Below are 72,089 nucleotides of genomic sequence, written 5' to 3'. Positions count from 1 at the left end.
AGATGAACAGGAATAGCGAGAACCAATGAGAGACTAGCTGGAGGTGTCTGGACGGGCAAATTTAACTCTCATTTCCCACCAGGAAGAGGAATTAACCAAAGGCTCAGCGTGCCGTGCCGGAACCAGATTAGGGCCTGAAGCCATCCTGCGGTGTTGCGGCCAGCTCAACAGAAAGCGAGTTGAAGAAAGGAGCTCAGGGGCACTGTAACTCACAAACCTGCAGAGTTATAAATGACAGCTATCGTCCAAAGATATACTGAAGTAAGGCTGCCAAGAGGACTTGAAAGCGGGGCAGAATTGCAGGAAACCGATTTCAGGAGGTAGACTGGAATTGCATTGAAAGCATAGGAAAAGAGGCAGAACGTCCACAATGATGCACTTGGCCAAAAAGGGCGTATGCGTTTTTTCCTGAATATATTCAGGAAAAAACGCATACGCCCTTTTTGGCCAACCAAGCAAGCTTGCAAAGGAAATCTGCACTACAATGAAGTCTCACTTCCCCCCGGTCAAAAGGGCCATCTGAAAAAAGTGTAAAATCCAGAAAGGCAGGACAGGCCATGGAGAACTGGGAGCCTTTTTATGCTGATGGGCGGGATGTAAATTGCCAACAGACACTCCGGAGAAGTGTATGGTGTTTCCTGAAACATCTAAAAAACAAAGCAACAGAGCCTAGGGCACTTCCACTTATGGTCCTATAGATTAGGGAAATTAAAATCAAAAAGACACAGCCACCCCAAAGTTTGGGACACCTCTGTTTACAAGAACCTCGTTTACAGTACAAGTTCAACATCGCAGAAAGTGAAAAATGGATAAAGAAGTTGTGGTATTTACTTACAAAGCAATATCACTCAGCAATGAAATCTATGTCATCAGGCCCTTAGCAGCACAATGAGTGGATTCAGGTATGATGATTCTAACTGAAATAAGTCACACAGAAAAAGAAACATCATAAGATATCAGTAATACACGGAATGTAAACTTGGCTACACAGGAACTGAATTACAGAACAGAACAGGGTCTCAAATTTAGAAAACCAACTTATGCTTGCTTAAGGGTAAAGGAGAGTTGGGGTGCTGCATAAAACCAGAGATTGAAATGAGCACAGATAAAGTTCATTAAGCCAAATATGGAATAGACAAGAGCTACTCCTTGCTCAACGAAATGGACTCAACACCGCATATTAAACGCCTAAGAATGTACCTGACTAGTAAGTATCTTAAAACCTATGGATTGCTATGTCTCCGAAAGAGAATCAAGCATGTGTACAGGGGCATAAACACAGCAGTGATAGGATTGGAGAGGTTCGGTGAGCAAATGAAGACCCTTTGAAGTCATATTGCATGGTACCCATTCCACGGGTTTCAACTACCCAGGTTTAAGGTATTCTTCCTTCAGCTAAAACATGCATGTGGAAACTAGAGTATGATGAACCATGTGATCGGGAAACGTGTTCAAATATGTCTCAGTTTTCGTCCCCTGGTACTCGGGTGCAACATTCCAGACGCTTTACTAACACCCTCCCAACTTGGAGAGTCAGTCCCTTTAACCTCCTGTGTGGCCCAGTTTGCAATTTCTGCGGAAGATGAACAGGAATAGCGAGAACCAATGAGAGACTAGCTGGAGGTGTCTGGACGGGCAAATTTAACTCTCATTTCCCACCAGGAAGAGGAATTAACCAAAGGCTCAGCGTGCCGTGCCGGAACCAGATTAGGGCCTGAAGCCATCCTGCGGTGTTGCGGCCAGCTCAACAGAAAGCGAGTTGAAGAAAGGAGCTCAGGGGCACTGTAACTCACAAACCTGCAGAGTTATAAATGACAGCTATCGTCCAAAGATATACTGAAGTAAGGCTGCCAAGAGGACTTGAAAGCGGGGCAGAATTGCAGGAAACCGATTTCAGGAGGTAGACTGGAATTGCATTGAAAGCATAGGAAAAGAGGCAGAACGTCCACAATGATGCACTTGGCCAAAAAGGGCGTATGCGTTTTTTCCTGAATATATTCAGGAAAAAACGCATACGCCCTTTTTGGCCAACCAAGCAAGCTTGCAAAGGAAATCTGCACTACAATGAAGTCTCACTTCCCCCCGGTCAAAAGGGCCATCTGAAAAAAGTGTAAAATCCAGAAAGGCAGGACAGGCCATGGAGAACTGGGAGCCTTTTTATGCTGATGGGCGGGATGTAAATTGCCAACAGACACTCGGGAGAAGTATATGGTGTTTCCTGAAACATCTAAAAAACAAAGCAACAGAGCCTAGGGCACTTCCACTTATGGTCCTATAGCTTAGGGAAATTAAAATCAAAAAGACACAGCCACCCCAAAGTTTGGGACGCCTCTGTTTACAAGAACCTCGTTTACAGTACAAGTTCAACATCGCAGAAAGTGAAAAATGGATAAAGAAGTTGTGGTATTTACTTACAAAGCAATATCACTCAGCAATGAAATCTATGTCATCAGGCCCTTAGCAGCACAATGAGTGGATTCAGGTATGATGATTCTAACTGAAATAAGTCACACAGAAAAAGAAACATCATAAGATATCAGTAATACACGGAATGTAAACTTGGCTACACAGGAACTGAATTACAGAACAGAACAGGGTCTCAAATTTAGAAAACCAACTTATGCTTGCTTAAGGGTAAAGGAGAGATGGGGTGCTGCATAAAACCAGAGATTGAAATGAGCACAGATAAAGTTCCTTAAGCCAAATATGGAATAGACAAGAGCTACTCCTTGCTCAACGAAATGGACTCAACACTGCATATTAAACGCCTAAGAATGTACCTGACTAGTAAGTATCTTAAAACCTATGGATTGCTATGTCTCCGAAAGAGAATCAAGCATGTGTACAGGGGCATAAACGCAGCAGTGATAGGATTGGAGAGGTTCGGTGAGCAAATGAAGACCCTTTGAAGTCATATTGCATGGTACCCATTCCACGGGTTTCAACTACCCAGGTTTAAGGTATTCTTCCTTCAGCTAAAACATGCATGTGGAAACTAGAGTATGATGAACCATGTGATCGGGAAACGTGTTCAAATATGTCTCAGTTTTCGTCCCCTGGTACTCGGGTGCAACATTCCAGACGCTTTACTAACACCCTCCCAACTTGGAGAGTCAGTCCCTTTAACCTCCTGTGTGGCCCAGTTTGCAATTTCTGTGGAAGATGAACAGGAATAGCGAGAACCAATGAGAGACTAGCTGGAGGTGTCTGGACGGGCAAATTTAACTCTCATTTCCCACCAGGAAGAGGAATTAACCAAAGGCTCAGCGTGCCGTGCCGGAACCAGATTAGGGCCTGAAGCCATCCTGCGGTGTTGCGGCCAGCTCAAAAGAAAGCGAGTTGAAGAAAGGAGCTCAGGGGCACTGTAATTCACAAACCTGCAGAGTTATAAATGACAGCTATCGTCCAAAAATATACTGAAGTAAGGCTGCCAAGAGGACTTGAAAGCGGGGCAGAATTGCAGGAAACCGATTTCAGGAGGTAGACTGGAATTGCATTGAAAGCATAGGGAAAGAGGCAAAACGTCCACAATGATGCACTTGGCCAAAAAGGGCGTATGCGTTTTTTCCTGAATATATTCAGGAAACAACGCATACGCCCTTTTTGGCCAACCAAGCAAGCTTGCAAAGGAAATCTGCACTACAATGAAGTCTCACTTCCCCCCGGTCAAAAGGGCCATCTGAAAAAAGTGTAAAATCCAGAAAGGCAGGACAGGCCATGGAGAACTGGGAGCCTTGTTATGCTGATGGGCGGGATGTAAATTGCCAACAGACACTCGGGAGAAGCGTATGGTGTTTCCTGAAACATCTAAAAAACAAAGCAACAGAGCCTAGGGCACTTCCACTTATGGTCCTATAGCTTAGGGAAATTAAAATCAAAAAGACACAGCCACCCCAAAGTTTGGGACGCCTCTGTTTACAAGAACCTCATTTACCGTACAAGTTCAATATCACAGAAAGTGAAAAATGGATAAAGAAGTTGTGGTACTTATGTACAATGCAGTATCACTCAACAATGAAATCTATGTCATCAGGCCCGTAGCAGCATAATGAGTGGATTCAGGTACGATGATTCTAACTGAAATAAGTCACACAGAAAAAGAAACATCATAAGATATCACTAATACACAGAATGTAAACTTGGCTACACAGGAACTGAATTCCAAAACAGAACAGGGTCTCAAATTTAGAAAACCAACTTATGCTTGCTTAAGGGTAAAGGTGAGTTGGGGTGCTGCATAAAACCAGAGATTGAAATGAGCACAGATAAAGTTCCTTAAGCCAAATATGGAATAGATAAGAGCTACTCCTTGCTCAACGAAATGGACTCAACACCCCATATTAAATGCCTAAGAATGTACCTGACTAGTAAGTATCTTAAAACCTATGGATTGCTATGTCTCCAAAAGATTATCAAGCGTCTGTACAGGGGAATAAACGCAGCAGTGATAGGATTGGAGAAGTTCGGTGAGCACATGAAGACCCTTTGAAGTCATATTGCATGGTACCCATTACACGGGTCTCAACTCTCCAGGTTTAAGGTATTCTTCCTTCAGCTAAAACATGCATGTGGAACCCAGAGTATGATCAACCGTGTGAACGGGAGACGTGTTCAAATATGTCTCAGTTTTCCTCCCCTGGTACTCGGGTGCAACATTCCAGACGCTTTACTAACACCCTCCCGACTTGGAGAGTCAGTCCCTTTAACCTCCTGTTTGGCCCAGTTTGCAATTTCTGTGGAAGATGAACAGGAATAGCGAGAACCAATGAGAGACTAGCTGGAGGTGTCTGGACGGGCAAATTTAACTCTCATTTCCCACCAGGAAGAGGAATTAACCAAAGGCTCAGCGTGCCGTGCCGGAACCAGATTAGGGCCTGAAGCCATCCTGCGGTGTTGCGGCCAGCTCAACAGAAAGCGAGTTGAAGAAAGGAGCTCAGGGGCACTGTAATTCACAAAACTGCAGAGTTATAAATGACAGCTATCGTCCAAAAATATACTGAAGTAAGGCTGCCAAGAGGACTTGAAAGCGGGGCAGAATTGCAGGAAACCGATTTCAGGAGGTAGACTGGAATTGCATTGAAAGCATAGGAAAAGAGGCAGAACGTCCACAATGATGCACTTGGCCAAAAAGGGCGTATGCGTTTTTTCCTGAATATATTCAGGAAAAAACGCATACGCCCTTTTTGGCCAACCAAGCAAGCTTGCAAAGGAAATCTGCACTACAATGAAGTCTCACTTCCCCCCGGTCAAAAGGGCCATCTGAAAAAAGTGTAAAATCCAGAAAGGCAGGACAGGCCATGGAGAACTGGGAGCCTTGTTATGCTGATGGGCGGGATGTAAATTGCCAACAGACACTCGGGAGAAGTGTATGGTGTTTCCTGAAACATCTAAAAAACAAAGCAACAGAGCCTAGGGCACTTCCACTTATGGTCCTATAGCTTAGGGAAATTAAAATAAAAAAGACACAGCCACCCCAATGTTTGGGACGGCTCTGTTTACAAGAACCTCGTTTGCGGTACAAGTTCAATATCGCAGAAAGTGAAAAATGGATAAAGAAGTTGTGGTACTTATGTACAATGCAAAATCACTCAACCATGAAATCTATGTCATCAGGCCCGTAGCAGCATAATGTGTGGATTCAGGTATGATGATTCTAACTGAAATAAGTCACACAGAAAAAGAAACATCATAAGATATCACTAATACACGGAATGTGAACTTGGCTACACATGAACTGAATTACAAAACAGAACAGGGTCTCAAGTTTAGAAAACCAACTTATGCTTGCTTAAGGGGGAAAGTGAGTTGGGGTGCTGCATAAAACCAGAGTTTGAAATTAGCACAGATACCATTCAATAAGCCAAATATGTAATAGACAAGACCTACCCCTTGCTCAACAAAATGGACTCAACAATGAGGTATCACCTCACACCTGATAGAATGGGCATCATGAGAAAATCTACAAACAAAAATGCTGGAAAGGGTGTGGAGAAAAGGAACCCTCTTCCACTATTGTTGGGAATATAAATTGATACAGTCACTACGGAGAACAATATGGAGTTTCTTAAGAAACTAACAGTAGAATTACCATATGATACAGCAATCCCAGTACTGGACATATACCCAGACAAAACCATAAATCAAAACGAGACATTCACCGCAATGTTCATTGCATCACTATTTACAATATCGAGGTAATGGAAGCAACCTAAATGCCCACAGACAGACGAATGCATAAAGCTGTGGTACATATATAAAATGGAATATTACTAAGCCATGAAAAGGAATGAAATTGGGTCATTTGTAGAGACGTCGATGGATCTAGAGACTGTCATACAGAGTGAAGAAAGTCAGAAAGAGAAAAACAAATCTTGTATATTCATGCATATATGTGGAACCTAGAAAAACTGTACAGATTAACCATTTTGCAAGGCATAAATAGAGCAACAGATGTAGACAACAAATGTATGGACAACAAGGGGGGAAAGCTGTTGGGGGGGTGGTGGTGGGAGGAGTTGAGAGACTGGGATTGGCATGTATACATTTATATGTATAAAATAGATAACCAATAAGAACCTGCTGTATAAAAATATAAAATAAAATTCAAAATTAAAAAGAAATAAAATTTAAAAAATAAAACAGAAAAAACAATTATTCCCTTCACATACATGTATTTATATGAATAAATTATTTCCATGCTTATATCTGTAAATACAAAAAAGAGGAATAAAATCTACCTTGAAGCAAAAACGAAAAAGAGAAAAAAAACACAGAACCCACCAGTTCCACAGAAGAAAACCGTATCAGGGCACTTGCTCCAGTTGTAAACAATTCTGAAGTTGGCCAGTGGTGGGGAATCGTCTCCCATTCAGCCAGCAGCCCCCACGCAACAAGCGTCCTCATTGCAAAGCTGGGGCACCGTGCCGAGGCATCTGTGAGTAAACGTGAGCTGAGCCCCAGGCCAGTTGCTGCTGAACTATTCCCACCCGTCCCAGGTAAAACACCTGAATATATACAAGGACTTGAAAGCCTAGAGGAAGGGCCATAGAGCCACACGAGTGACAGCATGCCGGCCGACTTGGTGCCTGCAGGCCAGCCAGGATGGTCCTGGCCCTGGGTGCTCTTCTGGAAGATTTCCATTTCCCTGACTGAGATACCCGTCCTGTCCCTGCCCCCACTGCTTTTTTCCTTCCTCACCTCTGCCCAGGGAGAAATTCCAGCAGCAGGTATGGGTGACACATCCTCTTCTTTAGCAGGTGGCAGCCTGGCAACTGCTGCAGAAAGTCCAGCAGAGCCCCACTCACACTGGGCCACCCACAAAGCCGTGGCCTCTCACTCCCTCCCACCAGCCCAGCCCCGAGACTGCTGACAGGGCAGAGAAAATGGCGTCAGGCACGGCTGCAGGGGCTCTTGCTGCCTGGAGTGGTATTTATATTGATCTCAACCCAGGCACACCTGGGGAGGGCTGGCCCGCACGGTAAGGCTGCCCAGGTCAGCCAATCATCACCCCTCAGGGGCTCACAGTTGCAGAAAATGGAACTTGCTGAACCGGCCAGGTCCAAGGAACAGGTGTGGGCTCCTGAGAGTCAGGATAGACAAGGGGCTGCAGCTTTGGCTTGTTTTCTAATCATTTTATCTGGCCCATGAGTGGGAGACAACTTCAAGAAAACCCTCTCCTTATGAGAGGAACCCAGGAGTCAGGGAGAGGAGGGGTGGGTGGTGGTTGGAGACAGAGGCCTGGTGCCCCGGGTGCAGTGGAAGTCTCTGGAAGACCAGGTGGAGGGAGCCCGCACAGAGTGATGCCCAGGGTCACAGACCTGTCGCAGCTGCTGTTTGTTAGTTCAAGTCCTGCTCTGAGGTGCTCTGTGTCAGCTCTGAGCGACAGGTGAGCTGGGGGTGCTCTGCAATGAGGGCTATGTGCACGGTTCCTGTGTGCCCAGCCCTGCCACGGTACCTGCAAGGGTAGCTCTGTATCCTGGGAAGGGCCTGACCACGAGAGCCCCGTGGGCTGGGGTGGGGGTGGGGTACCTGCCCAGGTGAGCTCCATATTCTGGGATTGGTCTGACCACGAGAGCCCCATGGGCTGCTGGGGACCTGGTAAAGGATGTCAGGACAGTCAGTGAAGCCACCGAGGATATACCTCCAGTTGCTCCTAATTCCTACACCCTGCTGGTCATTCTACCAACCACCAGGACATGGTATTCTGTATTAGTCTTCAATGATGCCTTCTTTTGTATTCCATTAGTCCCAGAGTCACAAGAAATTTTGGCTTGTGAGTGGCAGGACTCAACATACAACTAAAACAATACTTCCGGGCCGTCTTGCCCCAAGGGTGCAAAAATTCCCACACCATCTTTGGGGAAAGCTTAGCTAAAGACCTAAAAGTTCTACCTCTGGAAAAGGAAACCCTCCTTCAGTACGCAGACGACATTCTGATCGCCAGCCCTACTAAGGAGGCCTCTGAACTACCAAGCCAATAAAGGATAGAAGTTGTCCAAGAAAAAGCTCAAATATCACAGACTGCAGTGACCTGCCTGGGCTTCATTCTCACAGAAGGTCGGAGAAGCCCATCCCAGGAAAGGGAAGAAACCATTTGCAGCCTTACCCCTTTCTAAAACTAGAAGACAGCTTAGGGGTTCCTGGGGAGGCCAGGGTTTGCTGCTTCTGGATCCCTAACTACAGTCTACTAGCTGGGCCTCTATATGAAACACTGAAAGGAAAAGATGATGATCCTTTTGAATAGAATCCAGAAGTGGCCTTTCAAGAATGGAAAGAGCAGTCAATTCAGACCCTTGCCCTGGAACTCCCTAATTTAGCTAAACCCTTTGACCTTTACATTCCCGGTGAAAGGTGAATCGCCATTGGAGAATTAGTGCAAAAACTGGGACCACTTGAAATGGAACAATGCAAGAATGCCATCCAGGTAGGATAAACTACGGTCACCAAGGGGCTTGGCCCACTGCCGCATCTGGCCAAGATACTGGCGGTATCTAAAAACCTGGAAATCAGCAGCCCAAAAGGCCACCTCCCTCCTAAGGGAAAAGGACCCCACGTGGTGATCCTAACCACCAACCATGCCCTGAAGTTGCAGGGTTCGCTCCGTGGGCACACCGACCTCGAGTGAGGAGGCCCTCCAACTCCAACATCCAGAGAGATAACCGGGGGCAACAGGGCACCATGACGATTCGTGTGAACATCACTTGACCTGGAGTTTCTCTCATAAAACAACAAGAGTGTGTCCCAAAAGAGCAGACTACTGCTTGCAGGACTTACTGTACCCAGAGGGGAGCTAATAATCTTGGCGGGGGAACCGTATATCACACTGTCACCATAGAAAACCCTACAGACACCGTGATGATGGTGGCCAATAAGACCGGCTGGACTCCTGTTTACTTCAAAAGGCTGTTGACTCAGTGGTCATCATGGTCCTTGATCACCACTGACCCTGGACTGTCTGGGAGTTGAGCGGGCAGGGCTCTGACACCTGGTGCTGTTTGTACGTTAATTCAGGGGCCTAATTGAAGAAAGCGCAGACTACTGGTCAGAGCATCTAGGCTGGCAGAAACGGTCAGCCTAAGGTGGCCGAACAAATGTGGGGCGGGGTGAAACCGGCCCCCACAGCGTCTCTGCACATCTCTTTCCTGGACCCTTAAAGGTCATTAGAATCTATAACACTTCCAATGCTGGTGCTCAGGTGGACGAGCAGGGAGGCAGGGGACCTGGGGACAATCAACGTCACCTGGAGGCTGCTGGAGAGAAGCTCTGACCCTCGCCCCCGGGTATTAGGGCTCCCAACTCAGCACTCAGCAGTTACAGAAGAAGTGTCTGCACCCTCAGCACTCCAAGAATGAGGAACGGGACAAAAGGCAGAGGAGGGGTTTGTCCCCAGCAAAGCCCATTAAAAATCCCTGGGAGATAAAAATAGAATCTGGGCAATAAAGTCAAGTCTAACCTTTTTTATCCTTTGTGCTTTGTCTAATTTCACGTGCTCCTAGGGTCCCGCATGCAGAGGTTCCACACCTGGCACTTCAGACCAGATTTCCTAGTGCAGAATGGCTGGGTCGACACCTCAGCTCCTGGGGCCCAGTGCAGACTCCGCGATATAGAGCCTGAGCTGCAGCCAACCTGGCCCTCGAGAGCTCCGCCCCCTCCCTCCCACTGACTCTGACAGGATCTCTACACAGCAGCCCAGCCCACAGCCCACGGGGTAGTGCATGCTCTCACCTCTCCATTCTCTGATCAAAATATAAAGTTTCCTTTGCTTGTGAACCAAACTCAGTCTCGATCTGTTGGCCCCAATGACACTGGGCAGGGGGACACTTGTTGGGGTCCACTCTGGAGGATCAGTAACAGAAATTGAGACTATTGTAACCTCAATGAACAGATGTGTGAGCCAAACTGTAGTTAACATAGAACAGTGTATAAGGCTCGGGTAAAATAAGATGTTTCTAACACTTCCATTTGATATTTCCATCACTTTATTATAAGCAAGTTCAGTGAAAAGGTTTGTCTTATTTGTCAGGTCAATATTAGAGAAACGAAGTGATTTCTTTCCAAGGATGTACATCTAATAATCTTGGTTAAAGCTTCAATCTTGTTTTAAATGCTTTTCCATTGAAAATGATACCTCTCTTTCAGCTCCCCCATTTCTGAGAAGTATAAAATCTTATAATTTATTATTACCAAAGGGGAAAGGTGGGAGGAGGGATAAATTAACAGTTTGGGATTAACACATACACACTGCTATGTATAAAATAGATCATCAACAAGGAACTACTGTATAGCACAGGGAACTACACTCAACATTTTGCAATAACCTATAAGGGGAAATAATCTGAAAAAGAATAGATATTTTTATTGACATCATCTATCAATGACAGTTAAAGTGTAATCTAAGGGAAGCTGGTGGTGAGTGCTTCTGACCCTGAAGACTTCAATCATCTAAAGTTTGGACTCTGCCTACTTCCCAAGGCCCTTAATGAACATATGTGTAGCCGTAGCTTAAAAAATTCCCCAGTTTGGGTTTCAGGGAGACACTGATTTTGAAAAAGCCCTGGTGTTCTCCTTACATGAATGGGACTCTTCCTACTGCTAAAACATGTCTGTCACACCCAGAGGATGGTATACCGTCTGATCGGGAAGAGTTTGGAAAAGGCATCTCATCTCCTCATCTCCTGGTGCTCGGGTTCACCCCTCCAGAGTCTTTATTAACAGTCTCCCCACTTGGAGATGTCAGCACTGTCAACATCCTGTTGCGTACAGTTTGGAATTTGTCCAGAGGATGAAGCGGAAGGATGAGGAACAATGAGAGACAAGTCCTAGGTGTTCAGACAGGGACATGTCACTCTAATTTCCAATCAGGAAGACGAATTGACCAAAGGCTAGGGTTGCCCATGGAAACAGTATAGGGCTTGAGGAAATCCCGCTGCTTTGTGGCCAGTTCCCATAAACACAAGTTGAACAATGGAACTCAGGGGCAGTAAAATTCACAAAACTGCAGAGTTGAAAATATCCATCACTGAAAAATGTCTTGAGGAAAGTCAGAGAAAAGGACTTGTAAGCAAGGGAGAATGGCAGGAAAGGGATTTGAGGAGGTAGAAAGGACTCGCCATTAAGCACAAGAAAAGGAGCTGAACATTGCCAACATTGCAGTTGGCCAAAAAGGGTGTATGCGTTTTTTTCTGTATATATTCAAGAAAAGGGCATACACTTTTTTAGCCAACCAAACAGGTGGGCACTGGAAGTCAATACTACAAAAGATATCACTTCGCATCAGTCAGAAGAGCCATCCTCATAAAGCGTAAACAACAGAAATGCAGGACAGGGCAAGGAGAAGAGGGAGCCCTGTGAGACTTATAGTGGAAATGTATATTGCCAACGGCCATTCTGGAGAAGTGTATTGTGTTTACTAAAACATCTAAAAAATGAGCTACAGAGCATAGGGCACTTGCACTCATGGGCGTATATCTTGAGAAAAACAAAAATCGAGAGGACACAGGCACCCCAATGTTTACCCCCTCTCTGTTTAAAAGATCCTCAACTAGGATATAACTTAAATGTCTCTGGAGGGAAAAAATGGGTAGAGATGTGGTACTTAGGTAGAGTGGAATATTATTCAGCCTGGAAATCAATGAAATATGGCCAGTTGTAACAACTCTGGAGGAGTTACGTATGATCTTTCTAAGTGACATAATTCAAAAAGAAAAAGACACATATCATAAGATATCACTTAAAGGTGGAATCCAAAATGGCTACACATGAAATAAATTACAAAACAAAAACATAGTCAAATATGTAGAAAACACGCATAAGGCTGCTAAACGGGAAAGGTGGGGAGGGGTGAGGCATCACCCAGGAGGTTGAAATTAGCAAAGATACCATTCCAAATACCAAACTGATAATCAACAAGGCCTACACGGTAGCTAAAAGAACTGCACTCAGCACACTCAAGTCACCGGAAAAGAATATATACGACTGGTAAGAATCTGAAAAAGAATTTACTGATGTCTCTCTGTACGTGAATCAAGTGGATGTACAGCAGCAAGAAACAGAGCTTTGAAAATCAGCTGTAACCAATATAGTAATAAATTGAAAAAAATAAACGACAGAGAGACAGAGAAAACCTCTTACAACTTTTCCTCAGGGCCGGTGATGCAACATGGATTGAACACATCTAGACCCACAGCAGGATGAGACATAAGGCTGGAAACTGTTTGTGCTAAGAGAAATGTGAGGTTGGGTGAGGAAATGCACACCCTTTAAAGTAATACTACCTGGTACCCATTCAATGGGTCCCAAATATGCAGGTTCAAGGGATCTTCCTACAGCTAAAACATGCATGGAAAACCCAGAGGACTGTACACCATGTGATCGGGAGATGTGTCTAAAATGCAGCTCATTTATCCTCTCCTGGTGCTCCTGTTCACCATTCCAGCCACGTTACTTAGAATCTCCCCACTTGGAGAATCAGCACATTTCAACTTCTGTTTCACACATTTTGCAAATTGTGAGGAGGATGAACGGGGAACCAATGAGAGAATAGTTGTAGGGGTTTGGACGGGCACATATCACTCTAATTTCCCATTAAGAATAAGAATTGAAAAAAGGCTCAGCCCGCCTCGCCCGAGCCAAAATAGGGCCTGAAGCAATCCTGCGGGTTTGAGGCCAGCTCACAAAAGAGCAACTTAAAAAATGGAGCTCAGGGTCACTGCAATTCACAAACCTGCAGAGTTATAAATGAAAACTAACGTCCAAAAATATGTTGAGGTAAGGCAAAGAAGAGGATCTGAATGCAAGACAGAATTGCAAGAAACAGATTTCAAGAGATAGATTGGACTCGTCTTTAAAGCACATGAAAAGCGGCAGAATTTCGACAATGATGCAGTTGGCCCAAAAGGGCGTATGCGTTTTTTCCTGATTATATCCAGGAAAAAACGCATACGCACTTTATGGGCAACGAAGCAAGCAAGCAATGCAAATGTGCACAACAAAGAAGTCTCATTTCCCACTGGTCAAAAGGGCCATCCTAAAAAATTGTAAAAACCAGAAATGCAGGACAGGCCATGGAGAACAGGGAGCCTTTATACGCTGATGGGCAGTGTGTGAACTGCCGAGAGCCACTCTGGAGAAGTGTATGGTGGTTCCTAAATCATCTAAAAAACAGAGCTACAGAGCATAGGACACTTCCAATCATGGGAGTATATCTAGGGAAATCTAAAAATTAACAAGACACAAGCACACCACAGTTTAGGGCTACTCTGTTTACAAGAACCTCAACTTCAGTATACCTTAAATATCCCAGGAAAGAGAACAATGGATAAAGAAGATGTGGTACTTATGTACAATGGAATATTTCTTCACCATGAAATCAATGTAGTAAGGCTAGTAGAAGGATAAAGAGTGGATTTAGGTCCGATAATACTACTTGAAATAAGTCAAACAGAAAAGAAACATATCATAAGATATCACTTATAGAGGGAGGGTAAATATGGCTGCACAAGAAATGAATTACAGAACAGAACAGTGTCTCACATTTAGAAAACACACTTATTTCAGCTTAAGGGGAAAGGAGAGGTGGGGTGATGCATAAAACCAGAGTTTGAAATTAGCACAGATACCGTTCAATAAACCAAATAGATATTAGACAAGATCTACACCTTGCTCAATGAACTGGCCTCAACACACCCTATACACCGCAGAGAAATATATCTGAGTAATAAGAATCTTAAAACCCATGTATTGATATATCTCCATAAGGGAATCAAGTGTGTGCAGAGTGGGACAAACACAGCAGTGAAAATGAGCTAAACCCCATTATAGAAATAAATTTTAAAAACAAAATGCAGAAACAATGAAAGAGAGAAAAATTCTTACAAAATTCGCTCAGGGGCTGTGATGCAACCTGGATTGACCACATATAAACCCACAGCTGGATAAGACATAAGGCTGGACACTTGGGGCTGAGAGGATTGATGAGCTTTGGTGAGCAACTGCCAAAAGTTTAATGCAATACTTCATGCTACTCATTCCAAGGGTCCCAACACTCCAGGTTGAAGGGAATCTTCCTACAGCTAAACCATGCTTGGGAAACCCAGCGACTGGTATACCATATGATCGGGAAAGGTTTCTAAAACGCACCTCATTTTTCCTCTCCTGGGGCTCCGGATCGACATTCCAGCCGCTTTACCAAAAATATCCCCACATGGAGAGTCAATGTCTTTAAGTTCTGGTATCGCACAGTCTGCAGTTAGTGCGGAGGATGAATGGGAATAGGGGGAACCAGTGAGAAACTAGCTGTAGCGGTTTCAATGGGCACATGTCACTCTAAATTCACATCAGTAAGAAGAATAAACCAAAGACACAGCAAGGTGCCCCAGAAGAAGAATAGGGCCTGAAGGAATCCTGTGGTTATGAGGCAAGATCACAAAAATAAGAGCTGAAAAATGGAGCTAAGGGCCACTGCAATTCAAAAACCTGCAGAGTTATAAAGGCCAACTATTTTCAAAAAATATATTGAGGTAAGGCTATGAAGAGGCATTGAAAGCAAGGCAGAATTGCAGGAAAACGATTTCAGGAGGTAGACTGGAATTGCATTTAAAGCATAGGAAAAGAGGCAGAACGTCCACAATGATTCACTTGGCCAAAAAGGGCGTATGCCTTTTTTCCTGAATTTATTCAGGAAAAAAGGCATACGCCCTTTTTGGCCAACCAAGCAAGCTTGCAAAGGAAATCTGCACTACAATGAAGTCTCACTTCCCCCTGGTCAAAAGGGCCATCTGAAAAAAGTGTAAAATCCAGAAAGGCAGGACAGGCCATGGAGAACTGGGAGCCTTGTTATGCTGATGGACGGGATGTAAATTGCCAACAGCCACTCGGGAGAAGTGTATGGGGTTTCCTGAAACATCTAAAAAACAAAGCAACAGAGCCTAGGGCACTTCCACTTATGGTCCTATAGCTTAGGGAAATTAAAATCAAAAAGACACAGCCACCCCAAAGTTTGGGATGGCTCTGTTTACAAGAACCTCGTTTACGGTACAAGTTCAATATCGCAGAAAGTGAAAAATGGATAAAGAAGTTGTGGTACTTACGTACAATGCAATATCAATCAGCAATGAAATCTATGTCATCAGGCCCGTAGCAGCATAATGAGTGGATTCAGGTACGATGATTCTAACTGAAATAAGTCACACAGAAAAAGAAACATCATAAGATATCAGTAATACACGGAATGTAAACTTGGCTACACAGGAACTGAATTACAGAACAGAACAGGGTCTCAAATTTAGAAAACCAACTTATGCTTGCTTAAGGGTAAAGGTGAGTTGGGGTGCTGCATAAAACCAGAGATTGAAATGAGCACAGATAAAGTTCCTTAAGCCAAATATGGAATAGACAAGAGCTACTCCTTGCTCAACGAAATGGACTCAACACCGCATATTAAACGCCTAAGAATGTACCTGACTAGTAAGTATCTTAAAACCTATGGATTGCTATGTCTCCGACAGAGAACCAAGCATGTGTACAGGGGCATAAACGCAGCAGTGATAGGATTGGAGAGGTTCGGTGAGCAAATGAAGACCCTTTGAAGTCATATTGCATGGTACCCATTCCACGGGTTTCAACTACCCAGGTTTAAGGTATTCTTCCTTCAGCTAAAACATGCATGTGGAACCCAGAGTATGATCAACCGTGTGAACGGGAGACATGTTTAAATATGTCTCAGTTTTCCTCCCCTGGTACTCGGGTGCAACATTCCAGACGCTTTACTAACACTCTCCCCACTTGGAGAGTCAGTCACTTTAACCTCCTGTTTGGCCCAGTTTGCAATTTCTGCGGAAGATGAACAGGAATAGGGAGAACCAATGACAGACTAGCTGGAGGTGTCTGGACGGGCAAATTTAACTCTCATTTCCCACCAGGAAGAGGAATTAACCAAAGGCTCAGCTTGCCGTGCCGGAACCAGATTAGGGCCTGAAGCCATCCTGCGGTGTTGCGGCCAGCTCAAAAGAAAGCGAGTTGAAGAAAGGAGCTCAGGGGCACTGTAATTCACAAACCTGCAGAGTTATAAATGACAGCTATCGTCCAAAAATATACTGAAGTAAGGCTGCCAAGAGGACTTGAAAGCGGGGCAGAATTGCAGGAAACCGATTTCAGGAGGTAGACTGGAATTGCATTGAAAGCATAGGAAAAGAGGCAGAACGTCCACAATGATGCACTTGGCCAAAAAGGGCGTATGCGTTTTTTCCTGAATATATTCAGGAAAAAACGAATACGCCCTTTCTGGCCAACCAAGCAAGCTTGCAAAGGAAATCTGCACTACAATGAAGTCTCACTTCCCCCCGGTCAAAAGGGCCATCTGAAAAAAGTGTAAAATCCAGAAAGGCAGGACAGGCCATGGAGAACTGGGAGCCTTGTTATGCTGATGGGCGGGATGTAAATTGCCAACAGACACTCGGGAGAAGTGTATGGTGTTTCCTGAAACATCTAAAAAACAAAGCAACAGAGCCTAGGGCACTTCCACTTATGGTCCTATAGCTTAGGGAAGTTTAAATCTAAAACACACAGCCACCCCAAAATTTGGGACGCCTCTGTTTACAAGAACCTCGTTTACAGTACAAGTTCAACATCGCAGAAAGTGAAAAATGGATAAAGAAGTTGTGGTATTTACTTACAAAGCAATATCACTCAGCAATGAAATCTATGTCATCAGGCCCTTAGCAGCACAATGAGTGGATTCAGGTATGATGATTCTAACTGAAATAAGTCACACAGAAAAAGAAACATCATAAGATATCAGTAATACACGGAATGTAAACTTGGCTACACAGGAACTGAATTACAGAACAGAACAGGGTCTCAAATTTAGAAAACCAACTTATGCTTGCTTAAGGGTAAAGGTGAGTTGGGGTGCTGCATAAAACCAGAGATTGAAATGAGCACACATAAAGTTCCTTAAGCCAAATATGGAATAGACAAGAGCTACTCCTTGCTCAACGAAATGGACTCAACACCGCATATTAAACGCCTAAGAATGTACCTGACTAGTAAGTATCTTAAAACCTATGGATTGCTATGTCTCCGAAAGAGAATCAAGCATGTGTACAGGGGCATAAACGCAGCAGTGATAGGATTGGAGAGGTTCGGTGAGCAAATGAAGACCCTTTGAAGTCATATTGCATAGTACCCATTCCACGGGTTTCAACTACCCAGGTTTAAGGTATTCTTCCTTCAGCTAAAACATGCATGTGGAACCCAAAGTATGATCAACCATGTGATCGGGAAACGTGTTCAAATATGTCTCAGTTTTCGTACCCTGGTACTCGGGTGCAACATTCCAGACGCTTTACTAACACCCTCCCGACTTGGAGAGTCAGTCCCTTTAACCTCCTGTTTGGCCCAGTTTGCAATTTCTGTGGAAGATGAACAGGAATAGCGAGAACCAATGAGAGACTAGCTGGAGGTGTCTGGACGGGCAAATTTAACTCTCATTTCCCACCATTAAGAGGAATTAACCAAAGGTTCAGCTTGCCGTGCCGGAACCAGATTAGGGCCTGAAGCCATCCTGCGGTGTTGCGGCCAGGTCACAAGAAAGCAAGTTGAAGAAAGGAGCTCAGGGGCACTGTAATTCACAAACCTGCAGAGTTATAAATGACAGCTATCGTCCAAAAATATACTGAAGTAAGGCTGCCAAGAGGACTTGAAAGCGGGGCAGAATTGCAGGAAACCGATTTCAGGAGGTAGACTGGAATTGCATTGAAAGCATAGGAAAAGAGGCAGAACGTCCACAATGATGCACTTGGCCAAAAAGGGCGTATGCGTTTTTTCCTGAATATATTCAGGAAAAAACGCATACGCCCTTTTTGGCCAACCAAGCAAGCTTGCAAAGGAAATCTGCACTACAATGAAGTCTCACTTCCCCCCGGTCAAAAGGGCCATCTGAAAAAAGTGTAAAATCCAGAAAGGCAGGACAGGCCATGGAGAACTGGGAGCCTTGTTATGCTGATGGGCGGGATGTAAATTGCCAACAGACACTCAGGAGAAGTGTATGGTGTTTCCTGAAACATCTAAAAAACAAAGCAACAGAGCCTAGGGCACTTCCACTTATGGTCCTATAGCTTAGGGAAATTTAAATCTAAAACACACAGCCACCCCAAAGTTTGGGACGCCTCTGTTTACAAGAACCTCGTTTACAGTACAAGTTCAACATCGCAGAAAGTGAAAAATGGATAAAGAAGTTGTGGTATTTACTTACAAAGCAATATCACTCAGCAATGAAATCTATGTCATCAGGCCCTTAGCAGCACAATGAGTGGATTCAGGTATGATGATTCTAACTGAAATAAGTCACACAGAAAAAGAAACATCATAAGATATCAGTAATACACGGAATGTAAACTTGGCTACACAGGAACTGAATTACAGAACAGAACAGGGTCTCAAATTTAGAAAACCAACTTATGCTTGCTTAAGGGTAAAGGTGAGTTGGGGTGCTGCATAAAACCAGAGATTGAAATGAGCACAGATAAAGTTCCTTAAGCCAAATATGGAATAGACAAGAGCTACTCCTTGCTCAACGAAATGGACTCAACACCGCATATTAAACGCCTAAGAATGTACCTGACTAGTAAGTATCTTAAAACCTATGGATTGCTATGTCTCCGAAAGAGAATCAAGCATGTGTACAGGGGCATAAACGCAGCAGTGATAGGATTGGAGAGGTTCAGTGAGCAAATGAAGACCCTTTGAAGTCATATTGCATGGTACCCATTCCACGGGTTTCAACTACCCAGGTTTAAGGTATTCTACCTTCAGCTAAAACATGCATGTGGAAACTAGAGTATGATCAACCATGTGATCGGGAAACGTGTTCAAATATGTCTCAGTTTTCGTACCCTGGTACTCGGGTGCAACATTCCAGACGCTTTACTAACACCCTCCCGACTTGGAGAGTCAGTCCCTTTAACCTCCTGTTTGGCCCAGTTTGCAATTTCTGTGGAAGATGAACAGGAATAGCGAGAACCAATGAGAGACTAGCTGGAGGTGTCTGGACGGGCAAATTTAACTCTCATTTCCCACCAGGAAGAGGAATTAACCAAAGGCTCAGCTTGCCGTGCCGGAACCAGATTAGGGCCTGAAGCCATCCTGCGGTGTTGCGGCCAGCTCAAAAGAAAGCGAGTTGAAGAAAGGAGCTCAGGGGCACTGTAATTCACAAACCTGCAGAGTTATAAATGACAGCTATCGTCCAAAAATATACTGAAGTAAGGCTGCCAAGAGGACTTGAAAGCGGGGCAGAATTGCAGGAAACCGATTTCAGGAGGTAGACTGGAATTGCATTGAAAGCATAGGAAAAGAGGCAGAACGTCCACAATGATGCACTTGGCCAAAAAGGGCGTATGCGTTTTTTCCTGAATATATTCAGGAAAAAACGCATACGCCCTTTTTGGCCAACCAAGCAAGCTTGCAAAGGAAATCTGCACTACAATGAAGTCTCACTTCCCCCCGGTCAAAAGGGCCATCTGAAAAAAGTGTAAAATCCAGAAAGGCAGGACAGGCCATGGAGAACTGGGAGCCTTGTTATGCTGATGGGCGGGATGTAAATTGCCAACAGACACTCGGGAGAAGTGTATGGTGTTTCCTGAAACATCTAAAAAACAAAGCAACAGAGCCTAGGGCACTTCCACTTATGGTCCTATAGCTTAGGGAAATTAAAATCAAAAAAACACAGCCACCCCAATGTTTGGGACGGCTCTGTTTACAAGAACCTCGTTTACGGTACAAGTTCAATATCGCAGAAAGTGAAAAATGGATAAAGAAGTTGTGGTACTTATGTACAATGCAAAATCACTCAGCCATGAAATCTATGTCATCAGGCCCGTAGCAGCATAATGTGTGGATTCAGGTATGATGATTCTAACTGAAATAAGTCACACAGAAAAAGAAACATCATAAGATATCACTAATACACGGAATGTGAACTTGGCTACACATGAACTGAATTACAAAACAGAACAGGGTCTCAAGTTTAGAAAACCAACTTATGCTTGCTTAAGGGGGAAAGTGAGTTGGGGTGCTGCATAAAACCAGAGTTTGAAATTAGCACAGATACCATTCAATAAGCCAAATATGTAATAGACAAGACCTACCCCTTGCTCAACAAAATGGACTCAACAATGAGGTATCACCTCACACCTGATAGAATGGGCATCATGAGAAAATCTACAAACAAAAATGCTGGAAAGGGTGTGGAGAAAAGGAACCCTCTTCCACTATTGTTGGGAATATAAATTGATACAGTCACTACGGAGAACAATATGGAGTTTCTTAAGAAACTAACAGTAGAATTACCATATGATACAGCAATCCCAGTACTGGACATATACCCAGACAAAACCATAAATCAAAACGAGACATTCACCGCAATGTTCATTGCATCACTATTTACAATATCGAGGTAATGGAAGCAACCTAAATGCCCACAGACAGACGAATGCATAAAGCTGTGGTACATATATAAAATGGAATATTACTAAGCCATGAAAAGGAATGAAATTGGGTCATTTGTAGAGACGTCGATGGATCTAGAGACTGTCATACAGAGTGAAGAAAGTCAGAAAGAGAAAAACAAATCTTGTATATTCATGCATATATGTGGAACCTAGAAAAACTGTACAGATTAACCATTTTGCAAGGCATAAATAGAGCAACAGATGTAGACAACAAATGTATGGACAACAAGGGGGGAAAGCTGTTGGGGGGGTGGTGGTGGGAGGAGTTGAGAGACTGGGATTGGCATGTATACATTTATATGTATAAAATAGATAACCAATAAGAACCTGCTGTATAAAAATATAAAATAAAATTCAAAATTAAAAAGAAATAAAATTTAAAAAATAAAACAGAAAAAACAATTATTCCCTTCACATACATGTATTTATATGAATAAATTATTTCCATGCTTATATCTGTAAATACAAAAAAGAGGAATAAAATCTACCTTGAAGCAAAAACGAAAAAGAGAAAAAAAACACAGAACCCACCAGTTCCACAGAAGAAAACCGTATCAGGGCACTTGCTCCAGTTGTAAACAATTCTGAAGTTGGCCAGTGGTGGGGAATCGTCTCCCATTCAGCCAGCAGCCCCCACGCAACAAGCGTCCTCATTGCAAAGCTGGGGCACCGTGCCGAGGCATCTGTGAGTAAACGTGAGCTGAGCCCCAGGCCAGTTGCTGCTGAACTATTCCCACCCGTCCCAGGTAAAACACCTGAATATATACAAGGACTTGAAAGCCTAGAGGAAGGGCCATAGAGCCACACGAGTGACAGCATGCCGGCCGACTTGGTGCCTGCAGGCCAGCCAGGATGGTCCTGGCCCTGGGTGCTCTTCTGGAAGATTTCCATTTCCCTGACTGAGATACCCGTCCTGTCCCTGCCCCCACTGCTTTTTTCCTTCCTCACCTCTGCCCAGGGAGAAATTCCAGCAGCAGGTATGGGTGACACATCCTCTTCTTTAGCAGGTGGCAGCCTGGCAACTGCTGCAGAAAGTCCAGCAGAGCCCCACTCACACTGGGCCACCCACAAAGCCGTGGCCTCTCACTCCCTCCCACCAGCCCAGCCCCGAGACTGCTGACAGGGCAGAGAAAATGGCGTCAGGCACGGCTGCAGGGGCTCTTGCTGCCTGGAGTGGTATTTATATTGATCTCAACCCAGGCACACCTGGGGAGGGCTGGCCCGCACGGTAAGGCTGCCCAGGTCAGCCAATCATCACCCCTCAGGGGCTCACAGTTGCAGAAAATGGAACTTGCTGAACCGGCCAGGTCCAAGGAACAGGTGTGGGCTCCTGAGAGTCAGGATAGACAAGGGGCTGCAGCTTTGGCTTGTTTTCTAATCATTTTATCTGGCCCATGAGTGGGAGACAACTTCAAGAAAACCCTCTCCTTATGAGAGGAACCCAGGAGTCAGGGAGAGGAGGGGTGGGTGGTGGTTGGAGACAGAGGCCTGGTGCCCCGGGTGCAGTGGAAGTCTCTGGAAGACCAGGTGGAGGGAGCCCGCACAGAGTGATGCCCAGGGTCACAGACCTGTCGCAGCTGCTGTTTGTTAGTTCAAGTCCTGCTCTGAGGTGCTCTGTGTCAGCTCTGAGCGACAGGTGAGCTGGGGGTGCTCTGCAATGAGGGCTATGTGCACGGTTCCTGTGTGCCCAGCCCTGCCACGGTACCTGCAAGGGTAGCTCTGTATCCTGGGAAGGGCCTGACCACGAGAGCCCCGTGGGCTGGGGTGGGGGTGGGGTACCTGCCCAGGTGAGCTCCATATTCTGGGATTGGTCTGACCACGAGAGCCCCATGGGCTGCTGGGGACCTGGTAAAGGATGTCAGGACAGTCAGTGAAGCCACCGAGGATATACCTCCAGTTGCTCCTAATTCCTACACCCTGCTGGTCATTCTACCAACCACCAGGACATGGTATTCTGTATTAGTCTTCAATGATGCCTTCTTTTGTATTCCATTAGTCCCAGAGTCACAAGAAATTTTGGCTTGTGAGTGGCAGGACTCAACATACAACTAAAACAATACTTCCGGGCCGTCTTGCCCCAAGGGTGCAAAAATTCCCACACCATCTTTGGGGAAAGCTTAGCTAAAGACCTAAAAGTTCTACCTCTGGAAAAGGAAACCCTCCTTCAGTACGCAGACGACATTCTGATCGCCAGCCCTACTAAGGAGGCCTCTGAACTACCAAGCCAATAAAGGATAGAAGTTGTCCAAGAAAAAGCTCAAATATCACAGACTGCAGTGACCTGCCTGGGCTTCATTCTCACAGAAGGTCGGAGAAGCCCATCCCAGGAAAGGGAAGAAACCATTTGCAGCCTTACCCCTTTCTAAAACTAGAAGACAGCTTAGGGGTTCCTGGGGAGGCCAGGGTTTGCTGCTTCTGGATCCCTAACTACAGTCTACTAGCTGGGCCTCTATATGAAACACTGAAAGGAAAAGATGATGATCCTTTTGAATAGAATCCAGAAGTGGCCTTTCAAGAATGGAAAGAGCAGTCAATTCAGACCCTTGCCCTGGAACTCCCTAATTTAGCTAAACCCTTTGACCTTTACATTCCCGGTGAAAGGTGAATCGCCATTGGAGAATTAGTGCAAAAACTGGGACCACTTGAAATGGAACAATGCAAGAATGCCATCCAGGTAGGATAAACTACGGTCACCAAGGGGCTTGGCCCACTGCCGCATCTGGCCAAGATACTGGCGGTATCTAAAAACCTGGAAATCAGCAGCCCAAAAGGCCACCTCCCTCCTAAGGGAAAAGGACCCCACGTGGTGATCCTAACCACCAACCATGCCCTGAAGTTGCAGGGTTCGCTCCGTGGGCACACCGACCTCGAGTGAGGAGGCCCTCCAACTCCAACATCCAGAGAGATAACCGGGGGCAACAGGGCATCATGACGATTCGTGTGAACATCACTTGACCTGGAGTTTCTCTCATAAAACAACAAGAGTGTGTCCCAAAAGAGCAGACTACTGCTTGCAGGACTTACTGTACCCAGAGGGGAGCTAATAATCTTGGCGGGGGAACCGTATATCACACTGTCACCATAGAAAAGCCTACAGACACCGTGATGATGGTGGCCAATAAGACCGGCTGGACTCCTGTTTACTTCAAAAGGCTGTTGACTCAGTGGTCATCATGGTCCTTGATCACCACTGACCCTGGACTGTCTGGGAGTTGAGCGGGCAGGGCTCTGACACCTGGTGCTGTTTGTACGTTAATTCAGGGGCCTAATTGAAGAAAGCGCAGACTACTGGTCAGAGCATCTAGGCTGGCAGAAACAGTCAGCCTAAGGTGGCCGAACAAATGTGGGGCGGGGTGAAACCGGCCCCCACAGCGTCTCTGCACATCTCTTTCCTGGACCCTTAAAGGTCATTAGAATCTATAACACTTCCAATGCTGGTGCTCAGGTGGACGAGCAGGGAGGCAGGGGACCTGGGGACAATCAACGTCACCTGGAGGCTGCTGGAGAGAAGCTCTGACCCTCGCCCCCGGGTATTAGGGCTCCCAACTCAGCACTCAGCAGTTACAGAAGAAGTGTCTGCACCCTCAGCACTCCAAGAATGAGGAACGGGACAAAAGGCAGAGGAGGGGTTTGTCCCCAGCAAAGCCCATTAAAAATCCCTGGGAGATAAAAATAGAATCTGGGCAATAAAGTCAAGTCTAACCTTTTTTATCCTTTGTGCTTTGTCTAATTTCACGTGCTCCTAGGGTCCCGCATGCAGAGGTTCCACACCTGGCACTTCAGACCAGATTTCCTAGTGCAGAATGGCTGGGTCGACACCTCAGCTCCTGGGGCCCAGTGCAGACTCCGCGATATAGAGCCTGAGCTGCAGCCAACCTGGCCCTCGAGAGCTCCGCCCCCTCCCTCCCACTGACTCTGACAGGATCTCTACACAGCAGCCCAGCCCACAGCCCACGGGGTAGTGCATGCTCTCACCTCTCCATTCTCTGATCAAAATATAAAGTTTCCTTTGCTTGTGAACCAAACTCAGTCTCGATCTGTTGGCCCCAATGACACTGGGCAGGGGGACACTTGTTGGGGTCCACTCTGGAGGATCAGTAACAGAAATTGAGACTATTGTAACCTCAATGAACAGATGTGTGAGCCAAACTGTAGTTAACATAGAACAGTGTATAAGGCTCGGGTAAAATAAGATGTTTCTAACACTTCCATTTGATATTTCCATCACTTTATTATAAGCAAGTTCAGTGAAAAGGTTTGTCTTATTTGTCAGGTCAATATTAGAGAAACGAAGTGATTTCTTTCCAAGGATGTACATCTAATAATCTTGGTTAAAGCTTCAATCTTGTTTTAAATGCTTTTCCATTGAAAATGATACCTCTCTTTCAGCTCCCCCATTTCTGAGAAGTATAAAATCTTATAATTTATTATTACCAAAGGGGAAAGGTGGGAGGAGGGATAAATTAACAGTTTGGGATTAACACATACACACTGCTATGTATAAAATAGATCATCAACAAGGAACTACTGTATAGCACAGGGAACTACACTCAACATTTTGCAATAACCTATAAGGGGAAATAATCTGAAAAAGAATAGATATTTTTATTGACATCATCTATCAATGACAGTTAAAGTGTAATCTAAGGGAAGCTGGTGGTGAGTGCTTCTGACCCTGAAGACTTCAATCATCTAAAGTTTGGACTCTGCCTACTTCCCAAGGCCCTTAATGAACATATGTGTAGCCGTAGCTTAAAAAATTCCCCAGTTTGGGTTTCAGGGAGACACTGATTTTGAAAAAGCCCTGGTGTTCTCCTTACATGAATGGGACTCTTCCTACTGCTAAAACATGTCTGTCACACCCAGAGGATGGTATACCGTCTGATCGGGAAGAGTTTGGAAAAGGCATCTCATCTCCTCATCTCCTGGTGCTCGGGTTCACCCCTCCAGAGTCTTTATTAACAGTCTCCCCACTTGGAGATGTCAGCACTGTCAACATCCTGTTGCGTACAGTTTGGAATTTGTCCAGAGGATGAAGCGGAAGGATGAGGAACAATGAGAGACAAGTCCTAGGTGTTCAGACAGGGACATGTCACTCTAATTTCCAATCAGGAAGACGAATTGACCAAAGGCTAGGGTTGCCCATGGAAACAGTATAGGGCTTGAGGAAATCCCGCTGCTTTGTGGCCAGTTCCCATAAACACAAGTTGAACAATGGAACTCAGGGGCAGTAAAATTCACAAAACTGCAGAGTTGAAAATATCCATCACTGAAAAATGTCTTGAGGAAAGTCAGAGAAAAGGACTTGTAAGCAAGGGAGAATGGCAGGAAAGGGATTTGAGGAGGTAGAAAGGACTCGCCATTAAGCACAAGAAAAGGAGCTGAACATTGCCAACATTGCAGTTGGCCAAAAAGGGTGTATGCGTTTTTTTCTGTATATATTCAAGAAAAGGGCATACACTTTTTTAGCCAACCAAACAGGTGGGCACTGGAAGTCAATACTACAAAAGATATCACTTCGCATCAGTCAGAAGAGCCATCCTCATAAAGCGTAAACAACAGAAATGCAGGACAGGGCAAGGAGAAGAGGGAGCCCTGTGAGACTTATAGTGGAAATGTATATTGCCAACGGCCATTCTGGAGAAGTGTATTGTGTTTACTAAAACATCTAAAAAATGAGCTACAGAGCATAGGGCACTTGCACTCATGGGCGTATATCTTGAGAAAAACAAAAATCGAGAGGACACAGGCACCCCAATGTTTACCCCCTCTCTGTTTAAAAGATCCTCAACTAGGATATAACTTAAATGTCTCTGGAGGGAAAAAATGGGTAGAGATGTGGTACTTAGGTAGAGTGGAATATTATTCAGCCTGGAAATCAATGAAATATGGCCAGTTGTAACAACTCTGGAGGAGTTACGTATGATCTTTCTAAGTGACATAATTCAAAAAGAAAAAGACACATATCATAAGATATCACTTAAAGGTGGAATCCAAAATGGCTACACATGAAATAAATTACAAAACAAAAACATAGTCAAATATGTAGAAAACACGCATAAGGCTGCTAAACGGGAAAGGTGGGGAGGGGTGAGGCATCACCCAGGAGGTTGAAATTAGCAAAGATACCATTCCAAATACCAAACTGATAATCAACAAGGCCTACACGGTAGCTAAAAGAACTGCACTCAGCACACTCAAGTCACCGGAAAAGAATATATACGACTGGTAAGAATCTGAAAAAGAATTTACTGATGTCTCTCTGTACGTGAATCAAGTGGATGTACAGCAGCAAGAAACAGAGCTTTGAAAATCAGCTGTAACCAATATAGTAATAAATTGAAAAAAATAAACGACAGAGAGACAGAGAAAACCTCTTACAACTTTTCCTCAGGGCCGGTGATGCAACATGGATTGAACACATCTAGACCCACAGCAGGATGAGACATAAGGCTGGAAACTGTTTGTGCTAAGAGAAATGTGAGGTTGGGTGAGGAAATGCACACCCTTTAAAGTAATACTACCTGGTACCCATTCAATGGGTCCCAAATATGCAGGTTCAAGGGATCTTCCTACAGCTAAAACATGCATGGAAAACCCAGAGGACTGTACACCATGTGATCGGGAGATGTGTCTAAAATACAGCTCATTTATCCTCTCCTGGTGCTCCTGTTCACCATTCCAGCCACGTTACTTAGAATCTCCCCACTTGGAGAATCAGCACATTTCAACTTCTGTTTCACACATTTTGCAAATTGTGAGGAGGATGAACGGGGAACCAATGAGAGAATAGTTGTAGGGGTTTGGACGGGCACATATCACTCTAATTTCCCATTAAGAATAAGAATTGAAAAAAGGCTCAGCCCGCCTCGCCCGAGCCAAAATAGGGCCTGAAGCAATCCTGCGGGTTTGAGGCCAGCTCACAAAAGAGCAACTTAAAAAATGGAGCTCAGGGTCACTGCAATTCACAAACCTGCAGAGTTATAAATGAAAACTAACGTCCAAAAATATGTTGAGGTAAGGCAAAGAAGAGGATCTGAATGCAAGACAGAATTGCAAGAAACAGATTTCAAGAGATAGATTGGACTCGTCTTTAAAGCACATGAAAAGCGGCAGAATTTCGACAATGATGCAGTTGGCCCAAAAGGGCGTATGCGTTTTTTCCTGATTATATCCAGGAAAAAACGCATACGCACTTTATGGGCAACGAAGCAAGCAAGCAATGCAAATGTGCACAACAAAGAAGTCTCATTTCCCACTGGTCAAAAGGGCCATCCTAAAAAATTGTAAAAACCAGAAATGCAGGACAGGCCATGGAGAACAGGGAGCCTTTATACGCTGATGGGCAGTGTGTGAACTGCCGAGAGCCACTCTGGAGAAGTGTATGGTGGTTCCTAAATCATCTAAAAAACAGAGCTACAGAGCATAGGACACTTCCAATCATGGGAGTATATCTAGGGAAGTCTAAAAATCAACAAGACACAAGCACACCACAGTTTAGGGCTACTCTGTTTACAAGAACCTCAACTTCAGTATACCTTAAATATCCCAGGAAAGAGAGCAATGGATAAAGAAGATGTGGTACTTATGTACAATGGAATATTTCTTCACCATGAAATCAATGTAATAAGGCTAGTAGAAGGATAAAGAGTGGATTTAGGTCCGATAATACTACTTGAAATAAGTCAAACAGAAAAGAAACATATCATAAGATATCACTTATAGAGGGAGGGTAAATATGGCTGCACAAGAAATGAATTACAGAACAGAACAGTGTCTCACATTTAGAAAACACACTTATTTCAGCTTAAGGGGAAAGGAGAGGTGGGGTGATGCATAAAACCAGAGTTTGAAATTAGCACAGATACCGTTCAATAAACCAAATAGATATTAGACAAGATCTACACCTTGCTCAATGAACTGGCCTCAACACACCCTATACACCGCAGAGAAATATATCTGAGTAATAAGAATCTTAAAACCCATGTATTGATATATCTCCATAAGGGAATCAAGTGTGTGCAGAGTGGGACAAACACAGCAGTGAAAATGAGCTAAACCCCATTATAGAAATAAATTTTAAAAACAAAATGCAGAAACAATGAAAGAGAGAAAAATTCTTACAAAATTCGCTCAGGGGCTGTGATGCAACCTGGATTGACCACATATAAACCCACAGCTGGATAAGACATAAGGCTGGACACTTGGGGCTGAGAGGATTGATGAGCTTTGGTGAGCAACTGCCAAAAGTTTAATGCAATACTTCATGCTACTCATTCCAAGGGTCCCAACACTCCAGGTTGAAGGGAATCTTCCTACAGCTAAACCATGCTTGGGAAACCCAGCGACTGGTATACCATATGATCGGGAAAGGTTTCTAAAACGCACCTCATTTTTCCTCTCCTGGGGCTCCGGATCGACATTCCAGCCGCTTTACCAAAAATATCCCCACATGGAGAGTCAATGTCTTTAAGTTCTGGTATCGCACAGTCTGCAGTTAGTGCGGAGGATGAATGGGAATAGGGGGAACCAGTGAGAAACTAGCTGTAGCGGTTTCAATGGGCACATGTCACTCTAAATTCACATCAGTAAGAAGAATAAACCAAAGACACAGCAAGGTGCCCCAGAAGAAGAATAGGGCCTGAAGGAATCCTGTGGTTATGAGGCAAGATCACAAAAATAAGAGCTGAAAAATGGAGCTAAGGGCCACTGCAATTCAAAAACCTGCAGAGTTATAAAGGCCAACTATTTTCAAAAAATATATTGAGGAAAGGCTATGAAGAGGCATTGAAAGCAAGGCAGAATTGCAGGAAAACGATTTCAGGAGGTAGACTGGAATTGCATTTAAAGCATAGGAAAAGAGGCAGAACGTCCACAATGATTCACTTGGCCAAAAAGGGCGTATGCCTTTTTTCCTGAATTTATTCAGGAAAAAAGGCATACGCCCTTTTTGGCCAACCAAGCAAGCTTGCAAAGGAAATCTGCACTACAATGAAGTCTCACTTCCCCCTGGTCAAAAGGGCCATCTGAAAAAAGTGTAAAATCCAGAAAGGCAGGACAGGCCATGGAGAACTGGGAGCCTTGTTATGCTGATGGACGGGATGTAAATTGCCAACAGCCACTCGGGAGAAGTGTATGGGGTTTCCTGAAACATCTAAAAAACAAAGCAACAGAGCCTAGGGCACTTCCACTTATGGTCCTATAGCTTAGGGAAATTAAAATCAAAAAGACACAGCCACCCCAAAGTTTGGGAAGGCTCTGTTTACAAGAACCTCGTTTACGGTACAAGTTCAATATCGCAGAAAGTGAAAAATGGATAAAGAAGTTGTGGTACTTACGTACAATGCAATATCACTCAGCAATGAAATCTATGTCATCAGGCCCGTAGCAGCATAATGAGTGGATTCAGGTACGATGATTCTAACTGAAATAAGTCACACAGAAAAAGAAACATCATAAGATATCAGTAATACACGGAATGTAAACTTGGCTACACAGGAACTGAATTACAGAACAGAACAGGGTCTCAAATTTAGAAAACCAACTTATGCTTGCTTAAGGGTAAAGGTGAGTTGGGGTGCTGCATAAAACCAGAGATTGAAATGAGCACAGATAAAGTTCCTTAAGCCAAATATGGAATAGACAAGAGCTGCTCCTTGCTCAATGAAATGGACTCAACACCGCATATTAAACGCCTAAGAATGTACCTGACTAGTAAGTATCTTAAAACCTATGGATTGCTATGTCTCCGACAGAGAACCAAGCATGTGTACAGGGGCATAAACGCAGCAGTGATAAGATTGGAGAGGTTCGGTGAGCAAATGAAGACCCTTTGAAGTCATATTGCATGGTACCCATTCCACGGGTTTCAACTACCCAGGTTTAAGGTATTCTACCTTCAGCTAAAACATGCATGTGGAACCCAGAGTATGATCAACCGTGTGAACGGGAGACATGTTCAAATATGTCTCAGTTTTCCTCCCCTGGTACTCGGGTGCAACATTCCAGACGCTTTACTAACACTCTCCCCACTTGGAGAGTCAGTCACTTTAACCTCCTGTTTGGCCCAGTTTGCAATTTCTGCGGAAGATGAACAGGAATAGGGAGAACCAATGAGAGACTAGCTGGAGGTGTCTGGACGGGCAAATTTAACTCTCATTTCCCACCAGGAAGAGGAATTAACCAAAGGCTCAGCTTGCCGTGCCGGAACCAGATTAGGGCCTGAAGCCATCCTGCGGTGTTGCGGCCAGCCCAAAAGAAAGCGAGTTGAAGAAAGGAGCTCAGGGGCACTGTAATTCACAAACCTGCAGAGTTATAAATGACAGCTATCGTCCAAAAATATACTGAAGTAAGGCTGCCAAGAGGACTTGAAAGCGGGGCAGAATTGCAGGAAACCGATTTCAGGAGGTAGACTGGAATTGCATTGAAAGCATAGGAAAAGAGGCAGAACGTCCACAATGATGCACTTGGCCAAAAAGGGCGTATGCGTTTTTTCCTGAATATATTCAGGAAAAAACGCATACGCCCTTTTTGGCCAACCAAGCAAGCTTGCAAAGGAAATCTGCACTACAATGAAGTCTCACTTCCCCCCGGTCAAAAGGGCCATCTGAAAAAAGTGTAAAATCCAGAAAGGCAGGACAGGCCATGGAGAACTGGGAGCCTTGTTATGCTGATGGGCGGGATGTAAATTGCCAACAGACACTCGGGAGAAGTGTATGGTGTTTCCTGAAACATCTAAAAAACAAAGCAACAGAGCCTAGGGCACTTCCACTTATGGTCCTATAGCTTAGGGAAATTTAAATCTAAAACACACAGCCACCCCAAAATTTGGGACGCCTCTGTTTACAAGAACCTCGTTTACAGTACAAGTTCAACATCGCAGAAAGTGAAAAATGGATAAAGAAGTTGTGGTATTTACTTACAAAGCAATATCACTCAGCAATGAAATCTATGTCATCAGGCCCTTAGCAGCACAATGAGTGGATTCAGGTATGATGATTCTAACTGAAATAAGTCACACAGAAAAAGAAACATCATAAGATATCAGTAATACACGGAATGTAAACTTGGCTACACAGGAACTGAATTACAGAACAGAACAGGGTCTCAAATTTAGAAAACCAACTTATGCTTGCTTAAGGGTAAAGGTGAGTTGGGGTGCTGCATAAAACCAGAGATTGAAATGAGCACAGATAAAGTTCCTTAAGCCAAATATGGAATAGACAAGAGCTACTCCTTGCTCAACGAAATGGACTCAACACCGCATATTAAACGCCTAAGAATGTACCTGACTAGTAAGTATCTTAAAACCTATGGATTGCTATGTCTCTGAAAGAGAATCAAGCATGTGTACAGGGGCATAAACGCAGCAGTGATAGGATTGGAGAGGTTCGGTGAGCAAATGAAGACCCTTTGAAGTCATATTGCATAGTACCCATTCCACGGGTTTCAACTACCCAGGTTTAAGGTATTCTTCCTTCAGCTAAAACATGCATGTGGAACCCAAAGTATGATCAACCATGTGATCGGGAAACGTGTTCAAATATGTCTCAGTTTTCGTACCCTGGTACTCGGGTGCAACATTCCAGACGCTTTACTAACACCCTCCCGACTTGGAGAGTCAGTCCCTTTAACCTCCTGTTTGGCCCAGTTTGCAATTTCTGTGGAAGATGAACAGGAATAGCGAGAACCAATGAGAGACTAGCTGGAGGTGTCTGGACGGGCAAATTTAACTCTCATTTCCCACCATTAAGAGGAATTAACCAAAGGTTCAGCTTGCTGTGCCGGAACCAGATTAGGGCCTGAAGCCATCCTGCGGTGTTGCGGCCAGGTCACAAGAAAGCGAGTTGAAGAAAGGAGCTCAGGGGCACTGTAATTCACAAACCTGCAGAGTTATAAATGACAGCTATCGTCCAAAAATATACTGAAGTAAGGCTGCCAAGAGGACTTGAAAGCGGGGCAGAATTGCAGGAAACCGATTTCAGGAGGTAGACTGGAATTGCATTGAAAGCATAGGAAAAGAGGCAGAACGTCCACAATGATGCACTTGGCCAAAAAGGGCGTATGCGTTTTTTCCTGAATATATTCAGGAAAAAACGCATACGCCCTTTTTGGCCAACCAAGCAAGCTTGCAAAGGAAATCTGCACTACAATGAAGTCTCACTTCCCCCCGGTCAAAAGGGCCATCTGAAAAAAGTGTAAAATCCAGAATGGCAGGACAGGCCATGGAGACCTGGGAGCCTTGTTATGCTGATGGGCGGGATGTAAATTGCCAACAGACACTCGGGAGAAGTGTATGGTGTTTCCTGAAACATCTAAAAAACAAAGCAACAGAGCCTAGGGCACTTCCACTTATGGTCCTATAGCTTAGGGAAATTAAAATCAAAAAGACACAGCCACCCCAAAGTTTGGGACGCCTCTGTTTACAAGAACCTCGTTTACCGTACAAGTTCAATATCACAGAAAGTGAAAAATGGATAAAGAAGTTGTGGTACTTATGTACAATGCAGTATCACTCAACAATGAAATCTATGTCATCAGGCCCGTAGCAGCATAATGAGTGGATTCAGGTACGATGATTCTAACTGAAATAAGTCACACAGAAAAAGAAACATCATAAGATATCACTAATACACAGAATGTAAACTTGGCTACACAGGAACTGAATTCCAAAACAGAACAGGGTCTCAAATTTAGAAAACCAACTTATGCTTACTTAAGGGGAAAGGTGAGTTGGGGTGCTGCATAAAACCAGAGATTGAAATGAGCACAGATAAAGTTCCTTAAGCCAAATATGGAATAGACAAGAGCTACTCCTTCCTCAAAGAAATGGACTCAACACCCCATATTAAACGCCTAAGAATGTACCTGACTAGTAAGTATCTTAAAACCTATGGATTGCTATGTCTCCGAAAGAGAATCAAGCATGTGTACAGGGGCATAAACGCAGCAGTGATAGGATTGGAGAGGTTCGGTGAGCAAATGAAGACCCTTTGAAGTCATATTGCATGGTACCCATTCCACGGGTTTCAACTACCCAGGTTTAAGGTATTCTACCTTCAGCTAAAACATGCATGTGGAAACTAGAGTATGATCAACCATGTGATCGGGAAACGTGTTCAAATATGTCTCAGTTTTCGTACCCTGGTACTCGGGTGCAACATTCCAGACGCTTTACTAACATCCTCCCGACTTGGAGAGTCAGTCCCTTTAACCTCCTGTTTGACCCAGTTTGCAATTTCTGTGGAAGATGAACAGGAATAGCGAGAACCAATGAGAGACTAGCTGGAGGTGTCTGGACGGGCAAATTTAACTCTCATTTCCCACCAGGAAGAGGAATTAACCAAAGGCTCAGCTTGCCGTGCCGGAACCAGATTAGGGCCTGAAGCCATCTTGCGGTGTTGCGGACAGCTCACAAGAAAGCGAGTTGAAGAAAGGAGCTCAGGGGCACTGTAATTCACAAACCTGCAGAGTTATAAATGACAGCTATTGTCCAAAAATATACTGAAGTAAGGCTGCCAAGAGGACTTGAAAGCGGGGCAGAATTGCAGGAAACCGATTTCAGGAGGTAGACTGGAATTGCATTGAAAGCATAGGAAAAGAGGCAGAACGTCCACAATGATGCACTTGGCCAAAAAGGGCGTATGCGTTTTTTCCTGAATATATTCAGGAAAAAACGCATACGCCCTTTCTGGCCAACCAAGCAAGCTTGCAAAGGAAATCTGCACTACAATGAAGTCTCACTTCCCCCCGGTCAAAAGGGCCATCTGAAAAAAGTGTAAAATCCAGAAAGGCAGGACAGGCCATGGAGAACTGGGAGCCTTGTTATGCTGATGGGCGGGATGTAAATTGCCAACAGACACTCGGGAGAAGTGTATGGTGTTTCCTGAAACATCTAAAAAACAAAGCAACAGAGCCTAGGGCAATTCCACTTATGGTCCTATAGCTTAGGGAAATTAAAATCAAAAAGACACAGCCACCCCAAAGTTTGGGACCCCTCTGTTTACAAGAACCTCATTTACCGTACAAGTTCAATATCACAGAAAGTGAAAAATGGATAACGAAGTTGTGGTACTTACGTACAATGCAGTATCACTCAACAATGAAATCTATGTCATCAGGCCCGTAGCAGCATAATGAGTGGATTCAGGTACGATGATTCTAACTGAAATAAGTCACACAGAAAAAGAAACATCATAAGATATCACTAATACACAGAATGTAAACTTGGCTACACAGGAACTGAATTCCAAAACAGAACAGGGTCTCAAATTTAGAAAACCAACTTATGCTTGCTTAAGCGGAAAGGTGAGTTGGGGTGCTGCATAAAACCAGAGTTTGAAATTAGCACAGATACCATTCAATAAGCCAAATATGTAATAGACAAGACCTACCCCTTGCTCAACAAAATGGACTCAACAATGAGGTATCACCTCACACCTGATAGAATGGGCATCATGAGAAAATCTACAAACAAAAATGCTGGAAAGGGTGTGGAGAAAAGGAACCCTCTTCCACTATTGTTGGGAATATAAATTGATACAGTCACTACGGAGAACAATATGGAGTTTCTTAAGAAACTAACAGTAGAATTACCATATGATACAGCAATCCCAGTACTGGACATATACCCAGACAAAACCATAAATCAAAACGAGACATTCACCGCAATGTTCATTGCATCACTATTTACAATATCGAGGTAATGGAAGCAACCTAAATGCCCACAGACAGACGAATGCATAAAGCTGTGGTACATATATAAAATGGAATATTACTAAGCCATGAAAAGGAATGAAATTGGGTCATTTGTAGAGACGTCGATGGATCTAGAGACTGTCATACAGAGTGAAGAAAGTCAGAAAGAGAAAAACAAATCTTGTATATTCATGCATATATGTGGAACCTAGAAAAACTGTACAGATTAACCATTTTGCAAGGCATAAATAGAGCAACAGATGTAGACAACAAATGTATGGACAACAAGGGGGGAAAGCTGTTGGGGGGGTGGTGGTGGGAGGAGTTGAGAGACTGGGATTGGCATGTATACATTTATATGTATAAAATAGATAACCAATAAGAACCTGCTGTATAAAAATATAAAATAAAATTCAAAATTAAAAAGAAATAAAATTTAAAAAATAAAACAGAAAAAACAATTATTCCCTTCACATACATGTATTTATATGAATAAATTATTTCCATGCTTATATCTGTAAATACAAAAAAGAGGAATAAAATCTACCTTGAAGCAAAAACGAAAAAGAGAAAAAAAACACAGAACCCACCAGTTCCACAGAAGAAAACCGTATCAGGGCACTTGCTCCAGTTGTAAACAATTCTGAAGTTGGCCAGTGGTGGGGAATCGTCTCCCATTCAGCCAGCAGCCCCCACGCAACAAGCGTCCTCATTGCAAAGCTGGGGCACCGTGCCGAGGCATCTGTGAGTAAACGTGAGCTGAGCCCCAGGCCAGTTGCTGCTGAACTATTCCCACCCGTCCCAGGTAAAACACCTGAATATATACAAGGACTTGAAAGCCTAGAGGAAGGGCCATAGAGCCACACGAGTGACAGCATGCCGGCCGACTTGGTGCCTGCAGGCCAGCCAGGATGGTCCTGGCCCTGGGTGCTCTTCTGGAAGATTTCCATTTCCCTGACTGAGATACCCGTCCTGTCCCTGCCCCCACTGCTTTTTTCCTTCCTCACCTCTGCCCAGGGAGAAATTCCAGCAGCAGGTATGGGTGACACATCCTCTTCTTTAGCAGGTGGCAGCCTGGCAACTGCTGCAGAAAGTCCAGCAGAGCCCCACTCACACTGGGCCACCCACAAAGCCGTGGCCTCTCACTCCCTCCCACCAGCCCAGCCCCGAGACTGCTGACAGGGCAGAGAAAATGGCGTCAGGCACGGCTGCAGGGGCTCTTGCTGCCTGGAGTGGTATTTATATTGATCTCAACCCAGGCACACCTGGGGAGGGCTGGTCCGCACGGTAAGGCTGCCCAGGTCAGCCAATCATCACCCCTCAGGGGCTCACAGTTGCAGAAAATGGAACTTGCTGAACCGGCCAGGTCCAAGGAACAGGTGTGGGCTCCTGAGAGTCAGGATAGACAAGGGGCTGCAGCTTTGGCTTGTTTTCTAATCATTTTATCTGGCCCATGAGTGGGAGACAACTTCAAGAAAACCCTCTCCTTATGAGAGGAACCCAGGAGTCAGGGAGAGGAGGGGTGGGTGGTGGTTGGAGACAGAGGCCTGGTGCCCCGGGTGCAGTGGAAGTCTCTGGAAGACCAGGTGGAGGGAGGCCGCACAGAGTGATGCCCAGGGTCACAGACCTGTCGCAGCTGCTGTTTGTTAGTTCAAGTCCTGCTCTGAGGTGCTCTGTGTCAGCTCTGAGCGACAGGTGAGCTGGGGGTGCTCTGCAATGAGGGCTATGTGCACGGTTCCTGTGTGCCCAGCCCTGCCACGGTACCTGCAAGGGTAGCTCTGTATCCTGGGAAGGGCCTGACCACGAGAGCCCCGTGGGCTGGGGTGGGGGTGGGGTACCTGCCCAGGTGAGCTCCATATTCTGGGATTGGTCTGACCACGAGAGCCCCATGGGCTGCTGGGGACCTGGTAAAGGATGTCAGGACAGTCAGTGAAGCCACCGAGGATATACCTCCAGTTGCTCCTAATTCCTACACCCTGCTGGTCATTCTACCAACCACCAGGACATGGTATTCTGTATTAGTCTTCAATGATGCCTTCTTTTGTATTCCATTAGTCCCAGAGTCACAAGAAATTTTGGCTTGTGAGTGGCAGGACTCAACATACAACTAAAACAATACTTCCGGGCCGTCTTGCCCCAAGGGTGCAAAAATTCCCACACCATCTTTGGGGAAAGCTTAGCTAAAGACCTAAAAGTTCTACCTCTGGAAAAGGAAACCCTCCTTCAGTACGCAGACGACATTCTGATCGCCAGCCCTACTAAGGCGGCCTCTGAACTACCAAGCCAATAAAGGATAGAAGTTGTCCAAGAAAAAGCTCAAATATCACAGACTGCAGTGACCTGCCTGGGCTTCATTCTCACAGAAGGTCGGAGAAGCCCATCCCAGGAAAGGGAAGAAACCATTTGCAGCCTTACCCCTTTCTAAAACTAGAAGACAGCTTAGGGGTTCCTGGGGAGGCCAGGGTTTGCTGCTTCTGGATCCCTAACTACAGTCTACTAGCTGGGCCTCTATATGAAACACTGAAAGGAAAAGATGATGATCCTTTTGAATAGAATCCAGAAGTGGCCTTTCAAGAATGGAAAGAGCAGTCAATTCAGACCCTTGCCCTGGAACTCCCTAATTTAGCTAAACCCTTTGACCTTTACATTCCCGGTGAAAGGTGAATCGCCATTGGAGAATTAGTGCAAAAACTGGGACCACTTGAAATGGAACAATGCAAGAATGCCATCCAGGTAGGATAAACTACGGTCACCAAGGGGCTTGGCCCACTGCCGCATCTGGCCAAGATACTGGCGGTATCTAAAAACCTGGAAATCAGCAGCCCAAAAGGCCACCTCCCTCCTAAGGGAAAAGGACCCCACGTGGTGATCCTAACCACCAACCATGCCCTGAAGTTGCAGGGTTCGCTCCGTGGGCACACCGACCTCGAGTGAGGAGGCCCTCCAACTCCAACATCCAGAGAGATAACCGGGGGCAACAGGGCACCATGACGATTCGTGTGAACATCACTTGACCTGGAGTTTCTCTCATAAAACAACAAGAGTGTGTCCCAAAAGAGCAGACTACTGCTTGCAGGACTTACTGTACCCAGAGGGGAGCTAATAATCTTGGCGGGGGAACCGTATATCACACTGTCACCATAGAAAAGCCTACAGACACCGTGATGATGGTGGCCAATAAGACCGGCTGGACTCCTGTTTACTTCAAAAGGCTGTTGACTCAGTGGTCATCATGGTCCTTGATCACCACTGACCCTGGACTGTCTGGGAGTTGAGCGGGCAGGGCTCTGACACCTGGTGCTGTTTGTACGTTAATTCAGGGGCCTAATTGAAGAAAGCGCAGACTACTGGTCAGAGCATCTAGGCTGGCAGAAACAGTCAGCCTAAGGTGGCCGAACAAATGTGGGGCGGGGTGAAACCGGCCCCCACAGCGTCTCTGCACATCTCTTTCCTGGACCCTTAAAGGTCATTAGAATCTATAACACTTCCAATGCTGGTGCTCAGGTGGACGAGCAGGGAGGCAGGGGACCTGGGGACAATCAACGTCACCTGGAGGCTGCTGGAGAGAAGCTCTGACCCTCGCCCCCGGGTATTAGGGCTCCCAACTCAGCACTCAGCAGTTACAGAAGAAGTGTCTGCACCCTCAGCACTCCAAGAATGAGGAACGGGACAAAAGGCAGAGGAGGGTTTTGTCCCCAGCAAAGCCCATTAAAAATCCCTGGGAGATAAAAATAGAATCTGGGCAATAAAGTCAAGTCTAACCTTTTTTATCCTTTGTGCTTTGTCTAATTTCACGTGCTCCTAGGGTCCCGCATGCAGAGGTTCCACACCTGGCACTTCAGACCAGATTTCCTAGTGCAGAATGGCTGGGTCGACACCTCAGCTCCTGGGGCCCAGTGCAGACTCCGCGATATAGAGCCTGAGCTGCAGCCAACCTGGCCCTCGAGAGCTCCGCCCCCTCCCTCCCACTGACTCTGACAGGATCTCTACACAGCAGCCCAGCCCACAGCCCACGGGGTAGTGCATGCTCTCACCTCTCCATTCTCTGATCAAAATATAAAGTTTCCTTTGCTTGTGAACCAAACTCAGTCTCGATCTGTTGGCCCCAATGACACTGGGCAGGGGGACACTTGTTGGGGTCCACTCTGGAGGATCAGTAACAGAAATTGAGACTATTGTAACCTCAATGAACAGATGTGTGAGCCAAACTGTAGTTAACATAGAACAGTGTATAAGGCTCGGGTAAAATAAGATGTTTCTAACACTTCCATTTGATATTTCCATCACTTTATTATAAGCAAGTTCAGTGAAAAGGTTTGTCTTATTTGTCAGGTCAATATTAGAGAAACGAAGTGATTTCTTTCCAAGGATGTACATCTAATAATCTTGGTTAAAGCTTCAATCTTGTTTTAAATGCTTTTCCATTGAAAATGATACCTCTCTTTCAGCTCCCCCATTTCTGAGAAGTATAAAATCTTATAATTTATTATTACCAAAGGGGAAAGGTGGGAGGAGGGATAAATTAACAGTTTGGGATTAACACATACACACTGCTATGTATAAAATAGATCATCAACAAGGAACTACTGTATAGCACAGGGAACTACACTCAACATTTTGCAATAACCTATAAGGGGAAATAATCTGAAAAAGAATAGATATTTTTATTGACATCATCTATCAATGACAGTTAAAGTGTAATCTAAGGGAAGCTGGTGGTGAGTGCTTCTGACCCTGAAGACTTCAATCATCTAAAGTTTGGACTCTGCCTACTTCCCAAGGCCCTTAATGAACATATGTGTAGCCGTAGCTTAAAAAATTCCCCAGTTTGGGTTTCAGGGAGACACTGATTTTGAAAAAGCCCTGGTGTTCTCCTTACATGAATGGGACTCTTCCTACCGCTAAAACATGTCTGTCACACCCAGAGGATGGTATACCGTCTGATCGGGAAGAGTTTGGAAAAGGCATCTCATCTCCTCATCTCCTGGTGCTCGGGTTCACCCCTCCAGAGTCTTTATTAACAGTCTCCCCACTTGGAGATGTCAGCACTGTCAACATCCTGTTGCGTACAGTTTGGAATTTGTCCAGAGGATGAAGCGGAAGGATGAGGAACAATGAGAGACAAGTCCTAGGTGTTCAGACAGGGACATGTCACTCTAATTTCCAATCAGGAAGACGAATTGACCAAAGGCTAGGGTTGCCCATGGAAACAGTATAGGGCTTGAGGAAATCCCGCTGCTTTGTGGCCAGTTCCCATAAACACAAGTTGAACAATGGAACTCAGGGGCAGTAAAATTCACAAAACTGCAGAGTTGAAAATATCCATCACTGAAAAATGTCTTGAGGAAAGTCAGAGAAAAGGACTTGTAAGCAAGGGAGAATGGCAGGAAAGGGATTTGAGGAGGTAGAAAGGACTCGCCATTAAGCACAAGAAAAGGAGCTGAACATTGCCAACATTGCAGTTGGCCAAAAAGGGTGTATGCGTTTTTTTCTGTATATATTCAAGAAAAGGGCATACACTTTTTTAGCCAACCAAACAGGTGGGCACTGGAAGTCAATACTACAAAAGATATCACTTCGCATCAGTCAGAAGAGCCATCCTCATAAAGCGTAAACAACAGAAATGCAGGACAGGGCAAGGAGAAGAGGGAGCCCTGTGAGACTTATAGTGGAAATGTATATTGCCAACGGCCATTCTGGAGAAGTGTATTGTGTTTACTAAAACATCTAAAAAATGAGCTACAGAGCATAGGGCACTTGCACTCATGGGCGTATATCTTGAGAAAAACAAAAATCGAGAGGACACAGGCACCCCAATGTTTACCCCCTCTCTGTTTAAAAGATCCTCAACTAGGATATAACTTAAATGTCTCTGGAGGGAAAAAATGGGTAGAGATGTGGTACTTAGGTAGAGTGGAATATTATTCAGCCTGGAAATCAATGAAATATGGCCAGTTGTAACAACTCTGGAGGAGTTACGTATGATCTTTCTAAGTGACATAATTCAAAAAGAAAAAGACACATATCATAAGATATCACTTAAAGGTGGAATCCAAAATGGCTACACATGAAATAAATTACAAAACAAAAACATAGTCAAATATGTAGAAAACACGCATAAGGCTGCTAAACGGGAAAGGTGGGGAGGGGTGAGGCATCACCCAGGAGGTTGAAATTAGCAAAGATACCATTCCAAATACCAAACTGATAATCAACAAGGCCTACACGGTAGCTAAAAGAACTGCACTCAGCACACTCAAGTCACCGGAAAAGAATATATACGACTGGTAAGAATCTGAAAAAGAATTTACTGATGTCTCTCTGTACGTGAATCAAGTGGATGTACAGCAGCAAGAAACAGAGCTTTGAAAATCAGCTGTAACCAATATAGTAATAAATTGAAAAAAATAAACGACAGAGAGACAGAGAAAACCTCTTACAACTTTTCCTCAGGGCCGGTGATGCAACATGGATTGAACACATCTAGACCCACAGCAGGATGAGACATAAGGCTGGAAACTGTTTGTGCTAAGAGAAATGTGAGGTTGGGTGAGGAAATGCACACCCTTTAAAGTAATACTACCTGGTACCCATTCAATGGGTCCCAAATATGCAGGTTCAAGGGATCTTCCTACAGCTAAAACATGCATGGAAAACCCAGAGGACTGTACACCATGTGATCGGGAGATGTGTCTAAAATGCAGCTCATTTATCCTCTCCTGGTGCTCCTGTTCACCATTCCAGCCACGTTACTTAGAATCTCCCCACTTGGAGAATCAGCACATTTCAACTTCTGTTTCACACATTTTGCAAATTGTGAGGAGGATGAACGGGGAACCAATGAGAGAATAGTTGTAGGGGTTTGGACGGGCACATATCACTCTAATTTCCCATTAAGAATAAGAATTGAAAAAAGGCTCAGCCCGCCTCGCCCGAGCCAAAATAGGGCCTGAAGCAATCCTGCGGGTTTGAGGCCAGCTCACAAAAGAGCAACTTAAAAAATGGAGCTCAGGGTCACTGCAATTCACAAACCTGCAGAGTTATAAATGAAAACTAACGTCCAAAAATATGTTGAGGTAAGGCAAAGAAGAGGATCTGAATGCAAGACAGAATTGCAAGAAACAGATTTCAAGAGATAGATTGGACTCGTCTTTAAAGCACATGAAAAGCGGCAGAATTTCGACAATGATGCAGTTGGCCCAAAAGGGCGTATGCGTTTTTTCCTGATTATATCCAGGAAAAAACGCATACGCACTTTATGGGCAACGAAGCAAGCAAGCAATGCAAATGTGCACAACAAAGAAGTCTCATTTCCCACTGGTCAAAAGGGCCATCCTAAAAAATTGTAAAAACCAGAAATGCAGGACAGGCCATGGAGAACAGGGAGCCTTTATACGCTGATGGGCAGTGTGTGAACTGCCGAGAGCCACTCTGGAGAAGTGTATGGTGGTTCCTAAATCATCTAAAAAACAGAGCTACAGAGCATAGGACACTTCCAATCATGGGAGTATATCTAGGGAAGTCTAAAAATCAACAAGACACAAGCACACCACAGTTTAGGGCTACTCTGTTTACAAGAACCTCAACTTCAGTATACCTTAAATATCCCAGGAAAGAGAACAATGGATAAAGAAGATGTGGTACTTATGTACAATGGAATATTTCTTCACCATGAAATCAATGTAATAAGGCTAGTAGAAGGATAAAGAGTGGATTTAGGTCCGATAATACTACTTGAAATAAGTCAAACAGAAAAGAAACATATCATAAGATATCACTTATAGAGGGAGGGTAAATATGGCTGCACAAGAAATGAATTACAGAACAGAACAGTGTCTCACATTTAGAAAACACACTTATTTCAGCTTAAGGGGAAAGGAGAGGTGGGGTGATGCATAAAACCAGAGTTTGAAATTAGCACAGATACCGTTCAATAAACCAAATAGATATTAGACAAGATCTACACCTTGCTCAATGAACTGGCCTCAACACACCCTATACACCGCAGAGAAATATATCTGAGTAATAAGAATCTTAAAACCCATGTATTGATATATCTCCATAAGGGAATCAAGTGTGTGCAGAGTGGGACAAACACAGCAGTGAAAATGAGCTAAACCCCATTATAGAAATAAATTTTAAAAACAAAACGCAGAAACAATGAAAGAGAGAAAAATTCTTACAAAATTCGCTCAGGGGCTGTGATGCAACCTGGATTGACCACATATAAACCCACAGCTGGATAAGACATAAGGCTGGACACTTGGGGCTGAGAGGATTGATGAGCTTTGGTGAGCAACTGCCAAAAGTTTAATGCAATACTTCATGCTACTCATTCCAAGGGTCCCAACACTCCAGGTTGAAGGGAATCTTCCTACAGCTAAACCATGCTTGGGAAACCCAGCGACTGGTATACCATATGATCGGGAAAGGTTTCTAAAACGCACCTCATTTTTCCTCTCCTGGGGCTCCGGATCGACATTCCAGCCGCTTTACCAAAAATATCCCCACATGGAGAGTCAATGTCTTTAAGTTCTGGTATCGCACAGTCTGCAGTTAGTGCGGAGGATGAATGGGAATAGGGGGAACCAGTGAGAAACTAGCTGTAGCGGTTTCAATGGGCACATGTCACTCTAAATTCACATCAGTAAGAAGAATAAACCAAAGGCACAGCAAGGTGCCCCAGAAGAAGAATAGGGCCTGAAGGAATCCTGTGGTTATGAGGCAAGATCACAAAAATAAGAGCTGAAAAATGGAGCTAAGGGCCACTGCAATTCAAAAACCTGCAGAGTTATAAAGGCCAACTATTTTCAAAAAATATATTGAGGTAAGGCTATGAAGAGGCATTGCAAGCAAGGCAGAATTGCAGGAAAACGATTTCAGGAGGTAGACTGGAATTGCATTTAAAGCATAGGAAAAGAGGCAGAACGTCCACAATGATTCACTTGGCCAAAAAGGGCGTATGCCTTTTTTCCTGAATTTATTCAGGAAAAAAGGCATACGCCCTTTTTGGCCAACCAAGCAAGCTTGCAAAGGAAATCTGCACTACAATGAAGTCTCACTTCCCCCCGGTCAAAAGGGCCATCTGAAAAAAGTGTAAAATCCAGAAAGGCAGGACAGGCCATGGAGAACTGGGAGCCTTGTTATGCTGATGGACGGGATGTAAATTGCCAACAGCCACTCGGGAGAAGTGTATGGGGTTTCCTGAAACATCTAAAAAACAAAGCAACAGAGCCTAGGGCACTTCCACTTATGGTCCTATAGCTTAGGGAAATTAAAATCAAAAAGACACAGCCACCCCAAAGTTTGGGATGGCTCTGTTTACAAGAACCTCGTTTACGGTACAAGTTCAATATCGCAGAAAGTGAAAAATGGATAAAGAAGTTGTGGTACTTACGTACAATGCAATATCAATCAGCAATGAAATCTATGTCATCAGGCCCGTAGCAGCATAATGAGTGGATACAGGTACGATGATTCTAACTGAAATAAGTCACACAGAAAAAGAAACATCATAAGATATCAGTAATACACGGAATGTAAACTTGGCTACACAGGAACTGAATTACAGAACAGAACAGGGTCTCAAATTTAGAAAACCAACTTATGCTTGCTTAAGGGTAAAGGTGAGTTGGGGTGCTGCATAAAACCAGAGATTGAAATGAGCACAGATAAAGTTCCTTAAGCCAAATATGGAATAGACAAGAGCTACTCCTTGCTCAACGAAATGGACTCAACACCGCATATTAAACGCCTAAGAATGTACCTGACTAGTAAGTATCTTAAAACTTATGGATTGCTATGTCTCCGACAGAGAACCAAGCATGTGTTCAGGGGCATAAACGCAGCAGTGATAGGATTGGAGAGGTTCGGTGAGCAAATGAAGACCCTTTGAAGTCATATTGCATGGTACCCATTCCACGGGTTTCAACTACCCAGGTTTAAGGTATTCTTCCTTCAGCTAAAACATGCATGTGGAACCCAGAGTATGATCAACCTTGTGAACGGGAGACATGTTCAAATATGTCTCAGTTTTCCTCCCCTGGTACTCGGGTGCAACATTCCAGACGCTTTACTAACACTCTCCCCACTTGGAGAGTCAGTCACTTTAACCTCCTCTTTGGCCCAGTTTGCAATTTCTGCGGAAGATGAACAGGAATAGGGAGAACCAATGACAGACTAGCTGGAGGTGTCTGGACGGGCAAATTTAACTCTCATTTCCCACCAGGAAGAGGAATTAACCAAAGGCTCAGCTTGCCGTGCCGGAACGAGATTAGGGCCTGAAGCCATCCTGCGGTGTTGCGGCCAGCTCAAAAGAAAGCGAGTTGAAGAAAGGAGCTCAGGGGCACTGTAATTCACAAACCTGCAGAGTTATAAATGACAGCTATCGTCCAAAAATATACTGAAGTAAGGCTGCCAAGAGGACTTGAAAGCGGGGCAGAATTGCAGGAAACCGATTTCAGGAGGTAGACTGGAATTGCATTGAAAGCATAGGAAAAGAGGCAGAACGTCCACAATGATGCACTTGGCCAAAAAGGGCGTATGCGTTTTTTCCTGAATATATTCAGGAAAAAACGCATACGCCCTTTCTGGCCAACCAAGCAAGCTTGCAAAGGAAATCTGCACTACAATGAAGTCTCACTTCCCCCCGGTCAAAAGGGCCATCTGAAAAAAGTGTAAAATCCAGAAAGGCAGGACAGGCCATGGAGAACTGGGAGCCTTGTTATGCTGATGGGCGGGATGTAAATTGCCAACAGACGCTCGGGAGAAGTGTATGGTGTTTCCTGAAACATCTAAAAAACAAAGCAACAGAGTCTAGGGCACTTCCACTTATGGTCCTATAGCTTAGGGAAATTAAAATCAAAAAGACACAGCCACCCCAAAGTTTGGGACGCCTCTGTTTACAAGAACCTCATTTACCGTACAAGTTCAATATCACAGAAAGTGAAAAATTGATGAAGAAGTTGTGGTACTTACGTACAATGCAGTATCACTCAACAATGAAATCTATGTCATCAGGCCCGTAGCAGCATAATGAGTGGATTCAGGTACGATGATTCTAACTGAAATAAGTCACACAGAAAAAGAAACATCATAAGATATCACTAATACACAGAATGTAAACTTGGCTACACAGGAACTGAATTCCAAAACAGAACAGGGTCTCAAATTTAGAAAACCAACTTATGCTTGCTTAAGGGGAAAGGTGAGTTGGGGTGCTGCATAAAACCAGAGATTGAAATGAACACAGATAAAGTTCCTTAAGCCAAATATGGAATAGACAAGAGCTACTCCTTGCTCAACGAAATGGACTCAACACCGCATATTAAACGCCTAAGAATGTACCTGACTAGTAAGTATCTTAAAACCTATGGATTGCTATGTCTCCGAAAGAGAATCAAGCATGTGTACAGGGGCATAAACGCAGCAGTGATAGGATTGGAGAGGTTCGGTGAGCAAATGAAGACCCTTTGAAGTCATATTGCATGGTACCCATTCCACGGGTTTCAACTACCCAGGTTTAAGGTATTCTACCTTCAGCTAAAACATGCATGTGGAAACTAGAGTATGATCAACCATGTGATCGGGAAACGTGTTCAAATATGTCTCAGTTTTCGTACCCTGGTACTCGGGTGCTACATTCCAGACGCTTTACTAACATCCTCCCGACTTGGAGAGTCAGTCCCTTTAACCTCCTGTTTGGCCCAGTTTGCAATTTCTGTGGAAGATGAACAGGAATAGCGAGAACCAATGAGAGACTAGCTGGAGGTGTCTGGACGGGCAAATTTAACTCTCATTTCCCACCAGGAAGAGGAATTAACCAAAGGCTCAGCTTGCCGTGCCGGAACCAGATTAGGGCCTGAAGCCATCCTGCGGTGTTGCGGCCAGCTCAAAAGAAAGCGAGTTGAAGAAAGGAGCTCAGGGGCACTGTAATTCACAAACCTGCAGAGTTATAAATGACAGCTATCGTCCAAAAATATACTGAAGTAAGGCTGCCAAGAGGACTTGAAAGCGGGGCAGAATTGCAGGAAACCGATTTCAGGAGGTAGACTGGAATTGCATTGAAAGCATAGGAAAAGAGGCAGAACGTCCACAATGATGCACTTGGCCAAAAAGTGCGTATGCATTTTTTCCTGAATATATTCAGGAAAAAACGCATACGCCCTTTTTGGCCAACCAAGCAAGCTTGCAAAGGAAATCTGCACTACAATGAAGTCTCACTTCCCCCCAGTCAAAAGGGCCATCTGAAAAAAGTGTAAAATCCAGAAAGGCAGGACAGGCCATGGAGAACTGGGAGCCTTGTTATGCTGATGGGCGGGATGTAAATTGCCAACAGACACTCGGGAGAAGTGTATGGTGTTTCCTGAAACATCTAAAAAACAAAGCAACAGAGCCTAGGGCAATTCCACTTATGGTCTTATAGCTTAGGGAAATTAAAATCAAAAAGACACAGCCACCCCAAAGTTTGGGACCCCTCTGTTTACAAGAACCTCATTTACCGTACAAGTTCAATATCACAGAAAGTGAAAAATGGATAAAGAAGTTGTGGTACTTACGTACAATGCAGTATCACTCAACAATGAAATCTATGTCATCAGGCCCGTAGCAGCATAATGAGTGGATTCAGGTACGATGATTCTAACTGAAATAAGTCACACAGAAAAAGAAACATCATAAGATATCACTAATACACAGAATGTAAACTTGGCTACACAGGAACTGAATTCCAAAACAGAACAGGGTCTCAAATTTAGAAAACCAACTTATGCTTGCTTAAGCGGAAAGGTGAGTTGGGGTGCTGCATAAAACCAGAGATTGAAATGAGCACAGATAAAGTTCCTTAAGCCAAATATGGAATAGATAAGAGCTACTCCTTGCTCAACGAAATGGACTCAACACCCCATATTAAATGCCTAAGAATGTACCTGACTAGTAAGTATCTTAAAACCTATGGATTGCTATGTCTCCAAAAGAGAATCAAGCGTCTGTACAGGGGGATAAACGCAGCAGTGATAGGATTGGAGAAGTTCGGTGAGCAAATGAAGACCCTTTGAAGTCATATTGCATGGTACCCATTCCACGGGTCTCAACTCTCCAGGTTTAAGGTATTCTTCCTTCAGCTAAAACATGCATGTGGAACCCAGAGTATGATCAACCATGTGAATGGGAGACGTGTTCAAATATGTCTCAGATTTCCTCCCCTGGTACTCGGGTGCAACATTCCAGACGCTTTACTAACACCCTCCCGACTTGGAGAGTCAGTCCCTTTAACCTCCTGTTTGGCCCAGTTTGCAATTTCTGTGGAAGATGAACAGGAATAGCGAGAACCAATGAGAGACTAGCTGGAGGCGTCTGGACGGGCAAATTTAACTCTCATTTCCCACCAGGAAGAGGAATTAACCAAAGGCTCAGCTTGCCGTGCCGGAACCAGATTAGGGCCTGAAGCCATCCTGCGGTGTTGTGGCCAGGTCACAAGAAAGCGAGTTGAAGAAAGGAGCTCAGGGGCACTGTAATTCACAAACCTGCAGAGTTATAAATGACAGCTATCGTCCAAAAATATACTGAAGTAAGGCTGCCAAGAGGACTTGAAAGCGGGGCAGAATTGCAGGAAACCGATTTCAGGAGGTAGACTGGAATTGCATTGAAAGCATAGGAAAAGAGGTAGAACGTCCACAATGATGCACTTGGCCAAAAAGGGCGTATGCGTTTTTTCCTGAATATATTCAGGAAAAAACGCATACGCCCTTTTTGTCCAACCAAGCAAGCTTGCAAAGGAAATCTGCACTACAATGAAGTCTCACTTCCCCCCGGTCAAAAGGGCCATCTGAAAAAAGTGTAAAATCCAGAAAGGCAGGACAGGCCATGGAGAACTGGGAGCCTTTTTATGCTGATGGGAGGGATGTAAATTGCCAACAGACACTCGGGAGAAGTGTATGGTGTTTCCTGAAACATCTAAAAAACAAAGCAACAGAGCCTAGGGCACTTCCACTTATGGTCCTATAGATTAGGGAAATTAAAATCAAAAAGACACAGCCACCCCAAAGTTTGGGACGCCTCTGTTTACAAGAACCTCGTTTACAGTACAAGTTCAACATCGCAGAAAGTGAAAAATGGATAAAGAAGTTGTGGTATTTACTTACAAAGCAATATCACTCAGCAATGAAATCTATGTCATCAGGCCCTTAGCAGCACAATGAGTGGATTCAGGTATGATGATTCTAACTGAAATAAGTCACACAGAAAAAGAAACATCATAAGATATCAGTAATACACGGAATGTAAACTTGGCTACACAGGAACTGAATTACAGAACAGAACAGGGTCTCAAATTTAGAAAACCAACTTATGCTTGCTTAAGGGTAAAGGTGAGTTGGGGTGCTGCATAAAACCAGAGATTGAAATGAGCACAGATAAAGTTCCTTAAGCCAAATATGGAATAGACAAGAGCTACTCCTTGCTCAACGAAATGGACTCAACACCGCATATTAAACGCCTAAGAATGTACCTGACTAGTAAGTATCTTAAAACCTATGGATTGCTATGTCTCCGAAAGAGAATCAAGCATGTGTACAGGGGCATAAACGCAGCAGTGATAGGATTGGAGAGGTTCGGTGAGCAAATGAAGACCCTTTGAAGTCATATTGCATGGTACCCATTCCACGGGTTTCAACTACCCAGGTTTAAGGTATTCTACCTTCAGCTAAAACATGCATGTGGAAACTAGAGTATGATCAACCATGTGATCGGGAAACGTGTTCAAATATGTCTCAGTTTTCGTCCCCTGGTACTCGGGTGCAACATTCCAGACGCTTTACTAACACCCTCCCGACTTGGAGAGTCAGTCCCTTTAACCTCCTGTTTGGCCCAGTTTGCAATTTCTGTGGAAGATGAACAGGAATAGCGAGAACCAATGAGAGACTAGCTGGAGGTGTCTGGACGGGCAAATTTAACTCTCATTTCCCACCAGGAAGAGGAATTAACCAAAGGCTCAGCTTGCCGTGCCGGAACCAGATTAGGGCCTGAAGCCATCCTGCGGTGTTGCGGCCAGCTCAAAAGAAAGCGAGTTGAAGAAAGGAGCTCAGGGGCACTGTAATTCACAAACCTGCAGAGTTATAAATGACAGCTATCGTCCAAAAATATACTGAAGTAAGGCTGCCAAGAGGACTTGAAAGCGGGGCAGAATTGCAGGAAACCGATTTCAGGAGGTAGACTGGAATTGCATTGAAAGCATAGGAAAAGAGGCAGAACGTCCACAATGATGCACTTGGCCAAAAAGGGCGTATGCGTTTTTTCCTGAATATATTCAGGAAAAAACGCATACGCCCTTTTTGGCCAACCAAGCAAGCTTGCAAAGGAAATCTGCACTACAATGAAGTCTCACTTCCCCCCGGTCAAAAGGGCCATCTGAAAAAAGTGTAAAATCCAGAAAGGCAGGACAGGCCATGGAGAACTGGGAGCCTTTTTATGCTGATGGGAGGGATGTAAATTGCCAACAGACACTCGGGAGAAGTGTATGGTGTTTCCTGAAACATCTAAAAAACAAAGCAACAGAGCCTAGGGCACTTCCACTTATGGTCCTATAGATTAGGGAAATTAAAATCAAAAAGACACAGCCACCCCAAAGTTTGGGACGCCTCTGTTTACAAGAACCTCGTTTACAGTACAAGTTCAACATCGCAGAAAGTGAAAAATGGATAAAGAAGTTGTGGTATTTACTTACAAAGCAATATCACTCAGCAATGAAATCTATGTCATCAGGCCCTTAGCAGCACAATGAGTGGATTCAGGTATGATGATTCTAACTGAAATAAGTCACACAGAAAAAGAAACATCATAAGATATCAGTAATACACGGAATGTAAACTTGGCTACACAGGAACTGAATTACAGAACAGAACAGGGTCTCAAATTTAGAAAACCAACTTATGCTTGCTTAAGGGTAAAGGTGAGTTGGGGTGCTGCATAAAACCAGAGATTGAAATGAGCACAGATAAAGTTCCTTAAGCCAAATATGGAATAGACAAGAGCTACTCCTTGCTCAACGAAATGGACTCAACACCGCATATTAAACGCCTAAGAATGTACCTGACTAGTAAGTATCTTAAAACCTATGGATTGCTATGTCTCCGAAAGAGAATCAAGCATGTGTACAGGGGCATAAACGCAGCAGTGATAGGATTGGAGAGGTTCGGTGAGCAAATGAAGACCCTTTGAAGTCATATTGCATGGTACCCATTCCACGGGTTTCAACTACCCAGGTTTCAGGTATTCTACCTTCAGCTAAAACATGCATGTGGAAACTAGAGTATGATCAACCATGTGATCGGGAAACGTGTTCAAATATGTCTCAGTTTTCGTACCCTGGTACTCGGGTGCAACATTCCAGACGCTTTACTAACACCCTCCCGACTTGGAGAGTCAGTCCCTTTAACCTCCTGTTTGGCCCAGTTTGCAATTTCTGTGGAAGATGAACAGGAATAGCGAGAACCAATGAGAGACTAGCTGGAGGTGTCTGGACGGGCAAATTTAACTCTCATTTCCCACCAGGAAGAGGAATTAACCAAAGGCTCAGCTTGCCGTGCCGGAACCAGATTAGGGCCTGAAGCCATCCTGCGGTGTTGCGGCCAGCTCAAAAGAAAGCGAGTTGAAGAAAGGAGCTCAGGGGCACTGTAATTCACAAACCTGCAGAGTTATAAATGACAGCTATCGTCCAAAAATATACTGAAGTAAGGCTGCCAAGAGGACTTGAAAGCGGGGCAGAATTGCAGGAAACCGATTTCAGGAGGTAGACTGGAATTGCATTGAAAGCATAGGAAAAGAGGCAGAACGTCCACAATGATGCACTTGGCCAAAAAGGGCGTATGCGTTTTTTCCTGAATATATTCAGGAAAAAACGCATACGCCCTTTTTGGCCAACCAAGCAAGCTTGCAAAGGAAATCTGCACTACAATGAAGTCTCACTTCCCCCCGGTCAAAAGGGCCATCTGAAAAAAGTGTAAAATCCAGAAAGGCAGGACAGGCCATGGAGAACTGGGAGCCTTGTTATGCTGATGGGTGGGATGTAAATTGCCAACAGACACTCGGGAGAAGTGTATGGTGTTTCCTGAAACATCTAAAAAACAAAGCAACAGAGCCTAGGGCACTTCCACTTATGGTCCTATAGCTTAGGGAAATTAAAATCAAAAAGACACAGCCACCCCAAAGTTTGGGACGCCTCTGTTTACAAGAACCTCATTTACCGTACAAGTTCAATATCACAGAAAGTGAAAAATGGATAAAGAAGTTGTGGTACTTACGTACAATGCAGTATCACTCAACAATGAAATCTATGTCATCAGGCCCATAGCAGCATAATGAGTGGATTCAGGTACGATGATTCTAACTGAAATAAGTCACACAGAGAAATAAACATCATAAGATATCACTAATACACAGAATGTAAACTTGGCTACACAGGAACTGAATTACAGAACAGAACAGGGTCTCAAATTTAGAAAACCAACTTATGCTTGCTTAAGGGGAAAGGTGAGTTGGGGTGCTGCATAAAACCAGAGATTGAAATGAGCACAGATAAAGTTCCTTAATCAAATATGTAATAGACAAGAGCTACTCCTTGCTCAACGAAATGGACTCAACACCGCATATTAAACGCCTAAGAATGTACCTGACTAGTAAGTATCTTAAAACCTATGGATTGCTATGTCTCCGAAAGAGAATCAAGCATGTGTACAGGGGCATAAACGCAGCAGTGATAGGATTGGAGAGGTTCAGTGAGCAAATGAAGACCCTTTGAAGTCATATTGCATGGTACCCATTCCACGGGTTTCAACTACCCAGGTTTAAGGTATTCTACCTTCAGCTAAAACATGCATGTGGAAACTAGAGTATGATGAACCATGTGATCGGGAAACGTGTTCAAATATGTCTCAGTTTTCATCCCCTGGTACTCGGGTGCAACATTCCAGACGCTTTACTAACACCCTCCCGACTTGGAGAGTCAGTCCCTTTAACCTCCTGTTTGGCCCAGTTTGCAATTTCTGTGGAAGATGAACAGGAATAGCGAGAACCAATGAGAGACTAGCTGGAGGTGTCTGGACGGGCAAATTTAACTCTCATTTCCCACCAGGAAGAGGAATTAACCAAAGGCTCAGTGTGCCGTGCCGGAACCAGATTAGGGCCTGAAGCCATCCTGCGGTGTTGTGGCCAGGTCACAAGAAAGCGAGTTGAAGAAAGGAGCTCAGGGGCACTGTAATTCACAAACCTGCAGAGTTATAAATGACAGCTATCGTCCAAAAATATACTGAAGTAAGGCTGCCAAGAGGACTTGAAAGCGGGGCAGAATTGCAGGAAACCGATTTCAGGAGGTAGACTGGAATTGCATTGAAAGCATAGGAAAAGAGGCAGAACGTCCACAATGATGCACTTGGCCAAAAAGGGCGTATGCGTTTTTTCCTGAATATATTCAGGAAAAAACGCATACGCACTTTTTGGTCAACCAAGCAAACTTGCAAAGGAAATCTGCACTACAATGAAGTCTCACTTCCCCCCGGTCAAAAGGGCCATCTGAAAAAAGTGTAAAATCCAGAAAGGCAGGACAGGCCATGGAGAACTGGGAGCCTTGTTATGCTGATGGGCGGCATGTAAATTGCCAACAGACACTCGGGAGAAGTGTATGGTGTTTCCTGAAACATCTAAAAAACAAAGCAACAGAGCCTAGGGCACTTCCACTTATGGTCCTATAGCTTAGGGAAATTAAAATCAAAAAGACACAGCCACCCCAATGTTTGGGACGGCTCTGTTTACAAGAACCTCGTTTACCATACAAGCTCAATATCACAGAAAGTGAAAAATGGATAAAGAACTTGTGGTACTTACGTACAATGCAGTATCACTCAGCAATGAAATCGATGTCATCAGGCCCGTAGAAGCATAATGAGTGGATTCAGGGACGATGATTCTAACTGAAATAAGTCACACAGAAAAAGAAACATCATAAGATATCAGTAATACACGGAATGTAAACTTGGCTACACAGGAACTGAATTACAGAACAGAACAGGGTCTCAAATTTAGAAAACCAATTTATGCTTGCTTAAGGGTAAAGGTGAGTTGGGGTGCTGCATAAAACCAGAGATTGAAATGAGCACAGATAAAGTTCCTTAAGCCAAATATGTAACAGAAAAGTGCTACTCCTTGCTCAACGAAATGGACTCAACACCCCATATTAAACGCCTAAGAATGTACCTGACTAGTAAGTATTTTAAAACCTATGCATTGCTACGTCTCCGAAAGAGAATCAAGCGTGTGTACAGGGGCATAAACGCAGCAGTGATAGGATTGGAGAGGTTCGGTGAGCAAATGAATACCTTTTGAAGTCATATTGCATGGTACCCATTCCACGGGTCTCAACTCTCCAGGTTTCAGGGATTCTTCCTTCAGCTAAAACATGCATGTGGAACCCAGACTATGATCAACAATGTGATCGGGAGATGTGTTCCAATATGTCTCAGGTTTCGTCCCCTGGTACTCGGGTGCAACATTCCAGACGCTTTACTAACACTCTCCCGACTTGGAGAGTCAGTACCTTTAACCTCCTATTTGGCCCAGTTTGCAATTTCTGTGGAAGATGAACAGGAATAGGCAGAACCAATGAGAGACAAGCTGGTGGTGTCTGGACGGGCAAATTTAACTCTCATTTCCCACCAGGAAGAGGAAATAACCAAAGGCTCAGCGTGCCGTGCCGGAACCAGATTAGGGCCTGAAGCCATCCTGCTGTGTTGCGGCCAGCTCACAAGAAAGCGAGTTGAAGAAAGGAGCTCAGGGGCACTGTAATTCACAAACCTGCAGAGTTATAAATGACAGCTATCGTCCAAAAATATACTGAAGTCAGGCTGCTAAGAGGACTTGAAAGCGGGGCAGAATTGCAGGAAACCGATTTCAGGAGGTAGAGTGGAATTGCATTGAAAGCATAGGAAAAGAGGCAGAACGTCCACAATGATGCACTTGGCCAAAAAGGGCGTATGTGTTTTTTCCTGAATATATTCAGGAAAAAACGCATACACCCTTTTTGGCCAACCAAGCAAGCTTGCAAAGGAAATCTGCAGTACAGTGAAGTCTCACTTCCCCCCGGTCAAAAGGGCCATCTGAAAAAATTGTAAAATCCAGAAAGGCAGGACAGGCCATGGAGAACTGGGAGCCTTGTTATGCTGATGGGCGGGATGTAAATTGCCAACAGACACTCGGGAGAAGTGTATGGTGTTTCCTGAAACATCTAAAAAACAAAACAACAGAGCCTAGGGCACTTCCACTTATGGTCCTATAGCTTAGGGAAATTAAAATCAAAAAGACACAGCCACCCCAATGTTTGGGACGGCTCTGTTTACAAGAACCTCATTTACGGTACAAGTTCAATATCGCAGAATGTGAAAAATGGATAAAGAAGTTGTGGTACTTATGTACAATGCAAAATCACTCAGCCATGAAATCTATGTCATCAGGCCCGTAGCAGCATAATGAGTGGATTCAGGTATGATGATTCTAACTGAAATAAGTCACACAGAAAAAGAAACATCATAAGATATCACTAATACACGGAATGTGAACTTGGCTACACATGAACTGAATTACAAAACAGAACATGGTCTCAAGTTTAGAAAACCAACTTATGCTTGCTTAAGGGGGAAAGTGAGTTGGGGTGCTGCATAAAACCAGAGTTTGAAATTAGCACAGATACCATTCAATAAGCCAAATATGTAATAGACAAGACCTACCCCTTGCTCAACAAAATGGACTCAACAATGAGGTATCACCTCACACCTGATAGAATGGGCATCATGAGAAAATCTACAAACAAAAATGCTGGAAAGGGTGTGGAGAAAAGGAACCCTCTTCCACTATTGTTGGGAATATAAATTGATACAGTCACTACGGAGAACAATATGGAGTTTCTTAAGAAACTAACAGTAGAATTACCATATGATACAGCAATCCCAGTACTGGACATATACCCAGACAAAACCATAAATCAAAACGAGACATTCACCGCAATGTTCATTGCATCACTATTTACAATATCGAGGTAATGGAAGCAACCTAAATGCCCACAGACAGACGAATGCATAAAGCTGTGGTACATATATAAAATGGAATATTACTAAGCCATGAAAAGGAATGAAATTGGGTCATTTGTAGAGACGTCGATGGATCTAGAGACTGTCATACAGAGTGAAGAAAGTCAGAAAGAGAAAAACAAATCTTGTATATTCATGCATATATGTGGAACCTAGAAAAACTGTACAGATTAACCATTTTGCAAGGCATAAATAGAGCAACAGATGTAGACAACAAATGTATGGACAACAAGGGGGGAAAGCTGTTGGGGGGGTGGTGGTGGGAGGAGTTGAGAGACTGGGATTGGCATGTATACATTTATATGTATAAAATAGATAACCAATAAGAACCTGCTGTATAAAAATATAAAATAAAATTCAAAATTAAAAAGAAATAAAATTTAAAAAATAAAACAGAAAAAACAATTATTCCCTTCACATACATGTATTTATATGAATAAATTATTTCCATGCTTATATCTGTAAATACAAAAAAGAGGAATAAAATCTACCTTGAAGCAAAAACGAAAAAGAGAAAAAAAACACAGAACCCACCAGTTCCACAGAAGAAAACCGTATCAGGGCACTTGCTCCAGTTGTAAACAATTCTGAAGTTGGCCAGTGGTGGGGAATCGTCTCCCATTCAGCCAGCAGCCCCCACGCAACAAGCGTCCTCATTGCAAAGCTGGGGCACCGTGCCGAGGCATCTGTGAGTAAACGTGAGCTGAGCCCCAGGCCAGTTGCTGCTGAACTATTCCCACCCGTCCCAGGTAAAACACCTGAATATATACAAGGACTTGAAAGCCTAGAGGAAGGGCCATAGAGCCACACGAGTGACAGCATGCCGGCCGACTTGGTGCCTGCAGGCCAGCCAGGATGGTCCTGGCCCTGGGTGCTCTTCTGGAAGATTTCCATTTCCCTGACTGAGATACCCGTCCTGTCCCTGCCCCCACTGCTTTTTTCCTTCCTCACCTCTGCCCAGGGAGAAATTCCAGCAGCAGGTATGGGTGACACATCCTCTTCTTTAGCAGGTGGCAGCCTGGCAACTGCTGCAGAAAGTCCAGCAGAGCCCCACTCACACTGGGCCACCCACAAAGCCGTGGCCTCTCACTCCCTCCCACCAGCCCAGCCCCGAGACTGCTGACAGGGCAGAGAAAATGGCGTCAGGCACGGCTGCAGGGGCTCTTGCTGCCTGGAGTGGTATTTATATTGATCTCAACCCAGGCACACCTGGGGAGGGCTGGTCCGCACGGTAAGGCTGCCCAGGTCAGCCAATCATCACCCCTCAGGGGCTCACAGTTGCAGAAAATGGAACTTGCTGAACCGGCCAGGTCCAAGGAACAGGTGTGGGCTCCTGAGAGTCAGGATAGACAAGGGGCTGCAGCTTTGGCTTGTTTTCTAATCATTTTATCTGGCCCATGAGTGGGAGACAACTTCAAGAAAACCCTCTCCTTATGAGAGGAACCCAGGAGTCAGGGAGAGGAGGGGTGGGTGGTGGTTGGAGACAGAGGCCTGGTGCCCCGGGTGCAGTGGAAGTCTCTGGAAGACCAGGTGGAGGGAGGCCGCACAGAGTGATGCCCAGGGTCACAGACCTGTCGCAGCTGCTGTTTGTTAGTTCAAGTCCTGCTCTGAGGTGCTCTGTGTCAGCTCTGAGCGACAGGTGAGCTGGGGGTGCTCTGCAATGAGGGCTATGTGCACGGTTCCTGTGTGCCCAGCCCTGCCACGGTACCTGCAAGGGTAGCTCTGTATCCTGGGAAGGGCCTGACCACGAGAGCCCCGTGGGCTGGGGTGGGGGTGGGGTACCTGCCCAGGTGAGCTCCATATTCTGGGATTGGTCTGACCACGAGAGCCCCATGGGCTGCTGGGGACCTGGTAAAGGATGTCAGGACAGTCAGTGAAGCCACCGAGGATATACCTCCAGTTGCTCCTAATTCCTACACCCTGCTGGTCATTCTACCAACCACCAGGACATGGTATTCTGTATTAGTCTTCAATGATGCCTTCTTTTGTATTCCATTAGTCCCAGAGTCACAAGAAATTTTGGCTTGTGAGTGGCAGGACTCAACATACAACTAAAACAATACTTCCGGGCCGTCTTGCCCCAAGGGTGCAAAAATTCCCACACCATCTTTGGGGAAAGCTTAGCTAAAGACCTAAAAGTTCTACCTCTGGAAAAGGAAACCCTCCTTCAGTACGCAGACGACATTCTGATCGCCAGCCCTACTAAGGCGGCCTCTGAACTACCAAGCCAATAAAGGATAGAAGTTGTCCAAGAAAAAGCTCAAATATCACAGACTGCAGTGACCTGCCTGGGCTTCATTCTCACAGAAGGTCGGAGAAGCCCATCCCAGGAAAGGGAAGAAACCATTTGCAGCCTTACCCCTTTCTAAAACTAGAAGACAGCTTAGGGGTTCCTGGGGAGGCCAGGGTTTGCTGCTTCTGGATCCCTAACTACAGTCTACTAGCTGGGCCTCTATATGAAACACTGAAAGGAAAAGATGATGATCCTTTTGAATAGAATCCAGAAGTGGCCTTTCAAGAATGGAAAGAGCAGTCAATTCAGACCCTTGCCCTGGAACTCCCTAATTTAGCTAAACCCTTTGACCTTTACATTCCCGGTGAAAGGTGAATCGCCATTGGAGAATTAGTGCAAAAACTGGGACCACTTGAAATGGAACAATGCAAGAATGCCATCCAGGTAGGATAAACTACGGTCACCAAGGGGCTTGGCCCACTGCCGCATCTGGCCAAGATACTGGCGGTATCTAAAAACCTGGAAATCAGCAGCCCAAAAGGCCACCTCCCTCCTAAGGGAAAAGGACCCCACGTGGTGATCCTAACCACCAACCATGCCCTGAAGTTGCAGGGTTCGCTCCGTGGGCACACCGACCTCGAGTGAGGAGGCCCTCCAACTCCAACATCCAGAGAGATAACCGGGGGCAACAGGGCACCATGACGATTCGTGTGAACATCACTTGACCTGGAGTTTCTCTCATAAAACAACAAGAGTGTGTCCCAAAAGAGCAGACTACTGCTTGCAGGACTTACTGTACCCAGAGGGGAGCTAATAATCTTGGCGGGGGAACCGTATATCACACTGTCACCATAGAAAAGCCTACAGACACCGTGATGATGGTGGCCAATAAGACCGGCTGGACTCCTGTTTACTTCAAAAGGCTGTTGACTCAGTGGTCATCATGGTCCTTGATCACCACTGACCCTGGACTGTCTGGGAGTTGAGCGGGCAGGGCTCTGACACCTGGTGCTGTTTGTACGTTAATTCAGGGGCCTAATTGAAGAAAGCGCAGACTACTGGTCAGAGCATCTAGGCTGGCAGAAACGGTCAGCCTAAGGTGGCCGAACAAATGTGGGGCGGGGTGAAACCGGCCCCCACAGCGTCTCTGCACATCTCTTTCCTGGACCCTTAAAGGTCATTAGAATCTATAACACTTCCAATGCTGGTGCTCAGGTGGACGAGCAGGGAGGCAGGGGACCTGGGGACAATCAACGTCACCTGGAGGCTGCTGGAGAGAAGCTCTGACCCTCGCCCCCGGGTATTAGGGCTCCCAACTCAGCACTCAGCAGTTACAGAAGAAGTGTCTGCACCCTCAGCACTCCAAGAATGAGGAACGGGACAAAAGGCAGAGGAGGGGTTTGTCCCCAGCAAAGCCCATTAAAAATCCCTGGGAGATAAAAATAGAATCTGGGCAATAAAGTCAAGTCTAACCTTTTTTATCCTTTGTGCTTTGTCTAATTTCACGTGCTCCTAGGGTCCCGCATGCAGAGGTTCCACACCTGGCACTTCAGACCAGATTTCCTAGTGCAGAATGGCTGGGTCGACACCTCAGCTCCTGGGGCCCAGTGCAGACTCCGCGATATAGAGCCTGAGCTGCAGCCAACCTGGCCCTCGAGAGCTCCGCCCCCTCCCTCCCACTGACTCTGACAGGATCTCTACACAGCAGCCCAGCCCACAGCCCACGGGGTAGTGCATGCTCTCACCTCTCCATTCTCTGATCAAAATATAAAGTTTCCTTTGCTTGTGAACCAAACTCAGTCTCGATCTGTTGGCCCCAATGACACTGGGCAGGGGGACACTTGTTGGGGTCCACTCTGGAGGATCAGTAACAGAAATTGAGACTATTGTAACCTCAATGAACAGATGTGTGAGCCAAACTGTAGTTAACATAGAACAGTGTATAAGGCTCGGGTAAAATAAGATGTTTCTAACACTTCCATTTGATATTTCCATCACTTTATTATAAGCAAGTTCAGTGAAAAGGTTTGTCTTATTTGTCAGGTCAATATTAGAGAAACGAAGTGATTTCTTTCCAAGGATGTACATCTAATAATCTTGGTTAAAGCTTCAATCTTGTTTTAAATGCTTTTCCATTGAAAATGATACCTCTCTTTCAGCTCCCCCATTTCTGAGAAGTATAAAATCTTATAATTTATTATTACCAAAGGGGAAAGGTGGGAGGAGGGATAAATTAACAGTTTGGGATTAACACATACACACTGCTATGTATAAAATAGATCATCAACAAGGAACTACTGTATAGCACAGGGAACTACACTCAACATTTTGCAATAACCTATAAGGGGAAATAATCTGAAAAAGAATAGATATTTTTATTGACATCATCTATCAATGACAGTTAAAGTGTAACCTAAGGGAAGCTGGTGGTGAGTGCTTCTGACCCTGAAGACTTCAATCATCTAAAGTTTGGACTCTGCCTACTTCCCAAGGCCCTTAATGAACATATGTGTAGCCGTAGCTTAAAAAATTCCCCAGTTTGGGTTTCGGGGAGACACTGATTTTGAAAAAGCCCTGGTGTTCTCCTTACATGAATGGGACTCTTCCTACTGCTAAAACATGTCTGTCACACCCAGAGGATGGTATACCGTCTGATCGGGAAGAGTTTGGAAAAGGCATCTCATCTCCTCATCTCCTGGTGCTCGGGTTCACCCCTCCAGAGTCTTTATTAACAGTCTCCCCACTTGGAGATGTCAGCACTGTCAACATCCTGTTGCGTACAGTTTGGAATTTGTCCAGAGGATGAAGCGGAAGGATGAGGAACAATGAGAGACAAGTCCTAGGTGTTCAGACAGGGACATGTCACTCTAATTTCCAATCAGGAAGACGAATTGACCAAAGGCTAGGGTTGCCCATGGAAACAGTATAGGTCTTGAGGAAATCCCGCTGCTTTGTGGCCAGTTCCCATAAACACAAGTTGAACAATGGAACTCAGGGGCAGTAAAATTCACAAAACTGCAGAGTTGAAAATATCCATCACTGAAAAATGTCTTGAGGAAAGTCAGAGAAAAGGACTTGTAAGCAAGGGAGAATGGCAGGAAAGGGATTTGAGGAGGTAGAAAGGACTCGCCATTAAGCACAAGAAAAGGAGCTGAACATTGCCAACATTGCAGTTGGCCAAAAAGGGTGTATGCGTTTTTTTCTGTATATATTCAAGAAAAGGGCATACACTTTTTTAGCCAACCAAACAGGTGGGCACTGGAAGTCAATACTACAAAAGATATCACTTCGCATCAGTCAGAAGAGCCATCCTCATAAAGCGTAAACAACAGAAATGCAGGACAGGGCAAGGAGAAGAGGGAGCCCTGTGAGACTTATAGTGGAAATGTATATTGCCAACGGCCATTCTGGAGAAGTGTATTGTGTTTACTAAAACAGCTAAAAAATGAGCTACAGAGCATAGGGCACTTGCACTCATGGGCGTATATCTTGAGAAAAACAAAAATCGAGAGGACACAGGCACCCCAATGTTTACCCCCTCTCTGTTTAAAAGATCCTCAACTAGGATATAACTTAAATGTCTCTGGAGGGAAAAAATGGGTAGAGATGTGGTACTTAGGTAGAGTGGAATATTATTCAGCCTGGAAATCAATGAAATATGGCCAGTTGTAACAACTCTGGAGGAGTTACGTATGATCTTTCTAAGTGACATAATTCAAAAAGAAAAAGACACATATCATAAGATATCACTTAAAGGTGGAATCCAAAATGGCTACACATGAAATAAATTACAAAACAAAAACATAGTCAAATATGTAGAAAACACGCATAAGGCTGCTAAACGGGAAAGGTGGGGAGGGGTGAGGCATCACCCAGGAGGTTGAAATTAGCAAAGATACCATTCCAAATACCAAACTGATAATCAACAAGGCCTACACGGTAGCTAAAAGAACTGCACTCAGCACACTCAAGTCACCGGAAAAGAATATATACGACTGGTAAGAATCTGAAAAAGAATTTACTGATGTCTCTCTGTACGTGAATCAAGTGGATGTACAGCAGCAAGAAACAGAGCTTTGAAAATCAGCTGTAACCAATATAGTAATAAATTGAAAAAAATAAACGACAGAGAGACAGAGAAAACCTCTTACAACTTTTCCTCAGGGCCGGTGATGCAACATGGATTGAACACATCTAGACCCACAGCAGGATGAGACATAAGGCTGGAAACTGTTTGTGCTAAGAGAAATGTGAGGTTGGGTGAGGAAATGCACACCCTTTAAAGTAATACTACCTGGTACCCATTCAATGGGTCCCAAATATGCAGGTTCAAGGGATCTTCCTACAGCTAAAACATGCATGGAAAACCCAGAGGACTGTACACCATGTGATCGGGAGATGTGTCTAAAATGCAGCTCATTTATCCTCTCCTGGTGCTCCTGTTCACCATTCCAGCCACGTTACTTAGAATCTCCCCACTTGGAGAATCAGCACATTTCAACTTCTGTTTCACACATTTTGCAAATTGTGAGGAGGATGAACGGGGAACCAATGAGAGAATAGTTGTAGGGGTTTGGACGGGCACATATCACTCTAATTTCCCATTAAGAATAAGAATTGAAAAAAGGCTCAGCCCGCCTCGCCCGAGCCAAAATAGGGCCTGAAGCAATCCTGCGGGTTTGAGGCCAGCTCACAAAAGAGCAACTTAAAAAATGGAGCTCAGGGTCACTGCAATTCACAAACCTGCAGAGTTATAAATGAAAACTAACGTCCAAAAATATGTTGAGGTAAGGCAAAGAAGAGGATCTGAATGCAAGACAGAATTGCAAGAAACAGATTTCAAGAGATAGATTGGACTCGTCTTTAAAGCACATGAAAAGCGGCAGAATTTCGACAATGATGCAGTTGGCCCAAAAGGGCGTATGCGTTTTTTCCTGATTATATCCAGGAAAAAACGCATACGCACTTTATGGGCAACGAAGCAAGCAAGCAATGCAAATGTGCACAACAAAGAAGTCTCATTTCCCACTGGTCAAAAGGGCCATCCTAAAAAATTGTAAAAACCAGAAATGCAGGACAGGCCATGGAGAACAGGGAGCCTTTATACACTGATGGGCAGTGTGTGAACTGCCGAGAGCCACTCTGGAGAAGTGTATGGTGGTTCCTAAATCATCTAAAAAACAGAGCTACAGAGCATAGGACACTTCCAATCATGGGAGTATATCTAGGGAAGTCTAAAAATCAACAAGACACAAGCACACCACAGTTTAGGGCTACTCTGTTTACAAGAACCTCAACTTCAGTATACCTTAAATATCCCAGGAAAGAGAGCAATGGATAAAGAAGATGTGGTACTTATGTACAATGGAATATTTCTTCACCATGAAATCAATGTAATAAGGCTAGTAGAAGGATAAAGAGTGGATTTAGGTCCGATAATACTACTTGAAATAAGTCAAACAGAAAAGAAACATATCATAAGATATCACTTATAGAGGGAGGGTAAATATGGCTGCACAAGAAATGAATTACAGAACAGAACAGTGTCTCACATTTAGAAAACACACTTATTTCAGCTTAAGGGGAAAGGAGAGGTGGGGTGATGCATAAAACCAGAGTTTGAAATTAGCACAGATACCGTTCAATAAACCAAATAGATATTAGACAAGATCTACACCTTGCTCAATGAACTGGCCTCAACACACCCTATACACCGCAGAGAAATATATCTGAGTAATAAGAATCTTAAAACCCATGTATTGATATATCTCCATAAGGGAATCAAGTGTGTGCAGAGTGGGACAAACACAGCAGTGAAAATGAGCTAAACCCCATTATAGAAATAAATTTTAAAAACAAAACGCAGAAACAATGAAAGAGAGAAAAATTCTTACAAAATTCGCTCAGGGGCTGTGATGCAACCTGGATTGACCACATATAAACCCACAGCTGGATAAGACATAAGGCTGGACACTTGGGGCTGAGAGGATTGATGAGCTTTGGTGAGCAACTGCCAAAAGTTTAATGCAATACTTCATGCTACTCATTCCAAGGGTCCCAACACTCCAGGTTGAAGGGAATCTTCCTACAGCTAAACCATGCTTGGGAAACCCAGCGACTGGTATACCATATGATCGGGAAAGGTTTCTAAAACGCACCTCATTTTTCCTCTCCTGGGGCTCCGGATCGACATTCCAGCCGCTTTACCAAAAATATCCCCACATGGAGAGTCAATGTCTTTAAGTTCTGGTATCGCACAGTCTGCAGTTAGTGCGGAGGATGAATGGGAATAGGGGGAACCAGTGAGAAACTAGCTGTAGCGGTTTCAATGGGCACATGTCACTCTAAATTCACATCAGTAAGAAGAATAAACCAAAGGCACAGCAAGGTGCCCCAGAAGAAGAATAGGGCCTGAAGGAATCCTGTGGTTATGAGGCAAGATCACAAAAATAAGAGCTGAAAAATGGAGCTAAGGGCCACTGCAATTCAAAAACCTGCAGAGTTATAAAGGCCAACTATTTTCAAAAAATATATTGAGGTAAGGCTATGAAGAGGCACTGAAAGCAAGGCAGAATTGCAGGAAAACGATTTCAGGAGGTAGACTGGAATTGCATTTAAAGCATAGGAAAAGAGGCAGAACGTCCACAATGATTCACTTGGCCAAAAAGGGCGTATGCCTTTTTTCCTGAATTTATTCAGGAAAAAAGGCATACGCCCTTTTTGGCCAACCAAGCAAGCTTGCAAAGGAAATCTGCACTACAATGAAGTCTCACTTCCCCCTGGTCAAAAGGGCCATCTGAAAAAAGTGTAAAATCCAGAAAGGCAGGACAGGCCATGGAGAACTGGGAGCCTTGTTATGCTGATGGGCGGGATGTAAATTGCCAACAGCCACTCGGGAGAAGTGTATGGGGTTTCCTGAAACATCTAAAAAACAAAGCAACAGAGCCTAGGGCACTTCCACTTATGGTCCTATAGCTTAGAGAAATTAAAATCAAAAAGACACAGCCACCCCAAAGTTTGGGACGGCTCTGTTTACAAGAACCTCGTTTACGGTACAAGTTCAATATCGCAGAAAGTGAAAAATGGATAAAGAAGTTGTGGTACTTACGTACAATGCAATATCAATCAGCAATGAAATCTATGTCATCAGGCCCGTAGCAGCATAATGAGTGGATACAGGTACGATGATTCTAACTGAAATAAGTCACACAGAAAAAGAAACATCATAAGATATCAGTAATACACGGAATGTAAACTTGGCTACACAGGAACTGAATTACAGAACAGAACAGGGTCTCAAATTTAGAAAACCAACTTATGCTTGCTTAAGGGTAAAGGTGAGTTGGGGTGCTGCATAAAACCAGAGATTGAAATGAGCACAGATAAAGTTCCTTAAGCCAAATATGGAATAGACAAGAGCTACTCCTTGCTCAACGAAATGGACTCAACACCGCATATTAAACGCCTAAGAATGTACCTGACTAGTAAGTATCTTAAAACCTATGGATTGCTATGTCTCCGACAGAGAACCAAGCATGTGTACAGGGGCATAAACGCAGCAGTGATAGGATTGGAGAGGTTCGGTGAGCAAATGAAGACCCTTTGAAGTCATATTGCATGGTACCCATTCCACGGGTTTCAACTACCCAGGTTTAAGGTATTCTTCCTTCAGCTAAAACATGCATGTGGAACCCAGAGTATGATCAACCGTGTGAACGGGAGACGTGTTGAAATATGTCTCAGTTTTCCTCCCCTGGTACTCGGGTGCAACATTCCAGACGCTTTACTCACACTCTCCCCACTTGGAGAGTCAGTCACTTTAACCTCCTCTTTGGCCCAGTTTGCAATTTCTGCGGAAGATGAACAGGAATAGGGAGAACCAATGACAGACTAGCTGGAGGTGTCTGGACGGGCAAATTTAACTCTCATTTCCCACCAGGAAGAGGAATTAACCAAAGGCTCAGCTTGCCGTGCCGGAACCAGATTAGGGCCTGAAGCCATCCTGCGGTGTTGCGGCCAGCTCAAAAGAAAGCGAGTTGAAGAAAGGAGCTCAGGGGCACTGTAATTCACAAACCTGCAGAGTTATAAATGACAGCTATCGTCCAAAAATATACTGAAGTAAGGCTGCCAAGAGGACTTGAAAGCGGGGCAGAATTGCAGGAAACCGATTTCAGGAGGTAGACTGGAATTGCATTGAAAGCATAGGAAAAGAGGCAGAACGTCCACAATGATGCACTTGGCCAAAAAGGGCGTATGCGTTTTTTCCTGACTATATTCAGGAAAAAACGCATACGCCCGTTTTGGCCAACCAAGCAAGCTTGCAAAGGAAATCTGCACTACAATGAAGTCTCACTTCCCCCCGGTCAAAAGGGCCATCTGAAAAAAGTGTAAAATCCAGAAAGGCAGGACAGGCCATGGAGAACTGGGAGCCTTGTTATGCTGATGGGCGGGATGTAAATTGCCAACAGACACTCGGGAGAAGTGTATGGTGTTTCCTGAAACATCTAAAAAACAAAGCAACAGAGCCTAGGGCACTTCCACTTATGGTCCTATAGCTTAGGGAAATTAAAATCAAAAAGACACAGCCACCCCAAAGTTTGGGACGCCTCTGTTTACAAGAACCTCGTTTACAGTACAAGTTCAACATCGCAGAAAGTGAAAAATGGATAAAGAAGTTGTGGTATTTACTTACAAAGCAATATCACTCAGCAATGAAATCTATGTCATCAGGCCCTTAGCAGCACGATGAGTGGATTCAGGTATGATGATTCTAACTGAAATAAGTCACACAGAAAAAGAAACATCATAAGATATCAGTAATACACGGAATGTAAACTTGGCTACACAGGAACTGAATTACAGAACAGAACAGGGTCTCAAATTTAGAAAACCAACTTATGCTTGCTTAAGAGTAAAGGTGAGTTGGGGTGCTGCATAAAACCAGAGATTGAAATGAGCACAGATAAAGTTCCTTAAGCCAAATATGGAATAGACAAGAGCTACTCCTTGCTCAACGAAATGGACTCAACACCGCATATTAAACGCCTAAGAATGTACCTGACTAGTAAGTATCTTAAAACCTATGGATTGCTATGTCTCCGAAAGAGAATCAAGCATGTGTACAGGGGCATAAACGCAGCAGTGATAGGATTGGAGAGGTTCGGTGAGCAAATGAAGACCCTTTGAAGTCATATTGCATAGTACCCATTCCACGGGTTTCAACTACCCAGGTTTAAGGTATTCTTCCTTCAGCTAAAACATGCACGTGGAACCTAGAGTACGATCAACCATGTGATCGGGAAACGTGTTCAAATATGTCTCAGTTTTCGTACCCTGGTACTCGGGTGCAACATTCCAGACGCTTTACTAACACCCTCCCGACTTGGAGAGTCAGTCCCTTTAACCTCCTGTTTGGCCCAGTTTGCAATTTCTGCGGAAGATGAACAGGAATAGCGAGAACCAATGAGAGACTAGCTGGAGGTGTCTGGACGGGCAAATTTAACTCTCATTTCCCACCAGGAAGAGGAATTAACCAAAGGCTCAGCGTGCCGTGCCGGAACCAGATTAGGGCCTGAAGCCATCCTGCGGTGTTGCGGCCAGGTCACAAGAAAGCGAGTTGAAGAAAGGAGCTCAGGGGCACTGTAATTCACAAACCTGCAGAGTTATAAATGACAGCTATCGTCCAAAAATATACTGAAGTAAGGCTGCCAAGAGGACTTGAAAGCGGGGCAGAATTGCAGGAAACCGATTTCAGGAGGTAGACTGGAATTGCATTGAAAGAATAGGAAAAGAGGCAGAACGTCCACAATGATGCACTTGGCCAAAAAGGGTGTATGCGTTTTTTCCTGAATATATTCAGGAAAAAACGCATACGCCCTTTTTGGCCAACCAAGCAAGCTTGCAAAGGAAATCTGCACTACAATGAAGTCTCACTTCCCCCTGGTCAAAAGGGCCATCTGAAAAAAGTGTAAAATCCAGAAAGGCAGGACAGGCCATGGAGAACTGGGAGCCTTGTTATGCTGATGGGCAGGATGTAAATTGCCAACAGACACTCGGGAGAAGTGTATGATGTTTCCTGAAACATCTAAAAAACAAAGCAACAGAGCCTAGGGCACTTCCACTTATGGTCCTATAGCTTAGGGAAATTAAAATCAAAAAGACACAGCCACCCCAAAGTTTGGGACGCCTCTGTTTACAAGAACCTCGTTTACAGTACAAGTTCAACATCGCAGAAAGTGAAAAATGGATAAAGAAGTTGTGGTATTTACTTACAAAGCAATATCACTCAGCAATGAAATCTATGTCATCAGGCCCTTAGCAGCACAATGAGTGGATTCAGGTATGATGATTCTAACTGAAATAAGTCACACAGAAAAAGAAACATCATAAGATATCAGTAATACACGGAATGTAAACTTGGCTACACAGGGACTGAATTACAGAACAGAGCAGGGTCTCAAATTTAGAAAACCAACTTATGCTTGCTTAAGGGGAATGGTGAGTTGGGGTGCTGCATAAAACCAGAGATTGAAATGAGCACAGATAAAGTTCCTTAAGCCAAATATGGAATAGACAAGAGCTACTCCTTGCTCAACGAAATGGACTCAACACCCCATATTAAACGCCTAAGAATGTACCTGACTAGTAAGTATCTTAAAACCTATGGATTGCTATGTCTCCGAAAGAGAATCAAGCATGTGTACAGGGGCATAAACGCAGCAGTGATAGGATTGGAGAGGTTCGGTGAGCAAATGAAGACCCTTTGAAGTCATATTGCATGGTACCCATTCCACGGGTTTCAACTACCCAGGTTTAAGGTATTCTTCCTTCAGCTAAAACATGCATGTGGAACCTAGAGTATGATCAACCATGTGATCGGGAGACCTGTTCAAATATGTCTCAGTTTTCGTACCCTGGTACTCGGGTGCAACATTCCAGACGCTTTACTAACACCCTCCCGACTTGGAGAGTCAGTCCCTTTAACCTCCTGTTTGGCCCAGTTTGCAATTTCTGCGGAAGATGAACAGGAATAGCGAGAACCAATGAGAGACTAGCTGGAGGTGTCTGGACGGGCAAATTTAACTCTCATTTCCCACCAGGAAGAGGAATTAACCAAAGGCTCAGCGTGCCGTGCCGTAACAAGATTAGGGCCTGAAGCCATCCTGCGGTGTTGCGGCCAGCTCAAAAGAAAGCGAGTTGAAGAAAGGAGCTCAGGGGCACTGTAATTCACAAACCTGCAGAGTTATAAATGACAGCTATCGTCCAAAAATATACTGAAGTAAGGCTGCCAAGAGGACTTGAAAGCGGGGCAGAATTGCAGGAAACCAATTTCAGGAGGTAGACTGGAATTGCATTGAAAGCATAGGAAAAGAGGCAGAACGTCCACAATGATGCACTTGGCCAAAAAGGGCGTATGCGTTTTTTCCTGAATATATTCAGGAAAAAACGCATACGCCCTTTTTGGCCAACCAAGCAAGCTTGCAAAGGAAATCTGCACTACAATGAAGTCTCACTTCCCCCCGGTCAAAAGGGCCATCTGAAAAAAGTGTAAAATCCAGAAAGGCAGGACAGGCCATGGAGAACTGGGAGCCTTGTTATGCTGATGGGCGGGATGAAAATTGCCAGCAGACATTCGGGAAAAGTGTATGGTGTTTCCTGAAACATCTAGAAAACAAAGCAACAGAGCCTAGGGCACTTCCACTTATGGTCCTATAGCTTAGGGAAATTAAAATCAAAAAGACACAGCCACCCCAAACATTGGGACGCCTCTGTTTACAAGAACCTCGTTTACAGTACAAGTTCAACATCGCAGAAAGTGAAAAATGGATAAAGAAGTTGTGGTATTTACTTACAAAGCAATATCACTCAGCAATGAAATCTATGTCATCAGGCCCTTAGCAGCACAATGAGTGGATTCAGGTATGATGATTCTAACTGAAATAAGTCACACAGAAAAAGAAACATCATAAGATATCAGTAATACACGGAATGTAAACTTGGCTACACAGGAACTGAATTACAGAACAGAACAGGGTCTCAAATTTAGAAAACCAACTTATGCTTGCTTAAGGGGAAAGGTGAGTTGGGGTGCTGCATAAAACCAGAGATTGAAATGAGCACAGATAAAGTTCCTTAAGCCAAATATGGAATAGACAAGAGCTACTCCTTGCTCAACGAAATGGACTCAACACCGCATATTAAACGCCTAAGAATGTACCTGACTAGTATATCTTAAAACCTATGGATTACTATGTCTCCGAAAGAGAATCAAGCATGTGTACAGGGGCATAAACGCAGCAGTGATAGGATTGGAGAGGTTCGGTGAGCAAATGAAGACCCTCTGAAGTCATATTGCATGGTACCCATTCCACGGGTTTCAACTACCCAGGTTTAAGGTATTCTTCCTTCAGCTAAAACATGCATGTGGAACCTAGAGTATGATCAACCATGTGATCGGGAAACGTGTTCAAATATGTCTCAGTTCTCGTACCCTGGTACTCGGGTGCAACATTCCAAACGCTTTACTAACACCCTCCCGACTTGGAGAGTCAGTCCCTTTAACCTCCTGTTTGGCCCAGTTTGCAATTTCTGCGGAAGATGAACAGGAATAGCGAGAACCAATGAGAGACTAGCTGGAGGTGTCTGGACGGGCAAATTTAACTCTCATTTCCCACCAGGAAGAGGAATTAACCAAAGGCTCAGCGTGCCGTGCCGGAACCAGATTAGGGCCTGAAGCCATCCTGCGGTGTTGCGGCCAGGTCACAAGAAAGCGAGTTGAAGAAAGGAGCTCAGGGGCACTGTAATTCACAAACCTGCAGAGTTATAAATGACAGCTATCGTCCAAAAATATACTGAAGTAAGGCTGCCAAGAGGACTTGAAAGCGGGGCAGAATTGCAGGAAACCGATTTCAGGAGGTAGACTGGAATTGTATTGAAAGCATAGGAAAAGAGGCAGAACGTCCACAATGATGCACTTGGCCAAAAAGGGCGTATGCGTTTTTTCCTGAATATATTCAGGAAGAA

Source organism: Pseudorca crassidens, unplaced genomic scaffold (genome assembly GCF_039906515.1).
Source record: "Pseudorca crassidens isolate mPseCra1 unplaced genomic scaffold, mPseCra1.hap1 Scaffold_46, whole genome shotgun sequence".
NCBI lineage: Eukaryota > Metazoa > Chordata > Mammalia > Artiodactyla > Delphinidae > Pseudorca > Pseudorca crassidens.
Note: the sequence above shows the minus strand (reverse complement) of the source record.